Genomic DNA, 72,089 nt, shown 5'->3' with positions numbered 1-72,089 from the left:
ATTGAATAAGGAATAGATAGAAATAATAGCAGCAGTTTCTTCTGACCATTGCAATGCCTCTTCCTTAGCAAGTTTTCAATTTAAAAAAAAAATGTTTTAAAGGTTAGAAAGAGTAGACTACCATGCCCTGCAGGTATCAAACAGTGGGTGCAATGCTACCTATGTGGTAGCGACTGGGAGTTTTGTTATTGTCTTTGACAACCTCCGTACGCTTTTAACGTGTTCCACACATCACAATGGATATTAACAAGTACACAAGATTGATTTATCCTGCATTTTTATCCCATAAAAAATTTTTTTTCCCCTTATTTTATTACAGATATTGTGGTCATGTGGTAGAATTAAACTTATTGGTCAGTTAGATAGGAAATTTTGGCGTCTATTTCTGGATTCTTGGAAAATATGTTAAAAATATATATTAGAAGTTATATCAGCATAACTAGAACATAACTAGAAATGAACACCTATGTTCCACACAAGGCAGAAGAGGATTGCAGTTTTAAGTGAGAAATTTAATTGTCTCCAACCCCCCATATCCTCCCTCCACGTATTTCATTTTATAGTATTCTTGCAGCAAATATCAAGATCACAGCATTGCTGTTTTCCAAACTGTAGAAACTGAGCCACAAAGCCTGTAATGAAGAAGCTGCAGTTCAAGAATAAAAATTAACTGAGACTGAAGTACTTATCACATTCCTGTGGAAACAGATAACTGAAAATATGGGTGATGGGGAGGACCAGGCGATGGGAAAGTGTAAGTGGAATCGGCAAACAAAAAATGAAGGTACTTGTGCAAGGATGGCTGCTGGGTGGATTAGAGTCAACCCCAAACTACAAGATGGCTAAAGAAGGACTGGACCATGATGCCATAATGGATTTCAAAGACACAATTGTGAGCAAGCGAGAGGGAGCACACAAAACCACAAGGCATAGGATCCCAAAGGGAACTGTCCGAATGAGGCCAAGGACCCAGTCAGACTTGCTAAAGGAATTGAAATTCCCATAGCTGAGATGGCCGATGCAGAAACGGAGATAAGAAACCCAGCAAACAGACAAGTGTGAAAGAACTGGGCTGTTATGGAAGAAGCAGTAAGAGGACCAGCAGATGTATGGGTTGGAAGAAACATTTAGTTATTTATGTTAGAAAAGGGGAGTAAAAGTCTAAGCCTTAAATATATTACTTTTTCTGTATTGTTTCTTCAGACATTGCCTTTCTATTCCCCTATGCATATCTATAGCACACTGGCACTATAGACTATAGCTGTAGTCTAAAGCTTATAGGCTTGTTTCTGCTGTCACACAGTTGCTGTTTCCTCCTGTTTCTTAACTAAAGACCTCCCTTCAGCACCCTTTCTGATTGAAGGCTGTGGGCTTCTTGTAACAAGAAAAAGCCTACTACTATTAATCATGACTTCTCCACACAGGCAAATAATGCTTTGCAAATGTCAAACACTGTATTAAACAGCCATGTTAAAACCTCTAGGCGAAGAAATATTCACACAGGACAGATTGTGCAGATGCAGACTGCAGCATTTATAAACTTCACAACAACCTACAGGAGCCCAAAAGCATTTCTGCCAATTATTTGAGTAATAATTTCCAAGGATATTGACCAATATCCTTGCTTCATTTTCTTTTGGGAGCACCTCATAAAATTCTCTGTTTCTGAGATGTGGCAGGAACTGGGTTTTTTTATTACCATTGTCTCCAGTAATTTCTCCTTTCTCCAATCTTCCATAACTCCCGCGAAGACCATGATGACAATGCTACTTTTTCTCATGACATGGTGAGGATTGACACCCAGATCCTCAATTAGTCCATATGCACTCTTCTTAAAACTATCAAAACCCAAAAATATGACCTCGATGACCTTCAGTCTCTCATTGCTTGACCCTGCAGGCACTTGTGGCCAAACATTATATCTTAGTCTCACTGTTGTGTTCCTGTGCTTGTCCCTGACCATTCTGGTCCCTGACCGTGCTTGGTCCCAGCACCCTGGAGACAGCACTCCGGGGTGTCGCACCCTGGTGTCTGGCCAGGACACAGGGCTGTGACACTCCTCCCCCGAAAGGCTTCCCTGGGTAGTTAAGACACCAGCATGATCCTTTCCACAGAAAAGTTGGTTGTAGCTGCCATTTGCTTTTCTTTCTGGCCACAGCTGAAGTGCAGTGGTACCCTGTTTTATTCCCAGGTTGCTCACTTAGGTAATAGTGCAGTGATAGCACCAGTGCCCAGGCAAAGGGAGACCAATGCATTATCTCCTCCTTCACCTAATGCTGTATGTCTGTGTGAAAACCTTTTAGGCAGCAACTGAAGTGGTTTCTGATGGTGCACAATAAGGCTATTTTGCAAAGTATTGCATGCTTAATGAACAGCAAAGGATCAGGTGACAATTTATTAAAAACTTCCATCAGGCAATGAATATACTTTCAGATTGCACAAAAAAACCCACCCTCCAAACAGAAAAATAAACTAGAGCTGCCAAAGGACTTTCTTAAGGGGTGTGAGTTACAGTGCTGACACTATTTTTTTTGTAGTTTAAGCAGTAGAAATTGTAATTCAGAAGCAAAAAATAATGTCTAATCCTTGCTCACCTGGAGATCAAACATAGTTAAACAACAGCTTCCTGTTTTGTCTTTGAAAAGATTCCTCTGAATCCACTGAAGAGCAACAATGCTGAAGGATATTTTTGCTTCTCATATTTAGACTGTAATCTGTGCTCAGTATCAGCTCAGTGGAAATGATTGCCTCTATGCCTGACCTTAGAGAATGATTCAGCTCCTAAATGGCAGACTCCTGATGGGTCACTGCAGGAATCAAAGCTGGCTAATTCATGATTAATCTCAATTCCTCTGTTTCTTATTTCCCACTCCCTGTTTCGTTTTGTTTAAAATAATGAAAAGGTCAGTAGAATCCTGTTTCTTGTCTTTCCCTATTCTGTCCTTCTCAGATATGACCCCAGTGCATTTCTTTGTGGTAGTATCTCCCAGCTCATCTTGCCAAATGTGACTTAGCAATATTATCATAGACATACAAAGAGGGAAACTCATCTTGGAAATCACCAGGCATTTTTCTCTTTTCAGCTACTTTCTCTTTTTAAAGTACTGGGAACTGACACCAGTTGTGAGATTCATCTCAGCAGAGGTAGGCTTTTACATTATAGATATCTGCATTGAAGTTGTCACCCTGGGCTCCCTCTATGGTCAATGAAGCGAAAGAGGTATCTCTACAGCGTGATTCATCTCCATCCAAAGAAGAATGAATCCAGCCTGGAAATGCCCGTTTCTTCCCACTAGCAAGTGAGGGAGCCTGGAATTACTCACTCATACATCATTCCAGTTTTTGTCTGGTGTAACTCCAGCAGAAAGATGAATCTAAGCCTGGACCCTGCCCTTTCTCCAAGGAAAGGAGTGAAGTGCCTGGGCACATCTGATGCTTTTAGCTGGGCCCAGACTCTCACCTTTGCTGACCTCCTAGGTCAACATTGGCAGACCTGAGTGTGCCACAGCACAGTCCTACGCAATCTATCCAGAAATCAGTTTCTGAGCCTTTGTCAATGCCTCACCAGGTTCCAGCTGAGTTATTGGGCAGCGAAAGGCGGCCCAAACATGCAGGCATAGACCCAGGAGCTTGAGAGACTGGCCTTAGAGCAGCCCCTTTTATAGCATGCCATTAATAAGCCTGTGCAATTGCATTGTCCACGGCACTTTTGCCAGGCTGCGTCAGTTGAAACAGCTCTTTTATTCAATGTGCACTATATTAACATGTGGAGAACAACACTTGAAACAAAATCTTGAGAGCATATATTCATTTTGGCCTCATGCTAGTTTAATTCCTCCAAACTGACAAAATAGATTAAATTAACATTGGAATGAAACACAGGTGAATTGGGACGAAAAAAGGAAGAATTGTTATACATGTGATGTTGGCTTCTCAAGTACTCCATGCCTGATGAGCTGAGAGCTCTTCTAAACAACAGCCTGAATAACAGCTGAGCTCCTTTGGGAAGCTCTGACTCCAGTTTTAAGTGGTGCATATGCCAGAAAACTCACCCCTATGTAACATCGAAGGGTGCGGCTTGGAGCATCTGTCGTTTTCTCTTCCTACCCCCATAAAAATCTGTCAGGCAGCTTCATCTGCAGTGCAAAGGGCATGTAAATCAACACGCTTAGCTGGTGTTGACTGGTGGAGAAGGTACTCACCATTACAATAGGAAGTTATGCCAACTGGCACTCATCCATCATGCTAAAATCTCATGCATAATGAGAGACTGTTTACCAGAAGGGTGGGATGTAAAACAGGACAGTCTTTTTGTGGTTGAAGGGGTGCCAGAAAAGAATAATAATTTTTAAAAAGTGAACCCTGTTACAGCTATGTTTTTATAATCCAAGTGCAGAGCTAACAGAGCAGCTGGCATGATGTCTGGCATGAACTGGTAGCAAACACAGGAGAGGCTGCTTGCATTTGCACATGTTCTGTGAAGATGCTAAAAAAAAAGTCAGCACTGATAATGTGTATTTCTCTAGCAAAGTAATTTTGCACCATTGCTGAAAGGCTCCTCAATAGGACAGTTAGTTGGAAAAATTCATCCTAACCATATGCACAACCGGTTCCAATGCTTGTATGTGGTCGTCTTAGTCATGTGACAGAATGACCGTGAAAACCGCTAAGTCCTTTTTGTTTGAAAAGAGAGAGTGAAGAATGAAATAACATATCAAGGCTTGCACTGTACTAGAAAAGCTGTGGGGTGAGGTTTGCTGATTGTTTTGCCTACCCCCAGACAGATCCATTAATCCTCTACTTCAATAACTATTGAACACACTCTAAATATACAGCAAAACAAATTACTTTTGGGAGGAATATTGACTTTCAGGGAGAGAGAAGTAGGGTGAAAGAAAAGGAAATGCATCCTGTGTAATACTAGGGCTTTTGTAGTCTGCAAGTGTTAATAAGTAAACAGAAGCTCTGGGATTCTTTAAAGAAACTGTTCGATGAGGTTTAGGGAAAATAAATTTCCTGCAAAGAGAACTTCCTCCATTACACATGGCAATGAGAAGTTGTCAATGCAGTGCCTGTCAAATTAAAAATGTATATGTATTTCACACCTAGAATAACAAGACACCCTAAAACTCACAGAAGCTGTAGCTTTTCCACACGTGCTCTTCTGAGCAACTTCTTACCAATTTCAACCTGTGTGAACTGTGTCTCTTTTCCTGCATCTAAGTAATGGCTAGTGTGCTTGCCTGCCTGCTGGCTGCTCATGACTAAGGTTAGCCTGTGGGCTGTGAAAGATAGTAGAGCTCTCTTTCATACCTGTTTTAAACATGGAGTCCTTTCCTCCTTTTCCTTCCTCAGCTCATGGTTCATTTTTTTTCCCCAGTGACAAACTGCTTCAGTGGCATCCCTTGCTAGGGAGCAGGAGGGATGCTGAGGGGATTCTCATGCCTGGCTGTGCTCACCAGGCAAGGAGGGCAGCGCAGTTCGGTTGCCATCCTCCAGCCCATCATGTCCTCGCTCAGGGATTTTCTCTTAACAGCGGGCAGGAAAGCTGACTTGTCACAGATGTTATGCACAACCCTGGGTAAAGGGTTTCAAGGTCGATGCATTTTTCTTGTAGTACCAGGGGAAGGGAGGAGGAACCTTGCCTGCAGAAGCAGTCAATGCCCAGAAGTGCTGGCTGCTAGCAAGCAGATGAGAAGCTTAGGTCTGCTCATACTGTGGCTGGTTTTGGGTGGCTTTCTGGGAAAGAGCCGAAAGTTCAGGCACCGCTGGAGGTATCAGAGGTTTTGTAAAGAAGCCTTCTCCTCCAATTTCACATCTGTAAATGAGAATAGTTTTGCCATCTCATCAGAAGCTTAGAAATGCTGTGGCAGTGTCACATTAAACAGCACACACCAGGCTAGAGTGCAGCAGAGTATTTAAATTTGTGTTTGGATCTGACCTCTGACTTTAATATAATTCAAAAATGAAGGAATTTCTTTTCGTTTGTTTCTCAATTAATTTAATGAGAGGTATTAGCCCAACAGTGTAGTGGCACCTCAGGCAGGGAAAAGAATTCCCTGGGGATGAGGTATTAGAAAGCAGCCCTGAGGAAAGGGACTTGGGGATGCTGATGGATGAAAAGCTGGACATGAGCAGGCAGTGTGCACTTGCAGCCCAGAAGGCCAATCACATCCTGGGCTGCATCAAGAGATGTGTTGCCAGCAGATCCAGAGAAGTGATTCTGCCTCTTTACACTGCTCTGGTGAGACCTCACCTGGAGTACTGTGTGCAGGTCTGGAGCCCTCAATATAAGAAGGACATGGACCTGATAGAGAGGGTCCAGAGGAGGGCCACGAAAATGATCAGGGGGTTGGAGTACCTCTGCTACGAGGACAGGCTGAGGGAGCTGGGGTTGTTCAGCCTGGAGAAGAGGAGGCTCCGGTGAGATCTAATAGCGGCCTTCCAGTACCTGAGGGGGGCCTACAGGAAGGCTGGAGACAGTCTGTTTACAAAGGCCTGCAGTGACAGAACAAGGGGTAATGGCTTTAAACTGGAAAAAAGCAGATTTAGATTAGACATTAGGAATAAGTTCTTTACCATGAGGGTGGTGGAGCACTGGAATAAGTTGCCAAGGGAGGTAGTTGAGGCCCCTTCCCTGGAGACATTCAAGGTGAAGCTCAACGAGGCCCTGGGCAACCTGGTCTAGTTGGGGGTGTCCCCACTGACTGCAGGGGGGGTCGGACTAGATGACCTTTGAAGGTCCTTTCCAACCCAGATGGTTCTATGATTCTATGATTCAGCAGTGTGTGTAAAATCATCCCCTACCCCCTTCCCCACCACCCCCAACACATCATGCAGGAGGCTGTATTTGACCAGCAAAAAGCTGAATACTCCTTCTGTTACCAATAGCAGGAAACCTATTACTTCTATATTTTAGAAGATTTTTTTTTAAGACTTCCTTGAATTTCTGTCATTAAAATTGTCTGATTCTATAACCACGCGTTCATTTGGCACAGGGCCAATTTATAGCAATAGACAAGAGCTGATTTTGCTGTCATCATGGGAGAAAAGGGAGGGAGAAAGGAAAGCAATTAACTGAGCATTTGGGGATATGAAGTAAACAGAAATCCATTCTCTTCCCTTTCTTCTCTACTACACCCACACACAAGCACACAGTTCTCTAATTTGCTCTTTTGCATGAGAATAGATTTCAGAGAAGCTGTAAAACCAGATACTTTCTATTTAGAATAAGTAACAACTAGCTGAGAAATTGGATTTTTGGCTAACAATAAGAGCAAGCCTGGTCATTTGTTTCAGAACTAACTTTGAAATGTTATGGGTGATATAATGTGTAACCTGAAGAATAAAAGAGCATATTACAATTTAGACTACATTTTGACCTTATAACCCTTATGGAACTAGAAGTTCTTTCTCATTTCTATTAACAGGCTGCCTCAGTTGTTCATCCTCTTTGCTGAGATGTCTTGATACCTTTGCCAATAATAAATAATCCCTGCCCCAAAAAGCTTACAATCTTGCATGGTCAAAATGGGGAAGGTGCTGAGGCAAAGTTGGGGAAAAAGACATCAGTTTTCAAGCTCAACGAAGCTAGCAAGACAAACTGATTTACTCTCTGTAGAAAGTTTTTCGAGTCCCTCCAGCTTTCCACCTAGCCCTACTTTCCTCCAGTGCAGAAGCAGAGAGCTAAGGTGTAGAGATCCAGACACGGAACACAAGCGTGCTCGGCTGGTCTGCACGTGTTGGTCAGGGGTAGAAGGAGGAAAGGCCTCCCTCTGTTTGCAGAAATAAACCCTACCGTAGGTGCAGTCTGGCAGCACCACTGTGCTCCCACTGCCTCCTTGCTCTGCTCATGTCAGTACAGGTCAGTCTGGTCACAGATGTAGGACACTTGACTGTCACAAGGGCAAACTAATGCACTGAAAAAGGGATTGAGTCTAAAGTAATAAGAAATCTGCAAGCTATAGTAATGAACTGCATCCAGCTCTTTAAGACATAGCACTATATCAGCCCCTGGCCAAGGGCTTTTGACAGGGGCTGAATTTTTCCTAGCAATACAGATTCTTAAATTGGCCAAACGAACGATGTGAAAGTCCCCTCCTACAAAATCTAATAAGTAAATATCGTCTTGTCAGAGCAGAGGATTACTTGCGCAGACTAAACCACACCTCTTACCAAGGCTTTTCATTAAAATTTCATTCTTACATTTTCATTAACAAACTGCGTTTTGGTGATATTTTTCAGGTAAGCAGAATGTCTTAAAAATGGGAAAACCAATGTCCCATGCTTGGTAAATAAACAACAAACAAAGGGAATGTTTTTAAAATGGGAGAATCAAGATCCCACACTTGGTAAATAAACAATTTAGAATGTATTTATTGCAAGTCAAATCAAATCAAAGATCATTTAAATAAGGTTATCACTTTGTTGTTTCTATAATGTACAGTGTAAGAGCTTTTGCTTGGTGAAAATGGCACCATGTTAAATCAGAGTTTCTGGAAGATCTGTATAGAGCTAACAGATTTGGTTTCGACAAATATTGAATATGACAAAAAGTATAGGTAAGGTTATTTCAAAACTTCCCACCATTTTTGGCCAAGTTAGATGTGTCACTAGATCCACAAAGCAGCCACAAGATGACATGCCCATTTCGGCAGTCCCTCAGCAGTTAAGAGTGCAGCTCTGATTTTACGACAGGTTCAATTGTTTCTGCTGGCCATGGGAACCTGCCCTGCATGCGGCCTCTCTGCCTTCTTCCAGATTCCTTCCTCCAGCGAAGCATCCTGATGTCCAGCAGCACTGGAGTTGTTCACAGTATCTTCTGCAGGCATTGTTTTCCTTTGTGCACATGAACTTTTATGAACTCTTTGAACTCTAAATTATTTAAGTGCTTCGTCTCAGACACCTCCTTCTGGGTAGCTATCTCAGTCTGGCTACCCTGACATTTTGAAAATTTCTCCTCAGTTCCAGCCATAAAGTACTAATATCTCATTTGGGGCACTTTTGCCTTCTTATTTGCCCTAAAGACTACTTTTCTTGCCCTGATATTTGCTTTTAGGGGCAGCAATCTTAGCTCAGCCTTTGTAGTGCTAGGCTGAACAAAAGCAAAGCTTTTATTTTCCTTCTGTAATGCTGTATCCATGATCCTTCAGACAGCCCCTATGTACATATTTCTCAGTTTGTGTCTATTATTTTTTAACATCAGAGACTGGAGCCCCACATAAGGTCTCATCTTGTAGCTCATATTCCTATATACAATTTTCCAGTATCCTATTTAATATAACATGGAGATTTAGTTATTCTGTTATCTAACATACCCATATCTTCCTCCTCCTTTGTTTGCTCCCAGCCAAGCAATCCTTATGTGAAACATTTATCACTTAGTCAGAACCCATCCTTTTGTAACAAAAATTGATTTTAACTGGATTTTTAGAGCTAAACAAAACCATTCAGCCATGGCATTCAATCTCCATCAAGTTGTCTTATTAGCATGAGGATAAATTTTGAAAAATCAGAGTGCCAAAAGTTTTCCTCCTTTCATTCTTCCCCTACCCCTGGCACGATGAAATGGTTCTCGTTTTTTGTCTCTGAGTCAATGCAGTGAAGACAATTTCAATCTGGAACTAAAATCAAGACTAGAGGAAGGCAACTGATGAAGGAAAACAAAATATATGCATCTAATAGGTAGCATCAGTTAACTACTGTATTAATAGTTCAATGGAGTTCTAGCACTGAAAAAGAAATGGCAGATAGAAAACTAAGACTTCAAAATTATGTTAGGTTCCATCTTTTAAGGTATTATCATATCAAAGGATAATTGATTGTATTCAAGAAGAATAAAAAGAAGTAATAACCCAAAGGCTAATTAGAAGGCATTCTGCAGTTCTGGGGTGGAGGATCAATCATGTGAATCCACAACAGTGGATAGATTGGGCAGTCAGATGAGTCCCTTAGCTGGGCTGGGCTGCCTTCACCACAAATTCTTCTGCAGGTGCTGCCATCTGGATACAAAGCTTTCTCTGTTCTCCAGTGAAAGGTTTTCACAGTTTTTTTCCGCTCCACCAAAAGAAGGGGCTTCAGCAAATTAACCAGATTTCTCCTTACAGCCAGGACAAACGTGCTGAGCTGAAGAAGCTGGGAATACTTGAAGCTCATCAGGCTTTGCACCTTGAAGTCAGTTCCATCCTGAAGACCAGCCTCCAGACATAGGAGCTGCCAAATTTAAGCCAGAACTGTTTTACCTGATGCCTCAGGTGCTTGATCATTAGTTATTTCATGATAGCCAAGTGTCCTGGTTTCAGCTGGGAAAGAGTTAATTTTCTTTCTAGTGATTGCTGTGAAAGGAATGTCAATAACACCTACTGGTTTTAGTTGTTGCTAAGTGATGTTTACACTATTCAAGGACTTTTTTTCAGCTTCCCATGGAAGCATAGACAGAAAGATGGAATGGCCAATGAAATATTCCATACCGTAGCCATCATGCTCAGTATGTAAAGAGGGGTTAGCCAGGAGGTGGGAATCCATGATCACTGCTCAGGACGGTGCCAATTCACCAGGTGGTGAGAGTGACCTCTGTCTTTATTATAATTATTGTTATTATTATTGCTATTTTTCCTTTTCAGTTTTTTTTTTTTCTATTAAATTGTCTTTAACATGAGAGGGTTTTTTTCTTCCTTCCCCCCTTTTTTTCCCCCATTCTTCTTCTCACCCTTCCTTGGGGGGGCGCTGCATGGTTCTAGTTGCTGGCTGGGGTTAAACCAGGACACCCAGTCACAATAGCCAGCAGAAATTTTTCATGTATGCATTGTTAGCCTATCCCAAATATGAAGTGCACCTTGAACCTTCTCTTAACTTCAAGACCTTCTGGATTTTACAAACTCGACAGATCAAAGATACTTAAAGTATTTGCTGTTGTGAGGTCTTTTTACTGAGTCGGAACTTCAATAAGTGATAAAGTCTCAGAGAAGTCTGCTTCATGCCGGGCTTCTGGGAAGGCTCTGGCTGCACAGCCCATGATCTTGCTCCTGTCACCATGTGAGATACCACTCTTCATTCTGCTAGCTTGCCTATGCAAACGTTATAACATTCAACAAGGCCAAGTACAAGGTCCTGCATGTGGGTCATGGCAATCACCAGTATCAGTACAGACTGAGGACAAATGGATGGAGAGCAGCACTGCTGAGAAGGACTTGGGGCTGTTGGTGGATGAAAAGCTGGACATGAGCCAGCAATGTGTGCTGGCAGTCCAGAAAGCCAACTGCATTCTGGGCTGCATCACAAGAAGCGTGGCCAGCAGGTCGAGGGAGGTGATTCTGCCCCTCGGCTCTGCTCAGGTGTGACCCCACCTGGAGTACTGTGTCCAGCTCTGGGGTCCCCAGTACAAGACAGACATGCACCTGTTAGAGCGGGTCCACAGGAGTGCCACCAGAGGGCTATAACATCTCTCCTATGAGGAGAGGCTTGAGAGAGTTGGGTGTTTTCGGCCTGGAGAAGAGAAGGCTCCAGGGAGACCTTATTGCAGTCTTTCAATGCTTTCAGGTCCCTTCCAATACAAACCATTCTATGATTTGATGATTTTATAGATCCACACAGGAGGCAAAAGCTGAGGGAAGAAAGAGCAAATTGCAGATTTAAATTTTCAAAGTTATATAAAGTATAAGAATTACAGGAAACATAACTTTTTTTTGTGGATAATGCAAAAAAAAAAAAAAAAGCATGTAAAAAGCTGCACAAAGAAATGCTTTCTTGTAGCACCTGATTTCACACGAGGCTTACCAAAATATTTTAGATTGAAAATCAGTTAAGATGTACCTGCTGCATATGGACTGTGTTGAGAAGAAAAAGCACTGCATTTAGGCTGCTGACCTTGGAGGACTGTATATAATATTGTAATAACATTGGAGAGGAAAAAGTATTGACAACATGATTTTGTTCTGCAGAAGAGATAAAAATGTGCCTACTAAATGGATTACTAGAAGTTGGGAAGGTTTAGAACCTGGTTTATCTAGGAGTTTTTATATGCAAGCAGTAAGTTGCCTGCATGACAATAAAGACAACTATAGCTTAATTTTTCTTTATCAACTACTACTATTTATTCATGTGGAAAAAATAGGAGGCTGAGCCTAGAGCATCTCTTCTGGCTCCTAAAACAAAGCAAAGCAGAGGTAAATCTGCCCTAATAAATAGCAGAGGAAGTTGCAATGAGCTTATGCCTTCTGTGCTCCACTCCCGCCCTGGTAAGGATGCCTGAACATATGAGCACGTGCAACAGCCTGCCTGGCCAAGGGCAAGGCAGGACGAAAGGTAGTTTACAGCATAGTTTTGCCATCCCTCATCTCAACTACACCGAACATAAATCTTGCAGATGAATTATTGACAATAGTCGTGCTATCCTCTGCCTTCTGCACCCACTGAGACAAGAACCGCATGCCGAGTTCGGTTCTTCTTTTGACAGTTTTTCTCCAAGGGCAAAAGAACTGCTGCTGCTGTTTCGTGATATGTGCAACGCAGATACCAGCCATGCAAGGAATACATAACTTGGCGTGCAAACCAGAGGGGCTGTTCTGATCTGGTACTTTGTTGTTTATCTTCTTTGTTTTCAGATTAACAACATTTTTAATGATGTCTCACTTCTCTGTGCAGAGATCTGAGCTCTGATTATTGGCGAGTAAATGCTGTGTTGAAAATCAGATGTGTGTCTGGATTATGATTAGACCATAATGAAGCAGGGAAAATATCAAAAAAATGCAATGACTTGTGGAGATTGTTTACACAAGGAAAGAATTTTCAAAGCATTCACAGAAGAATTAACCTCCCTTCAACTACTAAATTCTATTTAAAACTATAAAGGATATTGTTTACATTTCTAATTAGCATCCACTTACTGGAGGAAAGCAATCCACCCCTGAGGGAGCCGTTTTTGTTTTGGCGGCTCTGTCTTTGCTGTGCACAGGTATCAAGAGTGGAAAGTTCAGAAATACGGACAGCACGAAACAAAAGCAGTAAGCTCAGGCATAATTTAAGACTGTCAAGATCTAGTAAAAGGAAGCTGTTACTTGTTGTTCCAATTTGAGGTCCTCACCTAGAGGATGGCTATCCCACAATGGGGAGTGCCAAATTTTCTTTTAACTCCACCTTTTTTCCCCTCCTGTCTATTAGACATAAAATGTTAACAAATATGAAATTCATGCTAGCAGGTCTAACATTATGCCTTTATTTTTTTCTGTACAAAAGATAGAGAGATAGAAAGAAAAAAAAAAAAAGTAAGGAATAAAAGCATACTGAACCAGGAAATGACAAAAGCAATGAAGATTTAACAGTATGAATCAGTAACAATATGAAGCGACTGATATTAAAAGAATAGACAATCAGGATCCCCTGTAGGTCTGGTACAGATTCCCTAGATACCTACCTGATATCCAGCTGAGCTTCTGATGATCTTTACTTCTTTCTTACTAGTGAAGCCTACTGCTGAGCATATATTAAATATTGCTTTGCCTAATACAGTTTTATGTAACCCCAAGTGAACCATCAGTGCAAGAATGTGAATTGTATTACTGAGCACAACGTTTATGTACTTTCTTCAGAAAACATAGTTTAACTCTCAGCACTCACGCAAGTTGTACTGCCCGGTATGTTAGAAGGAAAGACACCACTCGTACAGGGTGTCCCAGCATGTCAAACAATGCTCAGGTCTCTTTCCCTGCATTTGCCACTGTATCTACCTAAATGTAGCAGCATTAAAGCAAGTCAATAAAAAAAAAAAGTGAGGGATCTTACTGTCTGAAGGAACAGATCTCTGAATTCTTAACTACAAATCCGGGACTTAGATTCTCACTGGCCAATTTTAGATACGTAAAATGAAATGGGGGAAAAATCTGTGCTGTTTTAGGATCCTTAACATACAAGTTAAATTACCATGGAGCAAAACCATCTCCTTGTGTTGTCCCAACCCTGAGCTGACTATCTCTCAGCAAGGTAAAGTGACAGTTTTTTCACTAATCTGAAAGGAAAAGGGTTTCAGACAGGGTGGTAACAGTCTCTTTTTTTACCACCTAACGAGGCGCTTGTGGTCCTGACCGTGACACCTCAACATCCACAGTGATTTCCTTGAGCTATCAAGAACATACTAGAATGCTAATAACTTAGCAGCCAAGCAAGCATTGGCATTTCTAGGACCTGATCAGCAGGCATCATACATGGTTATTCTCAGCCCTCATGCATTCGGTTCCCAGGCACAACTTGCAGTAGCAAGGCTGCAAAAGAGCATCCACTGAGAGGACGCTTAGAGCATAGCTGCTGTGTTCGAATGTGGACCTGTGCCATAAGACAATCAAGGCACGTTATTTTTTTGTTTTAAGCCATAGTTAAAAAATGGCACAAGACTTAACAATCTCAGTTCTGGGATTGTTCTGGGTGTGTAACACCACCTTAACAACTACAATTTACCTCAGGATTTAGTCTAGGAGCAACAGGTATATAACTTGTGTTATATAAGCACATTCACAAGTTAGAGTTGCACCGGAATTTTATCCTCTATTTTAACAGGGGAATGTGTGTTGCACATTTGTTATCCAGAGCTTTTCAGTCCTACCAATAGGAATCATAAGTCATCTAGGATTGCTTAATTTACTCTCACACATTCACTACAGAGGTTTTGGTGTCATTTATTTCCACAACAATAATACACTGTGATCTCACCAGAGGCTTCTCTGCAAGTCTTTCTCTTTGAGTCTTTTTTTATTCATGAGGGTCTGTCCTTGGCTTCTTCTCCCTTCTTACACTCTCTCTGGATAATCTCACCCTTCACTTCACATCAACATCTGCAAGTGGATTTGCAGATCTGCTTCACGCTTGCCTACCACTCTCAGTGCAAAGCTCCTGTGGCTGTCCTGCCATCAGGCAGAGGCAATGTTATTTTAGCTGATTTTAATTACTAGTGTCTGTAGAAAATACTTGGAGATTCTGGGAACCAAGATCATTCAAGTTAAATTAAATTGAAGGATAAACAAAACTAAATGTTGTAATTAAGGATTCTGACTTCCAAAGGAGGGTTTTTTTTTTGTTTTTTCTTTTTTTTTAGAAATTAAGAACTCCAAATGAACACATAGCTAATGGGAATGGGGTTATGAAAATTACCACAACAGATCTGGAACAAAAACTCATGAATGCAAATATGGGAGGCCTGAATATTTCCTGCCCAAAATACTGAAACAGAAGAGGAAAACAAAGATAGAAGATTAACTATTTTCTCCCAAATCTCTGAAATAAGAAGTGGTATGATAAAGAACAGCAAAAAATAAACCAATTCAAGAGACAGAGATGGAGGGAAACAAAGGAAAACAGATTAATCACTTGGGCAACAATGCCAAATATTACAGTCTCAGTATATGCACAGCTTCAGGGCAAATCTGGAATTTTTGAATCAAAGCTGAAGAAGCATAAGGAAAACAGGATAAAATGTAATATGAGCTGTCAAAGGTGGCTCATGCCACATGATATCTCTCTTCAGTAAGAATCTGACTTTTTTAAAAAAAAGCAAAATTCTAAACTCTATGATGGCTAGTATTTCTGAATTTCCACAGAGTAGTGATAAACTGCCCCATATCATAATTTATTTTTGAATCTGGAGGAAAAAAATATAAACACAAGCACTTTAAAGTGAACAATCTGATGGCTTTATTTTTTGTTTCTTTTTTTCTGTCTTTGTGTAGTTTTTTGTTGTTGTTGTCATCATTATTTCAGAGAGAAAATTATGTCTAGTATTGAAAAAGGAAATATTGTCACGTTGGGAGTCTACCAGGAAAGGCTTCAAAGATAGGGATGAAATCTTGACATTTCTCTTACTTTGTATTGTGACAACAGACCTGACACATCCATAGGGTATTTTCCAATGAAATTTACCAATTACAGTTGTTTGGGGCCATCATTAATTCAGAAAAGGTTTGGCAGATCATACAGGAAAAACTGGAGGACTCTGAGAACTGGAGTTACAGGCATGGGTTGAATTTCAGCTATGCCAAATACAAGTTTCCACAATTCAGACATTCTCACTAGAACTTCTGCTAGGAGGTATTCACTGGAAAAAGACTCAAGAAATACCTGAATGCATCTTATCAATCATGGCGTGGGTATAAGCCATCAATGCAATGAAAGCTGAGGGGAAAAAAAATCAAAGGTAATCCTAAAAAAAGACAAGCAAGAGATTTCTGAAAGAGATACTCTGAGGTAAAGAAACCTCTGCAGTGTAAAAGGAAGCTTGGCTCCTAATAAGATGCTATAACATGGTTATGACTGGTAGCCAAGGACTCATCTTAACTGAAGAGACTCAAAAACCCAAGAGATTCCCAAGATAAAATGTTGAAAAATGAAACCCTTCTCTTTTCCATTCTCAGTACTCTCCTATTTCTGACAGTAAAATTTTGGAGTTCTCATCAGATGGAAGCATTGCTTGAAGTATTACGCACAATTGCACACATGGTGCAGCCATTTTAAATTACTCCCAAGGAGTTCTCAGTGATCATGTCACTCACTGCTTCATCTGCAGCTTGTGTAGGGTATTGTGGGCCAGCTTTAGACAAGCTAGTTACTGGAAAGATGGAAACCCTGTGTGGGCTGCCAAACGCAGGAAAAATACTATTTGACTGTTCTGGTAGCTGCCTCACATCAGGCTGCCCACTCCCTCAGCGGTGGCCTCCAGTCCCTGAATCTGGTAGATGGCAGAAAGTGTGGGGGTGTCTTTATACCTCTGAGGTTCTGTTTTTCTTTATGGCATAAAATAAGCCTGTGCAAAATAGGTACTAAGAGCATATTGGTTTTTTGTCATTGCACAAAGGAATATTTTTGCCCAAGAAACAAATAGCCAGAATGTATTGTTTAGTCAATACTTGGTAAACACCTAGATTTGCTTCTAAGTGACTAATGAGATACCCAATTTGTTTCATGTTTCCATAAAAAGCGTAAAACACGTAAAACTTCAAATGGGTATTGAAAAGCTGCCTGTGTGTCTGTGAATGGCCATTGTGCCAGCATAGCTCTGCAACTGCCAAAAGCATTTTTCCACTGGGGAGAGTGTCAGGATTGAAAAAAAAAAAAAAAAAAAAAACAAAAACAAAAACCCAAAACGAAAAGGAAATAAGCCTTGAATAGAAGTAAAATTCAAACTGCATTTGTATCTGTGAGGAGAAAGCTAACAAAACTCCTCTTTGAAAGAGGAAGCACTTGAGGTAACAGACTGGTAAGTGCAGGTAATGTGGTATCGGGGCATTTGTTTGTAAATCATATTTGTATAAGGCCACAAGAAAAAGTTACAGGTAGAGCTGAAATGAAAGATAACTGCTGTAAAAGGACAAAAAAAAAAAAAAAAAAGGCAAAAGGACAGTAAAAACCTTTGAGACAAATTGTGTTATAATCAAGTTCTCAGAAATCTATAGCAATGGCCAAGCTAACTCCTTGAAATGCCACGAGTAACTTTCCATGGGCATGGTGGAAAAGTGTAAGGGGATTGGTACAGAGAAAACAACAACCACAGTCTGAATGGGAGTTCTCCCTGTGCTAAGGAGAGAGAGTCTCATCTTCTCTGCCAGTGCCCAGGCAGGAAGGCAGATGCCTGGTGAGATAAAGGCACCCTGAGGCAGGAGGAGCTCTCTCCCTGCTGTGCAGCCCAGAGCACAGATGCAGCATGTGGAGGAACATCTGCTCTTCTGATAGCACAGAAGCTTTCCAAAAGATTCAGTGTTTAAAATGTTAGCCTCAACAGACCTTTAGATGCCTGTGCAGTGGCGTGGGTGGTTGTCTCCTGTTCATTTTCACACCCGGGGGCACAGACTGTGCCGCTCTGCCAGCAGGAGATGCAGGCATGAAGACCTGGGGCGGAACGTAGGCAGGGCTGGACTTTTTATCTCTTTTTATCTCTGGGACAGGGGCTGAGTCAGGGAGAGGATCTGTTGAAAACACTGATGTCAGGTGGTAAGAGCAGAGGATTTGAGGAAGAGATCTGACCTCCTGCCACCTCCCAGTGTCAGAGAAGGGAGAGGAATGGGGATGACACAGGAGGCCCATAGGAAGGGGCCAAGGCAAGTTGGCAAAAGGACAACAGTAGAGCGCGATAGAGAGATGACTGATGCTAAGAGGGAAGATACAGAGTAAAAATGTATGAGAGAAAGGAGTCAAGCAAAAACCAACCAATGCTAAGCTGTCCTGGCACAGTGTTACCATGAGCTTTCTCTTGTTCTCCCAGCACCCGAGCCAATGTTACACCACCCAGGTGTGCAAGAGGCCTTCAACCAGTGAGTAGCAGTGTGAGCCAGCTGGTATGAAACTGGGAACAGCACGGGCACCCAAGGGTGTACATCAGTGGTTGTGGTAGGCACCATGCTGCCAGCCAGGGACACCCAAAAGGAAAGAGCAGGGACTCCTCCTGCACGTTAGTGCTGATTTCCTGCACAGAAAGGAGCCATTTTTGTGTTATCAATGGAAGAAATTGGTTACAGAGATATTTATACCTATGCCACGTGGAGCAGTCTTTAACTTTGTCATATTTAAAGTCCATGATGACCTCTGCAAATATAAGGCAAAGGTAAAATAACAGCAGGAGCTACAAGGTGGTTTGAAACATCCAGCAGGGCATTTTGAGCCATGTATGTAGCCTAAGCAGCAAAGATCACATCCAAGTTGTTTACAGGGAATCACCAGTGAGTTCTCCTGTCTGAAACGAGCAGAGCGACTGAGCACACATGAATCCCACCTGGCACCCTTGGCATGTTGGCAAGTTTCTTCTGCAGGCTGGCTCTGCAGCAGCAAAAGGCTTTCCCATGCAGGGGCAGTTGCCTTGTGCTCCCATCAGGCTGTCTCTCACAGCGCTTGGGGCAGCCCCATCCTCAGGGGAGAAACTGTAGGGGAAGAAAATGCTGTAAAATGGGAGCCACTTTTTCTGGTCTCGTTTGGCAGAGAGGTCAGCAAGGCTGAGATTTACAGCAGAGGAGCAGCAAGCAGCAGACTTGTCTACCTCAGTCACTGTCTGGCAGTCTGGACTTGGCTTGAACTTATTGCATCATCTTTCTCCAGATACCTGCATGAATTTTAACTAAAGCGAGCTCACATCTATACCATGCATAGTGAAGGTCTCTTGTTTTTATATAGCTGCTCTCAGAAGAAACATTGGCCTGCATTTTTGCCTGAAATGCCACCTGACAATATCAGAAAGTCCAAGTGTTGCCCAAGGACTAAACTGAAATGTCAGAAGGTGGCTCACAGCAGCACTTTTAATATTATTCCAGCACAGGCCAGCTGATTGACTTATTGACTACCTGGAAATATCCTCTAGCGGGATCTACTGTGGAGGTGCTAATAAGAAAGAACTTATCCCTGTTCTGCAGGCTTTAGTACAGAAAACAAATAATCATGTGAGCAACAGAGCTAATGCAGTAGCCCAGTGCCCTTTGCCATTTGTTCCACGTAGTTAATTTGTTGGGGTCAACAATAGCCTATCGTCTGTAAAGGCACCCCTGCACCCTCTCTGTCTTTTACCTGGCTGCTTATTTTCATGAAACTCAGTTTCCTAATGTGGGTTGAAAGTTGCCTGTAGGTCAAAAGTTGACAGAGTGGAATAGACACATAGACACATACAAACACACAGAGGCCAAAGAAGCTTTATTTCCTTTGGGGACGAGGCTGAAGAACAAGCTGTAACAATCACTGCCCGGAGAGACAGAAAGAAAAATCCATCAATAAAGAGAGAATTACAGCTTAAATGTATCCCCAAGTAATACTGATCTCAGTACTTGGTTATGTGTTTGGTTGCTAAAACAGCATATAACACTTATCATTTTTAGGTGCTTATTTCACTTGCAAAAAGACTGATGAAGAAATAAGACATCATGTCAACAGTCAGAGTAAATGTTCTGAATTAATTTTGTTCAAAGACCAGATCTCTCTCATATGGCCAGCCAGTGCAATACAGCCCACTTGAGTGCTGAGATTGAGTGTGCATTAAAAGGTCTATAGGCTCCCACCAGCACCAGAAACCCATACTGAAATGGTGTTGCAGGAGCCAAGGATGCATCATACATCAAACACAGTTGGAGCCAAGCTCTTTCAAGAGAAGGCAGTAAATCCCATGACAACCTTCCCTCTTAAAGATACCCAAGGACTGTCAAATCCAAATTTCTCAAATACTTTCATCTTTCAACAAAACACCAATTCTTCCTCTAGGTGCACATGATGAGGTTCCTACCTGTGATGAATGGCTCTGTCTTTTCCAACCCTGCTTGGGGTGGCGTGCTGCCTGCCCTGCTCCTGCCTCCTCTTCCCAGGGAACATCCCAAGGAGCAGTGGAAATCCTGAGAAAGGGATGCCAGGCTGGGCGGGACCATGCCCCAGGAGTGATTTTTTGCTCCATCAGGGCCTCTGATTTACCCCATGTTCCCACCTTGGCTGATTCCCAACATGAGAGCCAGAGGATGGTTAAGGGATGACGATCCCAAAAGGGAGAGCTTTTCCCTTCGGCATGAGAGCCCCAGCATTGACAGGGTGCTCCAGGAGGTGCAGACTCTGCTCCTCAATGCTGTGGTGGGGACATGGGGTGTGGTCTGGGTGCCTTTCTCCTTGATGAGAGTAGGAGGCCTTTTGCAGGGGGGAGGTTTGGCAGGGGACAGAGAAAGGACAATTGATGACCCTGAGGGAAGGGACTGGGTCTAGGAATAAAGTTGCTCAAAGCATGTCTCTCTCCAGTCTGGGAACTTTCCAAAAGTGAAGAATGGCCTCCCTGAAGTGGTGGGAGGATGATCACCAAAGTGAACTGGGGTAGCTTGGTTCTGAAGGTAAGAGAGGGATCTAGCTTTGCTTCCCTGCATCGTATCATATCATATCATATCATATCATATCATATCATATCATATCATATCATATCATATCATATCATATCTATGACCCTGGGCAAAGATGTTGTGTCCCAGAACTAGCTTTTTGGGTGGCTCCTGGTGAGGGCTGTGCTTGATAGGGTACAGCTGGAAGAGATGCCCTGTGCAGACAGTCAACCTCAGCTCCTTTGCTGCTATTTAAAAGAAGCACTTTGCATGACTACCTGCATTGGAAGACATAAACCGGACCCTTCATTAATATTCTGCTAACAACACAACTCCCTTTTCCTTCCTCAGCAGAGAGAACATGAAAACGACAAAATGCTCTTGATCTGGCTACCCTCTATTACTCATTCTCCTTGTGGCAAGGAACATCTGGTCCTGGAAGATCAGTCATGACAGAAGTGGTGGTGCCTTGCAAGAATTAATCCAGCTTCTCTCCCCACCCCGGTGACCGCATGAAGCTCTCAGGATACTCCACAGTCAAACCCCAGAGTACCTTCTTTTTAAATATTTGTTTTAGAAACTTTTTAGCTCTCACTGCTTCCCTCTCTGAAGCTGAGAGCCCAGATCTCCTCCTTTCCTGTGACTGAGCACCTTTGGACATTTTCCTGAACACCTCTGGCTCTTTCTAACATCTGTTTCTGCACCATGTCTCATCTGATACCACTCCTCAAGACAGGAAATGTCCCCAGGCTGCTTTCTGAGTCTCTCTATTGTTTTAAAATTTCATGCCATAGAGGGTGTTTGGGTCTAACTGCATGCTGCAAAGCCATGGTCTGCCAGGCAGTGCTGACAGTCTCACCCTCACCTCGACATGGAGACACTACGTGATGCGGTTTGATGTACGTTGTTACTAGGTGGCCTGTCGGGTGGGTGCTGCAGTGGGAGATGTGGGCTGCCATGATGATGATGGTGGTGGGATTAAGGGTGTGGTGGGACTGAGTGGAAGTTGGACTTTTGCTCAGACCATGGGAATCTGTCCCTGTAATAAGCTGTTTCTTGGCTGAGGGTCTAAAGGCCACATAAAGCCATGTCTTTCCCCAGGATGTGAGGAGCAAGGCATGCCTGTGATATTTGCAAATGTTACTGGGAAAGCCTCAGATCCCAATGCCTTCACCCAACTTACTCTTATAAAAGTCACAGGAGATGAGTTTAGTGGAGCTCATACCTGCAGTCCCTCTTTGAGCCCATCCTGGGCCCAACCATGGAAGAGCACAGAGCAAACCAGTACGACGTGGAGACAACAGTGGCGCAGGGGGCTGTCGCTAGAGTCTGTGCACGATGATCAGCCTGCCCTCTCACAGGCTAGCTTAGGAACAAGGGAGTTAGAAATCCAGTGGGGAAAGCAGAGAACTGAGAACAGTTCACCAAAAGCCTTACAGACACACTTTCCTGTCCCATCCCAGTTTGTTGCCCCTTTCATTCGTCCTCTGCACTCAAACAGGAGTTTCAGTTGCAGGGAAGCAGAAGCCAGGTCAGCAGTAAGTGGTTAAGGAGTGCACAGCTTAAGACTAGATTTCACACGGTCTGTCCTAACAGCTTCATTACATGTGAGGGGGTACTGCACTTACAGGCACAAACCAAAGCTCCCATCATCTTGCTGGTTTTTTCCTACTTACATTTTGTAAATAAGGCCTGCCTCATTTCTGTCTGTCTGTCTGTCTGTCTGTAAGTGTTCTCTGACACAAGGTAGGCAGAGTAACTCTTCTGATACGTGGCTCCAAGTGCCTTGTTTCATGCTGGTACAGAGTGTCCCAGCTGTTCCTGATTCAGCACCTGAAAATGTTATTTCCAGGGTGGAAATGAACACAGTCAGCCCCAACCATTTCTGAATCACTCTAATTTAATTTATTTCCATTGAAACCTCTAACACTGTAACTATCTTTGCATACACTGGAAACATCTTTTTCTGCACTGACTCCCATTTTTTCAGTTCTGATTTTGTCTTTGTTTGAAGGCTTGGTTGCTTTTATTGCTGGGGTTTTCTTCAGAGTTCCTGTGAAAAAGCAACCAACAACAACCAAACAACCAACCACACAGCAAGACCTGTTGCAAACTTTTTCAGCATCAGATAGGCTGGAAAATCCAAAGTGAATATAATGTTCAAATAAGCTTCAGTAAGAAATGTTCTTAAATACTCTACTGAGGATTGTATTGAGCATTTTAGATTGATTTTTAATGTGCTTTTTTCCAGCTGGTTGAGGAATGATACCGCTGAGACAGATAGCAGCCTTAAATGCACATGCCTGATTAACTTGACAGTTTGCAAACACTGGAGTGACAAAGTTCATGAGCTGCACAAGGAGCTGTCTCAAGCCCTCAACAACACTGGGAACTTATAACTTACTAACAGCACCACAGCTGTAGGGCTCCCACCTTGCTACTCAGCATCTCTGAGGCACAAATATACCCACATGGACCGTACAGCTCCCTCATCATGCAGCTGATGATTTGGCATGCATCAGACCTGATGTGCCTTAAAGAGTAGGGTTCCTCAAAATATCAGACTTAATGAGACCATGGGGTGGCTGGGCCAGCTGTGTAAAAGGGTCCACCTGTCCCAGAGGCATCCAGCCTCCTGAGCATGGCCATGCAACCCATTCTTTTCCCCATAGCCCCAGATTAGCTGCCCTGTGCTGAGTTATCAGCTCTTGTACCATGGCAGTGAAGTTCTGGGGAGGGCATCAGTCTTTCATTCAGGGAAAACAAGGGAGAAGAACTCAATGCAGGGCTATGTGGCAACATGAGCTGCTGCAGCTGGACCTGAGGCTGCCTGCATGAACATCTGAGGAATCAGCAACATGGCTCAAATGGGAGGTTTTTGAGGTCCCTAATGCTGGGGAAGGGGAGTAGCCTGATGGGACAGCGTCCAAGTGGAGGGAGTGTGGTTGAAGGAAAATGAGAGCAAGAAAGCTTTGTTTTCTCGGAGGTGCTGGCAGGAAGGGTGCTTGAGCTGCAGCACAAAGGGACTGTTTCCATTGCCTACTTGTTGATTTTCTGGGAAAATAGGCTTTACTCACTCTGTCTAAGCAAACAGGACCACAACAAATAAAGATCTGAGCAGACCAAGTCTATCAGTTTTATCCTCTTTACAATAAAATAAAATACCTCCAACAAAAGCTAGCAGCTCAGGATAAAATTGGGCCACATGGTGATTTGTGATTTATCCTTTTGCTTGTTTTTCTCTCAGCAATGTACGGTCAAGGTTTTTCATCTCCATCCATATTGAAGGCTGATCTTTTATTTCTCTCCTATTGCTTTCATTCAGTGTTTGGGATAGCAAATTTATTTGGACAGAACTAGGTAAGCTTTGGTGTTCCTCAATGTAATTTTCAAGTGCACAGTATTGCTATTATACGTTTTCTTTTCATCAGAAAGGTAGATTGGTCTTTCTTCTGAAATGAAAGCCTAAAAATTGACCAAGTGCTAATTCTGGGTTTCTGTTACTGGGTTCCAGCCGCAGATGTGAATTTGCTGGCATGGAGTCTAAGTCCAGCCTGAGACACTGCAGGCCACAGAAGCAGGTTTGGTGCAGAGTTGTATAATGCATTTCATATTTGCAAAAGGAGCAATCTGCCCATGAAGGCCACTCTGAGAAGATTTCCAGCCTTGATAGTGAGGAACTGGTGAGGAGGGATAGAGGGATTCCACTTAAACACATGAGAATAAACAGAAGAAGGACAAGGAAAAAGTATGAAAGGGACTCTGATGATACCAAACTGGGAGGGCTGGCCGACACTCCGGAGAGCTGTGCTGCCATCCAGCGTGACCTGAACAGGCTGGAGAGCTGGGCAGAGAAGAACTTAATGAGGTTCAACAAGGGCAAATGTAGGGTTCTGCACTTGGGCAGGAAGAACCCCAGGCACCAATATAGGTTAGGGGTGGATCTTCTGGAAAGCACTACTGAGGAGAAGGATCTGGGAGTCCTGGTGGACAGCAAACTTTCCATGAGCCAGCAATGTGCCCTTGTTGCCAAGAGGGCCAATGGGATCCTGGGCTGCGTAGGGAAGAATGTGGCCAGTAGGTCGAGGGAGGTCATTCTTCCCCTTTACTCTGCACTGGTGAGGCCACAACTGGAATACTGTGTCCAGTTCTGGGCTCCCCGGTTCAAGAGAGACAGGGAACTACTGGAGAGAGTTCAACGTAGGGCAACAAAGATGATTAAGGGATTAGAGCACCTCCCTTTCAAGGAAAGGCTCAAAATGCTGGGGCTCTTTAGCCTGGAGAAGAGAAGGCTGAGGGGAGACCTTATCTATGTTTACAATTACCTAAAGGTTGGGTTGAAGGATGAAGGAGCTGGACTCTTTTCAGTGGTTTCCAGCGATAGGATGAGGGGCAACGGGCACAAGCTGGAACATAGGAAGTTCCATGAAAACATGAGGAAAAACTTCTTTATGGTGAGGGTGACAGAGCACTGGAACAGGCTGCCCAGGGAGGTCATGGACTCTCCTTCTCTGGAGATCTTCAAGACCCGCCTTGATGCAGTCCTGAGTAATGTGCTCTAGGAAATCCTGCTTTAGCAGGGGAGTTGGACTAGATGATCTCTAGAGGTCCCTTCCAACTCTCACAATTCCGTGATTCCATGATTCTGTGATTCCATGACTCTACAGAGGAAGAGCAACTTGAAAAAAAAAGGAATAAAATAAGAGGGAAAGCAGGATAGAATTGAAGATGAGATGAGGAGTCAGCTGTGAACAACAAATATTTCGGAGTCTAAAATGCATGGAGTGTGTAACATGATGGGGACAGGACAAGGCATATGCAAAGCATTGAGTGACAAGGCAGGAAAGAGAGTCACTGTGCTTGTGTTTACTTCTGCCAATGAAATCCTAAAAAGTTTATTTTGACTCTCAGTAGTGAAAAAGATCTCCAGTGCTGTTTATCACTAGTTAGAAATGCAATCAAAACAGTGGTCAAAACTCAAGAGTGCTGTATGTTAATGAGAAATAAGATATGAGCACAGATTGTCACTTTAAGGGGCTACTATCAGTTGCAAACCCCAGCATGCAAAATAGTAAAGCATATCATTGTCTCAGCTCAGGTACTGAGAACAAGTGACAAAGGTTTCCTAAAGGGGAATCCAAACTGTGCTGGTTTTGTCACCAAACTCATCCCTTGCCTTTCATCTTATTAAATGGCGTGTTCAAGGTTACGATTTGGATTGCTTAACATCCTTACAACTCTGTACACCTAGTCAGTGAGTAAAAGAAAACAGATCTCACTGCAAATTGCCACTCTACGCGTGGTGTACTCATCCTGCATATACCGGCTTAGTCCAGCCTCGCTTCTCTGCTCCTTGACTGCACACAGCTGGGGAGAACATCTTAACACTGCAGCTCCTGCTTTTTTTCAGGCTAACTTGCACATTGGATGTAAGATAGGTATTCACATGCAGGCAGCGTTTCCAAAAGGTTCATTTAAAAGCACAAATCCTCTCTTGCCTGGCAGATCAGGCTCTAGTTAAGCCTGAGAACATGGGAAAGGCCTCTGCAATATGCTTGGCTTCTAAGATGCTGTTGCAACATTATAGTACTGACTTCTTTCCCATAAGAGAGCTAAAAATAAGATGAAAAAGTCTAAGGGCATGGAACTCCAGCAAGACTGACAACCACTAAGAAGGATGTTTAACCACCTCCTGCTGTTCTGTCTCAAAGTAAAACCTTTCATTTCTAGTTTGCCTTCTCATGTTTTTTCCTCTATTTGCATGTTTATAACCATTTCTTCATCTGCCTGAGAGCAAGTTGTTAAGAAGTTCTCAATTTTGACCTTTAGAAATCCTCTCCACTCAGTACAAAGTGTGTTGCACAGATAATTGTCCTGGCTTGTTGCTTTCATCACAGCATCTATGCCTTGCACCTCTTCTGTGGTACATCAGCATAACTTCATTGTTCATGACAAGGCACTTTATGACCCAGGCTTGGTCTGTGTAGTATTTCTTGCACAGTTTATTTCCAATCCCATCCTTGCCCCACAAACGATGTCCATCTTGTTCACTTACTGAAGATTTGTTTTCCATGTCAGTGATTTTTCTATAGAGCCTCCACCTTAAAATTTTTCTCCATGCCTTCAAAATTATTTCCTTCTCTTCCTTCATGATCCTTCTCTTCCTTTCTCTTCCTTCCCCTCCTCCTCCTTCCTTATGATACTCCCCTTTCCTTTTCCTTTTTTTTTTTTTTTTTTTTTTTGGTTTCTCAAAGCTTTTACCACATAAATCACTACTGTGTTATAGTCACCATTTCATTCATTTGTTCTCTGACTCACAGTATCTGGGTGAGGTTCTTACACCCCACCTATTTCACAGTATCCATCCAACAGCCTTGAAGTTGTCTCTTACCTAATCAGCTCTCAAATCAAGCTTTGGTAGCCTCTGGAGAATGGGTTCTATGTTTTCCATATAATTTTAACAGTGATGATATGAAATGTGCAAACTTTGCAGTCAGTTGGAAAGAATGAATGTATTAACTGTCAGGCTCTAAAGCAACTTTCCTAAAACCACTCTTCTTCACCACATGTAAAGCAATAACTGGTAATAATTAATATGTATAAAGATGCATGAAACAATACACATTTGTATGAGAAACATTTAATATCTTCTTTCTTGTTACTTCCCGTCAAGATAGAAATTACTTCATCAGCATGGGAACAATCTGACACCTACAGTTACTGAGGACAGCAACAGTATTTGTCTACCTACAAGAAGTCTAACTCTAATTTTCCTCTTGGTGAACAAGACTATGTATTTTTCTGTTACTTCTACTTAGAGCATTACTTCTAAATAAGAGTGTTACTTCTTTTTGAAAAGACCATAGTAATCCTAATTACAACCCTTAGAAAACAGTAATTAACATCTTCATGGGTAAGTGAACAGTATTTGTCACTCTTTGGATGGTGAAGTCTTGAGCTCAGGTAGTGTGAAACAAAATCATTTCCACTTTTGAGACAGAAGGCTAAGCTTAGGTTAACTGAGCTGTAGGACTTGCGGTGTTTTGTCTCCTGGCTCATTATCAGAATAATGTTGAATTCAGTTCCATTTGGCTGAAGAAGAAACCAATACACTCTCTCTAGTAACCTTTTTCTTATTCAACTTGTTCATTTACTCCCTGGCTTTCTGTGCCAAGCTTAGAGGTTTTAAGCTTTCCTAACTGAAATTTAAATATGAATGCATATTCTTTTTCTTCCTTTCCTTTGTCTTCATTAGGAAGACATCTGAATACTAATACAATGCCCTTTTCTACTAACAAAGCTGAAATGCCAGCATTGTGCACTTTGTGAATATATAGCAAGACTGTGAGGGCAGGAGCTTCAAAAGTCGTCACAAAGGGACAGTGTGGAGCTTGGAGAGATCAGGAGAAATAGAAATGCCAAGTCTGTACTACACCTGAAAGTGTGTGTCTGAAAACTCAAGAGACAGCTAAACACTGTGCTATGAAATACATCCATACAGTAACAGTTGGAGGCATGATTTACAAAGTACAGGAAGCACTTCAAAAATGTAATTTGCAGGAAAGCAAGCCTGGATGATGTCACTATCATTTAGAAAATAATAGAAACATACCTAAAGAGAAACTTGTATAGATGGAAAAGAAATCAAATCATCAAATCTCATGGAGCAGGAGAAGGGAAACTTGTCCCCACACCACTCAGTCAGAGAGCTCTGCATCGCTCCCCTTGCGCCCCCATTGACTGGGAGAACACAGGAGAGCCAGGACAGTGGCATGAGAGTGACTGGAGAGCAAAAAAAGGGGATAACAGCAAAAGGGGCTGCTCTGATTCACCTTGCATAGAAGACTAAGAGTGAAGGGGGAACATGAAAGAGAAGTAAATCCACAAATCCACAAATCAGTTATGATATTAGGGTGGTTAAAGAGAATACTTTAAGTTTTGTATGGAATTTTCAAAGTCTAGTGTTAGCAGACTTCTCAGGAAAAACAGACTAGGAAGAAAGCACATATTTTTCACCTGAAATGACAGAAGTAAATAGAACTGTATTTTTGAGAAACCAAGCAAGACATTTCAGAATCAAAATAAGTTTGTTGATCTCAGAGTCTTCTGCAAAGCTGCAAGTGTCCATTTGGAGGCACGTATCACCAGGTGCAGGATAAAAGGGGAGGAGTTCCCCTGCTGTGTATTATCTTATGCCCTTCTGGAAAGGAGCTGCCAGACAAGTGGCAGCAGTCTCAAGATAACCTGTATCCTCACAAAGAAAATATTACAAGCCTTCGGTTTGTTGGAACCCAAAAGAGAACTGCTTGACCCTTATTGTTCAGGAGATCTGACAACATCTGAATAAAACATGGGGTAAACTGTTAGAATAAAACCATTTAGACAGAGTCTGTGATCCATGCAGATCTACCAATGAGCTCAACCACATAGAGTTTTTTTCTAATTATCAGCACACAGCAGGTTCCCCACTTTGATACTAAACTAGTCCTAAACATGTCAGTATGTTAATAGACCTACATTTACAGATCTTTCCATTTGGCACAACAGACCCTCTTGTCCACCACCTTTGTATTTGGTTGGTGATTTTTGTTGACCATTTAGGGTTGTTGACTAGCACTTCAGTTGTGCCTTCCACGGGGAAGTCAGTGCTAAAAACAAAACAATCACCAAGACACAAACCAAAAATAAAATGACTGCAGTAATAGCTCATAATTGGCTCCCAGACATCATTGGAGAGTTTGTATATTATGTTCCTCAATATTGCTATACTTAAATTGACAATTTTAATGTTATCTTTTTATGCAACAGTTTATGATCACTATGCTGGGCCTCAATGCTCTTCAGTTCAATAAACAGTGGAAAGCACAGACTGGTAAACGAGTCCAAGGGGATACAGAAGAGCACTCAGTGTTTCAGGACAAAGAGCACAAGACAGAATAATGGGCAGAAAACCCAATTTAGCCTATTCTCTTCCCTTTCCCAGGTGCCTGACAGAAGAAGACTCCTGCTACTAAACTTTATCTTTAAAAGCTACCTAATGTGCCTGGTGATATTTTTTCTGTATAACCCTTATGTTTTAATTGTCCTTCTACTTCTAGAAAAAAATATTAAGAATATCTATCTACCTGCAGAATGAAAGCTACTTAAAAAAAAGAAACAACTGGCAAGACTTTTCAGGACAAACATGAATCAGTAATCACCAGTCCTTTTACTGGGACTTGAGCTGGGACCAGTTTTAATAAGCATCTTTGTCAATGACCTGAAGAAGGGAGCCCATACTAAAATCCTCAAGTTCGCAAGTGGTACTATGCTCTTTCCAGCAGTCCAGTGCTGTACCAAAGGCAAGTAACTCTAGAAAGAACTCATGTGGGCAAAAGGGTGACATACATTCAAGGTAGAGAAATATGAAGTGATGCAAAAAAAATCTGAAACGTACTTCCATGATGCAGAACTTTAATCTAGCAGAGAAGATATCTTGGAGTCGTCATTGACAGGTCACAAAATAATTGAATGAACAGTGGCAGTCAAGAAGGCCAATAAAAATATTGAACATCATCAGGAGGAGAACTAAGAATAAAACAAAGGGCACCATTTTGCTGCTGTATAAAACGAAGTCCTGTGTTCCATGCATAATTCTGGTCTTCACATCTCCAGAGGAATGAAGAGGAGTCAGAGAAAGCGCAGAGAAGGGCAATACAAAAATCAAGAGTGTGAAGCAGCTGCTTTACTCAGAGAGATTTAAAAGGCTGGGGCTCTTTGAGGAGGAGACTGACAAGAGGATGTGACTAAGATTTAAAAGATCTTAAAGTTAGAAGGTAAATGGAAGGCAGAACTCACAAGACATCTCACCTAATCTCACCTTTAACAACCTTAATAAAACAGTTTTGGATGCTGGGGCAGTGTCAGGGTAATGTACCACTGAAAATGCTGCAGCTTGCTTACCCTCCTTAAATAGCACTGACTTTTTTTCTAGCATTGCAAGCAGAATATCACACCAGACAAGGTTTCATCTGACCGGCCAGGGCAGTGCTTATGTTCAAGATCTCTGCCCCCAGGGCTGCATAATACAGCCTCCCCCAGTTTCCCCAAGAAAGCACAAAACTGTTGAAGAAAAAGGAAGAAAATTCTGCTTGCAGCTCCCCTATAAATCTTCACCCAATTGCCACATGTTCATGTAATTCCTAATCTGCATAATATGCTGATTAATTGATTGTAATTGTCTCCTCTCCTCTCCTCTCCTCTCCTCTCCTCTCCTCTCCTCTCCTCTCCTCTCCTCTTTTCTTTTTTGGTAGAGGATACTATAATGCACAATATGACAGACCGTATCTGCTATGAAGATGTGGATTTTCTCACTCTTTCTGTGTCCAGAATTAAAGTGCAGAGTGAAGATTTCGCATTTGGTGCTTGCCTTTCTTTTTAGTGTGGTCCCAGATACAGACCTTAGCCACAAACATTCATATGAGATTAATAGCCACATGGATAAAATCTTTCCTCTAGTGAACAAATGATGCTGTTAGAATCATAGAGAGAAGCCTACTGTTATCTTTATTTTCACATTTGAAGAACCATTAACTTCTGATGCGACTACCAGAGCTTGTATTTAATGAGGAACTGTTTACACTGACAACTGCATTCAGGCTATTGAGCTGAAATATTTTCACTGACTGAGTTAAATGAACAACCAATCCTTCTTACTCATTAAACAGTAATGGTACTGACCTGAGGTAACATACTGTTGCAAACTGATCTTATGTTCATTAATATGTGATCCCTGTGTCACAGCTTCCCCTATGTAAAATGGGGACAATAACAGTAAGAACTTGGCTATAAAAGTAATATTTTCTTCCATGACAGTGAAGTCAAGATAAGAAATGATTGAGCACTTAAAGCACTCAGATATTTTGCTCAAGTTGTTCAGTAGCTTCCCTGTGTGTGAATATACATGGAAATAGATATATAGATAATAGTTTGGCTCATCAACTTCAAAAAGTTCTGCAAGAACCCTAAACTGATTTCATCAGAAAGCTATTAATGGGAATAGATATGGTACCCAAAAGCTTGTCTGTATAAAGAGTGTATTAGACCATGTTCTTATTTTCTTGATAAATGGAACCCATAAGAAATAAAGGAAATCTTCCTAACTCCAATTCACTTTATCAATGAAGACTTAATTGCCCTCTCTCACTTGAACTGATGCACATACAAAGAAACCCATTAACAGAGTTTGCTAAGATAAAACTAGTGTGAAAGAGGAATTAACCTCCATCACCTAAGTCTAAGAAAGATGCAGGCCTCAGTGAGCTATCTTATGATTTATCCTTTTTAGAGAATGCATTCGGTCTTTCTATGGATACGATTTTTTACTATTGCTATTGTTATTATTAAGATTTATTATTATGATGAAAACCAAACAGGGAACACAGTGGAGAAAAGAAATGATAGCAAGTTTTTTGGAGAGCTGAAAGGGATGGCTATGAGGTGACACTGTCAGCCTGTCTAGTAGCACAGAACAATTAAGAGAGAGAGATTTGGCTAAAACAAGGGGCTATTGACTCTAGGCAAAACAGAACAAATGTCAGAGGAAGACAATACTTGGAACAGCGGGCTCCAAACATGTTAAAGTTTACAAACAAAGGTTAAACATATCTTCTTATTATTAATTTAAAGAGAAAAAAATTTGTGATCTAAACAAATGGGAGCTTGTGGCATCTTCTCTATCCAACTCCACCTTGTATTTTTTAAATATATAAATTTTCGTTTCCAACTAAATTGCATACATTAATCTTTCAGTACAGTGAAAGCAAACATCACATATGTTTATAGACAGGAGACACCATGTATAAATAAGGGTATAGTTTTTTGAGTCTGAGCCGTCAGAGAGGTTTACCTAATCTTTTATTGTTACCATGTATAAGAGAACATTAGAACATTCATTTGAGCTGTTCTTTGTTTGCTGCAATAGATATGAGCTTGTGCCTAGATCATCCCAGACAGAGGCCCACATGACCTGTCCCTAAAAATCTCACCCAGGTTTCTAAAAACAGCCTATTTCAGTGCTTTGCCAGCCCTACCAGAGAGCCATGAGGAGATGGAAACTAGACACCGATGCAAGGAGCAAACTGCATCAAAGAAAAGATGTGAGTCTCTCATCTCCAAAGTGCCTGTGAATGCTTGTTCCAGGACGTTGTAACTTCCTACCTGGACAACTGCATGCAATGGAAAATGTGCCTGATGCAGTATTTCTTCCTTTCATACTATAGATATGGAGAGAAGATACTGTGTGGCTGCCACATATGGGAGATGCCAAGCCTTTAAAATCTGGCCAATAAATACGGTATCTGCGTACACATCCAGGTGTATGCCACCTGGCATATGATGGACAGGAATAATGATAACAGACAGGACTTGGGTGAAAGCAGCTAAGATCTGGACTTCTGAATGTAATCCAAAATTAAGGTGGACTGAAGCTCCTCTGACACCATCCTTCTCAGGTAAGCCAAGCTTGCTTTTTTCATCACTTGGTTTCTCTGTGCTTGCAACAGAAAGGCATGACTACAGTTTAGATACTCCAGTGGCTTGTTTTATGTTCACAAGGCAAGAGCAGCTCTGGTTTTCACTCCAGCTCCTCTGCAGCCATGAGTTCAGCACCAGAGCATATAGAAATGGACCTAAAATTTCTCACAGTTTCTTTCAGACAAAAGGTCAATAACACATTTCCCTCCCTTGCAATGGCTTCATTACTAAACAAACAAAAAGAAAAAAAAAAAAGAAAGGAAGCAGGGTAACTAATATCCATTGTTTATCCTCATGAAGGCAAGGAGTTTCCAAGGCAAGCTAGGTGAATTAACCCCTGGAAAACGGCAGGCATTGCGTTGCCTGCTATCTTCTTGCCTTACTGTCTCCTGACTCATAAAACAAGTGCTTTGTCTCCTTTTAGGATCCAACAGCCAGGTAAGAAATACGGGTCATTGCCTCACTGCAAAGCAGAAGAAAACAAGAGAGGACATTGTCTGTGGAAATGCTCCGTGTAGGCCAAGGATGTTGTGGTGGCCGGGAAGATGGGTGGTCAGAGGAGACCAGCACACTGTTAACACCAGCAAAGCTGCGCCCATGAGTGGTGAGAGCAGTGAGCTGACTTCTCCTCCTCTGGGTAAAACTCAGGCAGAGAATTGCCATTTTATGGGGGAATTTAGAAATATTTGCAATTTGGGCAAACCAGCTTGATCATACTTCTACTGCTGCTGCAAAATGCCAAAGGAAAATGTTTCCAGTCAGCACCAACATAAGCTTTTCTCTTCATCAGGCTGCTTGTCTGTCTATGCCAGGTTCTCAGCACACAAGCTTTAGTGGGACAGCAAGCCCTCAGGAGGCTGCCTCTTGTTCCCGCTTGCAGAGCTAACTAAAAATATATGTATCTGAAATTGAGGTAAAACTGACCTGTTTGGGACTTGAGCTCAGAACCTGTCACATGCTGCAGGGTAGCAGGTTTGAAAGCAATGTTTTTGGCAAAGTCTCACAAACAAAAATGCAAAAGTCTCACAGGAAATTGGAATTTCAGGAGGCAGATAAAATTCTTGTAATAATCAAAATCTTTCAAACAGCTGAGTTTCAAAGAGGAACATTGAGGTTGATGTTAATGCAATGTAATAATTCGGTTTGTGAAACAGTCAGTTTAAAATGGACATAGTCCTGGTAGGGAAATTTTCAGTATATCTCAGCTTAGACCTTCAGATATTAAGGATTGTCCAGCATGTACACCTCTAATTCTAGTTTCTCCTCATTTAACCCCTGTTTCTGTCACATTAATTCTTTTCTACCACTGACTCATAAAAATGCTTCTTTGGATTAGATGCGAGTGAGCAACTCGCAGTAAACTATGCATTCAGCAAGAGTAGAGAATTTTTTGTTTTGTATCCACAAATAATTTGATCTTTACTCACTTGGTTGCTATGCCAAACAATTTAGTGAATGTTTTCGGAAACAAAATGTCATCCCATGGCATGACTGCAAACTGTTCAATAGATGTATTCTTACCTGTGTTCATTATTCTTGCAAATCTGCATTCAAACACGTTGAGGCTGACCTCAATTACTGATGTAAGCACTCAACGTCATGAATTACCTGTGCTTCCAATTAAGCCTTTTCTGTAGCTAACTGCCCCAGGTAAACTGGCACATATACATTCCGCATATATATTTAAATGAATGTAACAAAAATGTTTGCCAAAAAAAAAGAAGAAAAAAAAAAAAAAGCAGGCTAGAGATGTTGTGAGCCCAGTGAAAACCACTGACAGGCAGGGGAAACTACTTTCTCTCCAGCTGCGGCAGGCACACAGAAGAAATTCACATTTGTGAATCTCAGTCTTTTAGACTTTTAGGGGACATAGCATTTACGAGAGTCAAAACACTGCCCCTTGTGTGGAAACAAGGGGCCACATTTTGCAGCAACCAGCTCCCCTGTCCAAGTTTCCTAAAGTGGGTTTGAATGACAGAGACCAGATGAGGGTTTTTTTCCTTCAGTGTATCTATCACTTTTAAGCTGAGACAGAGATTCATCAGTTGCAACAAGTGGTTAGAAGAGTAATTCATACATTTTTCTCTTTTTAATTTTCAGAAATACTTTCAATGTTGTTTTTTTTTCCTTCTAGATCTGTTCCTTAAGCCCCATAGTGATCTGTGGCAGAAATGACACTTCTCCACTCCTACACATCTTCATATGACATCAGTCTCATGGGTTTTTTTCTCCCAGAGGACTTCTTCCCATGCTTCATCACAGCATCATGGTCACTATGGACAGCATGTCTAGGCTAAGCCAGTTGTCCAAATTTCCTAGGTTTCCTTAGGAAAACAGGTATTTCCAGAGGGCAATTCAACCATCACTTTTGGCTGAATAAGAGGAATCCCATCAAAAGAGACCGTCCTGTGACTCACAGCACAACCAAGTTAGCCAGGCAAAGACAGGATGAACTGAGCACAGTAGTAGCAAAAATAGCAGCACACAATCCATAGTCATTTATGGTTACAGCCGTTGTAAAATATTTGGCTGGGAATGAATTATTTGTGGAAACAAGGTGAGCTTCAAAAAACATAGCAACCCATGGTTTTAGTGTATAAGGATGCTGGCACCATGTTTTGCTTTTCTTGGTGCTACCTTTGCAGTGTTTTTTGTCTCTTCAGAATTTAGTGCTATTTCCCAAGAAGGTACCTTGCCTGGAAAGCCTGAAGTCTCAGCGACGTTAGGATACAGGGCAGGGGGGAAGAAAACACACTGTAAAATTTATGTCAAATGTTGAGTTCCAAGAATGGAATGGTAGTAGAAGGTTCAAATACAGATTTTCAGTGAAAATGAAATTTTGTTAAAATTTGACAGGGTTTAGGGTTGCTGATGAAAAGGAGTGAAAAGGGCAAAAGACAGTGCAATACCACAAGCTCTATTCCCTTAGGAAATTTAGCGAGTAGTATACTTCAAATTCTCCACTAAGCAATTTGTATGGGAAAAAAAACATTGAAAACTCTTGTCTCAAGCATTCTTTGTAAAACATGCCAAATAAGATTATACTGATGTATCAAAAGTGACAAAGAAAATGTTCAGAAAGACGGAAATTTGAATGTGGTACCACTGCAGGCAAAAGAATGGCAAAATGGAATTTTTTTTCAAAACTACAGCATGAATTTTCAGCTTTGTATGATAAAATTACCTGTCTGCAATTAAGTGGCACTGTACAACAGTTATTGCATATTGCATTTAAATAGCATTTTTTCTAAGACCAGATGGTTAAGTGGCATGCTTCACAAGTGCTACGTTTTAGTGACCTGGAAAGGCAGTTACTTTCGATCTTCATTTTCATTTGCTTAAAAAATAATGATGCAAGAACATGATGCTTGCAGCAGACTCAGGTTAATAGCTATAAATTGTGCCCTGGAGTATTGATTCTTTCAAGCCAGTTATTGATTCCTGTAAAACAGCCTACACCTAATTATTTTTTATCTTACTGTAGAAAGTGTATATGAAATAATCACATGCATATAAGGTCAAATCCTGAAATTTGTGTTCAGCCTTCAGTTCTATATTTAATGAAGTAACGCTTGCACTGAAGTATAGCCAGCAAGCAATGGAAATCTCTCTTTTGTCCCTTGAAGCTTTTATACACACACACCCCACACACACACACCAGTTTATCCAGTAGTCTGGTAACCAAGGCACTCTGCATGTTGTGGAAGGCCCAGCAGAGCAGAGGCCTGAATTTCTTTTAAACCACCCAACCCCCAGACAAGTGTGCTGATCCCTAGGTTACAGGTCAGTTCGTGATGTGTTTATGTTAATCCTGCTGATTTTAACCTGGAATGTCATCTTGGACACGAGAAACTTTCCCAAGGAACTTTTTCACAACTGGCACATTCCTTTCGAAAGTTTCATGTCTGAGAAATTCATGTTTTGTAACACGGGATAAAAATATAACCTGATTCCCGAGCTACTCCGTGATTTGTGTTACAGAGATTGAGAACTGCTAACATAGGGCTGTAGCTACACAAAAAGTGAGAGTGGGATTCATTTGTTCAGACTGACATATCCACAAAGCAAACATTGAATTAGCCACCCTCCGGTCCCTTTATCATCACCAGAGAGAAACAAGCACTTGTAAGGTAAGACTCATCCCATCCTATCACGCACAGCTGAAACAGATCAGACAACTCAAATCCCAAACATGCCATTCTCACTCTATTACTTCAAGGGACCTTAGTGGTGACCAGCTGAGGTGTATACTTCTGCAGCAAGGTGGGTTGAATCCCCATCAATGGGCCCTTTCCCTGAAGGGATAAGGTCATGGAGAAGGGAAGTCATGCCTGTTGTCAAGCTCCAGATCCATTGCTAAGGTGGTGGCAGAAGCCAGGCTGCACTCGTCTTTCCTGAGCCAGTGGGCTGTATGGCCCCCCAGTCAGACTGCAATTCCACCCAGGACTTTGTGGCAATGTTGATGGGTATTTGGGGTTCATGGAAAAAACATTCACTTCATATGGAACAAAATTACTTCAGTGTCTACTGCCTCATGTATTAGGCAGTCTGGTTACTTGAAATGTCTTATAGCTGATAGAGAACTCAGTCTGGCTTTTGGACCCAGAAACCCTCATCTGGGAGTACTTAGCAACCGATGTACCATAAGATGCAACAGTTTCTTTTAAGATACTGATTTAATTAGAATTAAGTGACATTCAGCACAATGAACATTTACATCTTGATCATCAAAAATAACACCCACATAATAATACAGCTGTTGTTTTCATTCAAACGTGTTTCTCAAATATGTCCATTTGTTATAATGAAGTACTGTCTTGGCAGCTGTGTTTCTTCTGTGATTAGTTTGGTCTGCTTCAAGCTCCATGAATTCACTTTACGTTACCAGGACTAGCCTCTGTATCTTTTAGCCTGTGTTCAAGGAACCCTAGCACACAACATATGTTAGTCTCAAACTTCTGATGCCTTTCCCAGCTCACTATGTCGGTCTTTCCAAGATGTTTCAAGGGTCAGAGGGTTTTGAAATCCTCATTGAAACTTGACCCTGGCCTTACCCAGTGCATTTGAGCTGAATCAAAAGGAGAGTCAAATCAAAACCATAATGCTTGACTATTACCTGTGAACAGAGACCCCAGGAAAACCTCCACTCAGGAGGGCAGGTTGGTGCCTGGCTGCTCATCTGCTGTCACATCCTTGCAGGGAGCTCAGCTCACACCTCCTGATCAGCACACATGATGCCCGTACCTCTCTTGGCCCTACTGCTGAAATGGTACAGTTGTTTTCCTGCCCTACATGTCTCTAAGACTGTATGCAAAGGAGTGGAGGTTTCTTAAAATCTTCTTACAGAGGGAGCTAGGAAGAAAGAGGTTGGAGGGAGCACTTTGGGATTCAGCCTTCTGTGAGTAGTGTCACGGCATCCCTTTGAGCATGTATGCTGACTGAGGGACCACCTGAATCACAGGTGGCTGCTCCTGAGCTTCAGTCTTCCCAGCAGCAGAGCAACTCTCACTGTACCGAAACTAGCAATTCACAGATGCAAAGTGAATGTCAGTTTGGATTTAGAGCTCCCTCTGAACTTCATTGGACTTGATTATTTACTTAAAGGGTTCCCATTTTTATTCTTTTCTGCAACATTAGCTTTGTCTTTCAGCCCCAGTGGAAATCATTTGGCCTCTTTTTGAATGAATTGACTCTGAGTGGCCAATTCATTACTGCACTATAGGGAAAAATTATCAGAGAAACTCTTTGCCAAGCATCCTGATAGCCAGCTGATGCAGAATAGTCAGCACCAGTGGAGCGATCATTCCTTGATATCCGTCAGATTGCATATATCAGTAAGATTATTTATTTGAATAAGTGCTAGCAGCATCTGTAACCTCTTCAGAGCACAATACCACAAATTAGTTTACAAAGTTGTGCAAATCAACACACCACATACTCTTTGTCTTGCTCTTTCCTTCTTTATTTATTTGCTTTTTATTTATTGCCAATATATTTTAAGATTTATATTATAAGCATAAGAGCATTTGTACAGGTCCATCTACTCCATTGTCCTGTCTGTACTGCAGACTAATATCAAAAGCTCTAGGAAACCGCATAAGAAACAGAGAAGACATACTGTGCTTTTTCTTCTCATATATCCTCCCAGCAACCTGTAGCTTAGGGATGTCCTGAGCTGATGCCTACGTGTGTGTTTAATCAGAACTGGCAGATTTTCACACCTTGCATAATCTTCTTTTAACTTGTTTATAGCTTTTGCCTCCATGTATGTGATAACCATTCATTTCACTACTTCATTGTGCATTTGGTGAAAAAATACTCCTTTGCCTACAGCTGCCTGACAATGTCATCGGGTACCTTTTAGAGTCTGTGTTATGAGAAACAATAAATGAATGCTCTTCAACCACTTCTGTATCCTAACATTTATTTTATGGTCTGCTGTCTTATACCCCCTCAGCCATTTATTTTCTACCCCAGTGTTAGGTCCTGGTCTTCACATGGAGACTGACTTGGGCTGGTTTTGGCTGTTGGAGTCTTCATTTCCCTTCTCTGCAACTTTTTTTCTTTCTACTAAATACTGATAATTAAGACAAAAACTGTATTCAATATTCAAAATGTAGACACACCATGGATTTATACACAGCATAATAAGGTTTTCTGGTTTGTTCTCTACTCCTTTCATAATCATTCCGAACATCCCATTTAGTTTTTTGACCACTGCCAAGAATGAACTATTCTTTACGAAGAATGAACAGGGGCAATCTCTGTTCTGAATGATAATGGCTAATTTTGAGCTCGTAGCTGTGTAAATATAGTTAAAGTTGGTTTTCCTTATTTGTCCTACTTTGCATCCTATCAACACTGAATTTCATTTGCTACCCACTTTCTCAATAATGTGAAATCCTCTAAGAAGTCTTTGTCAGACTTCCTTTTTTCCTGTCTAATTTCTGATCTGCAGCAAACATCATCCTATTACTATTCATTCTTCTCTCCATATCATTAATAAATACAAATCTCTTTTGTATTCTATCAGTAACCTTTCCATTTTAAAGAATGACATTTTATTGTTAACCTTTGGTTCCTGTCCTTGAATGCTACCTAGTCCTGTTTGCTTATTACTGTTCTTTCTAGAGTTTTTTTCTAAGACTTCTTCCACCACTCCACTTTGAGATAGCTCTTCTGATCCAAGAGAGAAATTTATTTTCGACTCATTTCGCAAGAAATTTAAAAGCTTAATGTCTGTTCTTTTGATGTCAGTTGCGATAATACATTATATATTGTATTGTTTGTCAATTAGATATTTTAATTGCTTAAATCACAACAGAGTCTTTCCCTAGGAATATAAAAAAATTTAGGAAAGCAATCAAAGAGCAATACTTGCCTCAGTTTTATCAAATTCAAACTTCAGCCCAGAAGTTTATGTTACTCGAGGAGGATGCCAACTCCCTAGATTTAACTAGATTGAAGCAGTTTGAGATCTGCTTAATTGATAGAGTCTAAAGTATACAAAGCCACTGCTCATTTTTCTCAGTGAAGGTTTTGTAACTGGGGTCCATATTGCTTTTGAGCATCAGATTGATGTGAAAACAAAAGTCGTGTGGGAGAATGATATGGGTTATTGACTGCGCTGCAGGGAATATGAAAGCAGAAAGGAGTGCATTAGTGTTTACATACAGCTGAGCTAAACAAGGATGCCAAATGCTCCCTGCTAAGAAGTATTTGAGCCATGACCTCTAACTAGCAATTTTCATTTTAGCCAATGTACTCTTTTTCAGTTCAACACAGATCACCGCTAAGGCCAAGACTTATTTCTTTCCTGCTCATTTTACAAGTTGTTTAAATACCTGAAAACAGTCAAGCTACTGTGCAAAGAGCGAAGAAGAGCATTGAGCGGAAAAAAATATCCCACAAAAAGGTGTGTAAAATAGCTGTTTTCAGTACTTTGAGACTGAAAAGCAGAGTTACCTCTATGTGGGATTTTCCTCCTCCTGTAAAAGCCCTATAAAGTACTGCAAGGTTGCTCAGTTGAACACAACTGCCCAAGGACAGGCATAAGTACCAGTCTTTCATGAAGAGGTCTCAGGGACATTGGCTCAGGGAGAAAGTTTGGAGCTTAGAAGCACATTTTGGGAGAAGATGAGTTTACTTGCTTCACCTCCTTTCATGTTTTCTTATTGATGGAAAGAACAGATGTGCTTATTTTACCTAAACTTAGAAAAGGGGGAAAGCTTGAACTCTCTAACGGTGACCTCATGGGAGGGTCACAGTTCACACTAGGTGTAAACAGAAGGAATAGCACCAGAGAAACCTGTTTGGGGTAGGCTTTTGCCTTCCCAAACTGATTTGAAAGAAGACAACTGTATTTCTGGAAGTATGCCTGGCTTTGAGAGCAATCTGCCACCTCAAACAGAAAGTAGGAAGGGAAGCAGGAAAGAGACATCACACCTGCTAGAGGAACTTAGTGTGGTTCTTTAAACAGAACGTGAAGACCACGATCTTGACAGATCATCATTTCTTCCCCAGAGTGTTTACAGGATTACCTGGAAAGTGTTCACCAGGAATTCTGCTGACAGAGATGGAGAGACAGAGGGAGGGAAGGGAGGGAAGAGGGTGCTTCTTGCTTTTTTCTTTTTTCATGAGCAGGGGGCCCTTGTTGCATATTAGATAGGCAGAGGATGATCTTAATAGCTTTGGGGAACTGCTGTTTTGGTTTTCTCCCAACAGCTGTAAAATCTAACTCTGTCTTTCCATGGGTTTACTGATGACGGACTGCCTTGTTAGCAGCTTTAGATAATTGTCATATTATACATATGAAATAAGTAAAACCAAACCTGTTTCTGTCTTTGGCAGGTTTCTGTCACTACATCCTAGTTCATGTTCCCAGTGTGATTCAGGGAATTACCACAAACAAGTGGAAAAAGACTATAGATCTTCACAATTATTTCAACATCCTTTTTTTTTGAATATTATTTTAGTGACATTTGTCTTCATTTTCCCCTCAACTTTGATGTTAGTGTCTCCCAGTGGAGACATGTTTTTATGTACATGAATTATGTCCAGGAGCACCAAATGAGATTGCTTGTGCTTGACAGCTGTGTTACATGTCAGAGGGACAGGAGTCACCTCACTGAACTTGTCCTGAGGAACACCAGCTTTATTTCCTTCCTCTATTTCCTCATATGGTTAATTTGAATACCAGACCTGCTGTTAACGTATTTTCTGTCAGTAGAGAATGAGGGAAGAAAAAGGGGAAAATTATCTCTGCATCACTAGCAGATCTGAAGATGCTCAACCATAAACTTCAAAATCAGGTTGAATCTTTGCCACTGGACAGCATGTATTTTGTAATTCATTATAACTAAATATTTATGTAACTAAATATGTATATTTATAACTATGTATAATATAATTTATTATAATATAGTACTTTTTTATATATCACATATTATATGACTATGATAATTACCGACACTGCCTCTCAGGGCTGATGGCAGGAAGCAAGAAATGTTGTGTAGGCTGGTCTGATGATGAGGAGAGATTTTTCTCTCAGCCCCAGAACAGTGACTGTTCTGATGGTCTCACCAAATTTGGTTGTACTCTAATCTTGAGATTTTCTTCACCCGACAGCAATCAACAGCACCTGCTTCCTAGGTAGGGGGTAAGTAATGATATCAGGAGGTCTCCTTGCCTGTGTCGAGCACAAGGGGTTTTGCTACAGGTCTTGTCCAGGCTCACCCTCATCCCCAGCTCCTCTCTTGCACAGGAAGGTTGAGCGTCCACGAGGTGTGGGAGAAATGCAGCAGGGAAGGGGACTTAAGGTGGTCTTCTCCTAACCTCCTCTTCTCACACAAACCCTTAAGACATGAAGGGGACACATTACTCTTGTTTTTCTAAATGTTTCTTTATTTTGGAAAACATGGTTTGGTATGTAAGAACCCTGATAACAGAAAGTTGGTACAATAAGCATAATTATAAAAAACTACTGAGTGAAAACTTGAACAACGGAGAAGAGCTTTTGTAATAGGTGTCATAAAACTTGTGTAGTTCGTGTATTGGTGACAATATCAGAGACTTGACTGTCATTTGACCAAACAGAGATAGGGCAATGAAAGCATTGCGTGTGCAAGTAAATGTCTCACAGGTTTCTGAGGAGCCACTGGCAAAAGGAGAGAAGCCAATCCTGATATTCCTGATACCTGCAAGGTACCAGGTAATGGGCCCAGGGAAACCCTCTACAGCTCTGTGCTTCTCTTGGTTTATGACCTATAAAGAAGTAAGCAGGGACACAACCATTATGCTTCTAAAATATACTGTGCTCATGACAAGGATGTTCCAGTCTAGTCTATGGACTGAATTACTGATACAAAGGAATTAACATGTCAAACAAAACCATTCTCCTTTGGCCTCAGATTTATTTTGTTATAAAGATCAAGACCTAATAAGTCATCACTGGCAAATTTCACTCTTCTAATGTTGTCATCTGTTTTATGTGAATGAGGTTTTGGTTGGGAAAGTACATGAAAACCAGAAAGTAATTTTGCAGAGTTCTATAGAAGTGTAGGTTTGTTGAGTGGACATTAGATGATATCAGAAAATAAAGTTTATGACACTTTTTGTGGAGTCTGATATTTGTTATTTAGCAGATTTATGAAGCAAAAACTGTTTCCACAAAGCTCAGACCACAGCTGTAGCTACAGTAATAACCTTAATGACATTTTTTTTTTTACTTTGGGTTGTAGTGTAGAGTGTCCTTCTGGCAGAAAAGTAATCAACTATATTTATAGATGTGACACTTGGACATAGTGAAATGCTTTGAAAAATAGAACTATAAATATGCCCCAAGACTGAACGTGATAATTTGTTTTACAGTCAATATAAACAGTTCGTTCCTCTTATCTATCCTAACTGTACATAAGAAAATACCATAGCACAAAAGTTTTTGAATTTGTGAATAGTGTATTTCTATAGAAAAATGTTGCCATGAAAACAAGATTTTCAGCAAGAAGGTGGAATTTCCCATTTGGATAACACTACAGAATTATGAAAGTGGCCAAATATCTGATTTCATCATTCTCTGAACTAAGGGTTTTAATTTCATTTGAAATGTTCGGATTAAAAATGTGAATTTACTATTCTAAATCAAAAGCATAATCTCTGACATCAAATGATTCCAATGATAAATCATTTGACCCTTTTGGTGAAAAGAAAAGGATAGATTGCCTGTTCTTCAGAAGCACCATAATTATTATTTTTTTTTCTCTATTTTGGGCAGAAATAATAAATTCTTACATTGTTTGGGGCTTTAGTCTCAAATTTTACAAGCCTGGAATAAAAACATATCCTGTTCAACTTCAGGAAAAGACAACTGAGGCACTCTGAATTGTGCAGGGTACCTGACAGTTACCAGGACAATGTGCTTTTTTGAAGGTGTATCTCTCGGATCCTAATACGTTCAAGTTACCCAGAGTTTTTAATTATTCCCAAGGAGATTGCTCGGATATATATGTAAAACCAATCTCCACTGAAATCGGTGGCTTTTGGAGAGGTCTAGAAACAATTTTTTAAATTCAGACTGGTATCCTGGATTCATTCCTTGAGTCCAAAATAAGTGCATGTAACACAACCGTGTGAGTGGCACGGCAGCAGGGTTTGAGCACCTATGAATTAGAAGCTCATCCTAGTACATTTAACGGAGAGAGTTCACTGGGAGATCAGATCATGGCATAGGTTTGCGATCAGCCAACAGGTCAGTGAGCCCAGGCTTAACCTTAAGTTCAGAAGTGAGCTGAAGGCAAATATTTTCTGAAATATAAGAAGCTATGGTTAAAGTGGTGGTTCTTTTCTTCCTGTTCTCTGTTATGGCTTAACACCAAATCAGAAGCTTTGCAGCAGCACTAGAGCTACGCCGAGCTAGCCAACGGGTTGGCTTCTGTGGGGGAAAAGACTGTATTCTTACAGCAAGGGGTGGTCATCAGTGTGGCCTCTGGGCGGGTGATAGAAATTATTGCGCATCAACCAGGCTTCTGTAAGGATGCTGTGAAGGCCGTTCTCCCTTGAGGAGACCAAGTGCAACATGAATGTAATCATCCTAGGGAGCTGTTGAGGAAAAAGTCTTCATTGGCATTTATGACTAGGATTAATCTATAATACGGACACAGACTAGCCAAAAAAAATTGAAGGAAAAATTTGCAAAGAGAAAGGGATATGTAGGAAGATCTCTGTGCCCTTCTGTGTCTCCTTCTCTGCAGATATTCAAAACCCACCTGGGTGTATTCCTGTCCAGCCTGCTCCAGGTGAACATGCTTTGGCAGGGGGGTTGGACTAGATGACCTCCCTGCTATTCTGTGATTCTGTGACCAGCTCAGGGCAGAAGTGCTGGGGCTGAAGGGTTCCTGGCTGCTGTGCTTCAGCCCAAGCCCCCCACCAAACAGCCATCTCCACAGACACCTGGCTCGCTGCTGGCCTCATTGCTATGGGGCTCACACCCTGCCATAGACAGTGTCAGTCTGCAGAGCCCTGCAGGGAGCCGTTTGTTTGCTTTTTAAATACCCATCGTCTCAAACAGAAGTATTGTTTTCTTTGGCTTCCAGACTCCCAAATTGCACTCATGCAACAAAGCTCCTCCATAAATTCACCTCCTGATGTACAGTGCACCATAAGAATACTTTTGATAGCTAACTTCTGGCATTAGGTCAACATCCAAACTCTTTCACAGGAATAAGATATTGAACAGGGGAGCTCTGTGTGGCTCCAAACTGCAAATTAGAGCCTGTGAGCTGAGACTGAAGAAAGGGGAGCAGCCTGTGATAGCAGGTCCCTGCAGCTGTGGGACTGGAGGTGGCCCCACTGCAGCGTTTCCAGGCTTGTACCTGATACAGCTCCATACCCTCGCTGCTGCTTGGCTCAGCCTGAGGCATGGTGATGAGCTAAAGCCCATGTGAAATGTAGCTGAATGAGCTGATGCTAAACAGTACGAAATGTCAGTTCTCAGCAAGGGTAATAACGCTGCTGGGACATAAATCATCTGTTGGGACACAGCCAGACAGCAGCAAATTGCAAGCCTAATAACAGAAAATATACATGATATATGGTAGGTGTGATTAAGTTGCAGGGCAAATATCTGCCAAATACGACTATAAGGATTACAACACGGAGGACAGGGTAGAGCAGAGCCAGCGTGAGTAGCGTAGGAGAGCGCGACTGGCATAGCTGAGGCGCATTTTAATCAGCGAGCCAGCACTAATCTTCACTTCAGTAAAGAAAAGAAGCAGCTGAGGCTGCTGAGGGTGGCTCTGGAGAGGCATAACTTCAGGAAAGTAAAACCACTTGGCTTCCCGCAGCATACGCTGCCATTCAGAGTGCTAGAAATACTGGCAGAGGCTCTGGTTGTAAGCTGAGCAACAGCAGCAGCAGCAGCAGGAGGGAATGTCGTGAGCACGATGTTTTCCACACAGCGTTTCATCTTGTGGCTTGACTCACCCCCTGGGAAGCCCAAGATCATTCTAATCTGCATCCATTGTTGTATGAATAAATATTTGGCTGAAATTACCCTTTCACCATGAGGATAGGTTAACTACAGGCAAGGGTGAGCCTCACGCCTGCTCATCTATAGGAAAGAACTTTTTCTGGCCTGGTCCCATGCCCCATGGCCAGTTAGCCACTCTCCTCCTGGCCAGCCACTCCACACGCCCCATTCTCCTGCCCCGAAAGCTCCTGAGCAGCCCCCCCTTGACCCTCTCCCTGTCTTTGCAGTTTATGGGCAGCCATGATGACAAGGGTTGTGCGACCAAGGGACCCCAAGGCCTGGGAACCCCTTTGGGGATAGGGCAGTGTGATCTAGGGCACTGGGAGGGAAGAGGAAGGACTCTCCTTCACCCAGAGCAGAAAGACCTAAACCCCCTGGAGGCAGCAGCAGAGGAGAGAGAACAAGGGGCCCCATTCAAAGCAGAAGGAACCATGTGAAATGGCATTTTGGCAGCAGTAGGTTGAGCATAGCTCCAAGTGCTGCTGCAAAATACCCCAGCTAATGCTCTGTGCTCAGACATGTCCCTGTGAGGAGCACCTGGTGTGTCAACCTACCAGCTAACCCCTCAGGAGAAGTCTTGACAGACCTAAGAACAATGTTTTGTCATTATGAAAAATGACCTGTACCTACTGTGGGTCTGAAGGCAGACCCAAAGCTGGGCAGGTTTCTGGAGGCTAGAAAAGCCATCTTGGTCACACGTTGAATCTTGACATATGGGCATAAATTCTGAAAATGAGAGTTACACTGACTCACAAGAAACTTTTAGCCTCACAAGAACAAGTAAAAAGTGATGAGTAACTTAGAAAAGCAGCTGATACCAATCTGCTATTTTTCAGCCTTACTTATTTGAAAACAGCATTGGTGGTATAGCAACATTTTTCTTGATAAGCAGCAAATAAGCAGATTAATAGCTAACAGGCTCGTGCCTCAGAAAATAGCAGACTAGAATGTTTTTATTTAGGCATAATGGGAGATTAAAAAAATAATCTTTAATTGCAATATGATGCAGAGAGTGATTTTGGTGAAGTGCTGATGTAACATGTTACCTTTGCTGGTACATAAACACCAAGAATAGTCTCTTCTAGGGGGTAACACGGCTAGCCTCAGTAAATAGTTGCACTCTAATTTCCTTCTGACCATTACAGATGCCGACCACAGAGCAGGAATACTCTGTAATGTAAATTCCATTCCAGCAGGGGTTTCACCTGAGATAATCAAATCTGCATGTGGTGATAGATGAATGTCTGACGTACTCAGCTGTATAAATCTGATTAAGCCTATTTTTAATAAATATTTTCAGAATTATGCAGTAGAACAACCTACAGCCACTATTTCCTGGGGTTTTTTTTTTAAGATATGAGGCAGTTACATCACTGTCAAATTTGGAAATTGCATATTCAGTTAGGAATTCAACAAACACAGTCACTTTAGGGCTGTAACCTCCAGAAACAAACTACTGTCTTCCTGTCTTACACATCAGGGAGACTATTGAAGCAAGATGGGAAGGGAAGGGAAGGGAAGGGAAGGGAAGGGAAGGGAAGGGAAGGGAAGGGAAGGGAAGGGAAGGGAAGGGAAGGGAAGGGAAGGGAAGGGAAGGGAAGGGAAGGGAAGGGAAGGGAAGGGAAGGGAAGGGAAGGGAAGGGAAGGGAAGGGAAGGGAAGGGAAGGGAAGGGAAGGGAAGGGAAGGGAAGGGAAGGGAAGGGAAGAACAAAAGCTGGGTGCACAAAAAACCAGTTTAAATTGTGAAGGATTACTTGGTTTAGTTTTTCTGACCATTTCTGTAACCTAGCTACATAATATTTTATTTCTAATGCATGTTTTCCCTCTCTGCTGAAAATACTTGTCAACATCCGTGGCACATGAAAAGAATCTCAGGACAAAAGCTAGTGGGAATTTTCCAAATAAGAGTCCTTTGAAACATGCATATAGCTTATTTTAATGATATAACTTGCACCTTGTGCTAGCTTCTCTCCCAGTGTTACACCCATTTTCCATAGAGGTAATGGTATGTAGGTAACAGTATGCCGGTAACAACCATTTGCTTGCGATTTGCTTGGAACCGCTATTTAAATTGTCACAGGATTTTGATTCAGTGATTTAAGAATTTGTAGATTCTCTGAAATTACTAGCAGCAAGAAGAGTGAATTTACCAGAAGAATCATGGCACTAATAAGTATTTTTAAAATACAACCTGGAAAAAAAAAAAAAAAAAGAAAGAAAAAGTAACAAAATAAAGGCAAGAAAATTGGTATGTGGAGAAATAAATCCCATATTAATGGAGAAAGCATTTATCTGTTTTTGGCTGTTATTCAGTCCATTTGTCTTGATGGCTAGACTATAAACCATGTTATGTCAGCATGCTGATTATGAGCTAAATGTGATGATTTAGACCATGGCATGTGCAAAGACATTTTAAGGATATATACTGACCTTGAGTACACACAGAAGCATGTTGAAAAAAACCACAGAGACTTAACCTTAGAGCAAGTTTAAGACTTCTATTTGCAGAAGCAGAGCTCAGAGACACCCAAGCATGAAACTGCTGAAGCAACTTTGAGTCAATGAACGTGGGAGTCACAGATTACATTTTTTCCATATTTTTGTTATTCACCCATTTTGTGATAAAAAGTGAACATTAAGCTGTTCAAAAAAATCCATAGCTGGTTTCCTTCCACCTTTCTGTGACAGCCTAAAGTGGGCCCTTCTGTTGTCAGTGCCAGCTAACCATGTAAAAATGTAGAAAAAATAAGTAAAGTAAATTAAAGTTCTTAATCTTAAATCACTGGAATTGTTTCCTTTTTTTTCTTGTTGTTGTATTGAACTTTCCATCACATGTCATGATCCATGAAAATTAAAGACAAGATAAATACTCCAGTATTTGAAAATGGCTTTCTATCCAAGAAAGTACAAGAAACCAAAGAAAAAGCCAAACAGAACACAAGAAAGAAATAATAATGACTTCAATCTCTGCCCTTTTTATATGCCTCATCTTGAAGGACTTCTAAGAGGGATTAGGTTTTTGAGAGAAAATTGACCCTCAAAAGGGACTGAAGTACTTTGTCTCCCAAACTAGTATTGAGCTCTATTTCAGACCGTCATAGATGCAACAGCTTATGTATGGGCAAAATTAGTTTTAAAGGTCCAAGTTCTCATTGGTGTATCTGCTTGGTTCTGAAATAATCTAAACATGTCCTTATGAAATTTAAAAAATTTTTAAAAAGCAAAACAGTTATCACAGCCATTCAAAGAGCTGTGAGGCCACAGGGCAATTACTGATAGTTCCTAAATCGCGTTATTTATCCTCATGCACCTGTGCCTCCTCTCTCTCCAGGACCACACACTCCAAACACCCTCTCTTCTGCAGAAGCGCTGATCCCCTCCACCTCACCCCTGCGGGACAACCCAGGTTTCATCGCAGGCGATGTGGCTGCTTTTGTTCTCCCCTCCGCAGAGTGCTTCTTTCACTCGCTTGCAGAGGTGAAACAAGGAGACTGGGTGAGCGCTGTGAGGCAGGAGATAAAGAAAGCAGGTTTTGCTCAGTTTGGAGGAACCTTTCAGCTCTGCTTTTTCCATGGAAAGGGTTTTCCTGGGACCTCCTTCTGACATGGCTGAAGCCATCGTCTTCTCATCCAATCGGCATATATCCGGGCTGATGTTAATCATACCTCTGGCTCCCGGTTATACAACCTGCAGTGTGTAAAGCTGGAAATTGCCCAAGAGCTCTCAGGAAATTATCTGACATATTTAGAGCTATAACTTTCTTTTATTCAACTATTTTCTGAAAAGTGATTTTAAGCTCCAGAGTTTGAATAGAATCTCAGTATCAGATTAGTTCTTGTACAGAATCTGCAGCATTTAATAGCAATAGCCCATTCTCTCTCCTAGTCAATAGAATTTCTTCTTTAAAACCTCAGGGAAGCAGTTCTTGTGGCTGACTTCAGTGAGGTATTTGCTAATGTATTGCCAAGTAACAATTATATTGACTGGAAAATTTAGCTGACTTCTTTGTATGTTCCTCTTCTTGCTATCACATTAAAAAAGATATCAGGAGGTAATTAAATAAAACATTGTTTAAAGAGACCTAGAATAAATTTATGAAAAGAAATACATTTCAAGCATTTAAAGAAGCACCAAAGTTTATCTCATTGACATAAAATGGGAGTTAGAAAAAGAGGCTTAACATTTCCTTTAGAACATTTTCCAATGTTCAGGATTTGAATGTTTTAGAGAAAATATATACTGAAAAGCTATTTGAAGTAAAGGCTACATGTCTTTAAGCAGAAGAAAAGCAGAAGAGAGGTGATGAAGGTCAATCTTTAAAATATAGTTTGTATTGGTTTTAAAACATCCCTGACATTTCTTTCTGTGAAAAAGTAAAACACCCTAACGTATTTTTTTTTTAGCCAATTTTTTTTCTAGCCAAGTGATTATTTTTTTTCTTGGGATAAAACTTCAGCCATTCCTGTGCCTGCTCCTTATCTGATTAAGAAAGGGTGTCCATTTGTGAAAGGTGGTTGCTGCCTGTTTGCCCTTTGAGAAAGCAGTTTGCAGCTGATCCTCTGCCACAGGAGCTGGAGGTGTTCCTTCCAGCCAGCCTGCCTTGTACAGCACCCCTGGCAACCCATTAACACCCAGGAAGAGATGGGAGAGAAGTGGTAACTCTTACAGACAAAGCTCAGTTGGCATGTACTGAGCACATTGGTAGAAATCTTGTACTGTATCTAAATCACAAGTTTGCATATTTAAGCAGCATTTTATATAATAGCCGATTTGAAAATACAAATAGTCTTGGATGAAAGGGCTGGTGCAGAGACAGTAAGGAACCAGTAAACAGGCACACTGGCTGGGAAGGAAGGGACAATAGCCATCAGGTACCCCAGGTGCCCAGGTCTAGCAAGAGCAACTAACACCACTTACGCAGTCAGTTCCTTAGAAGCTATAGGAGAATTACTGCAGAAGATGACTCTGGATAGGATTCAGGTACTTGTATCCTCAAACATTATTTGTAAAGAAGGGAATTCAAAGATGAGTGCTAGCCAGAAGCAAAGGCAACATTGAGAAGATGGGGATGAGGCTGAGCTGCAGGGCTGAGCACAGAGCAAAACTCTGGGCACATCCTGGGGATTCCCAAGGATGATAGAGCAAGTTACTGCACAGACCTTCTGCTATTAAGCCTGATTTCTTCTGGAGTTTTTAATTACCTCTTTTCTATTATTTTTACTGGAAAATGGACCTGAATTCTCATCTATAAGGACATAGATTTTTGTTTGGTTGGCATTTTGATCATTAAGCCGGTATGTGAGGTGGAGTAAGTGGATTCAGGTGAAACCAAGAACACTCCATCTTTCTGTCAGCAGTGACACCAGATAAAACAGTGTCGCTGGGAACCCCTGAGTAACCTGTGTCCTTCCATATGCATGGTGGACCCAAGAGAAGCATGTTCTCCGTGATGCAAAAGCATTGGTTTTGTGGTACTAGATTTTTGAAGAAGGATTCCCTGCAATGGGTATAAACGAGGAAAAGCCCAGAATCCCTTAAAGATTTCTGTTAAAATATTACTTGCAAAGACTTGCATTTCCCAAACCAAGCTCATAAAAGCACAGGTAGTAAAGCAAACTAGAAGGTAGGAAGTCTAAATAAGCATGGCAGGTGGTTACAAAATGTGAGTAAAGAGTTTGTAATCTCCAGGCATGTATGAAAGCCATTGTTATTGGTTTTTATAGAGCAAGCAAATTTATAATGATTCAGCAACTAAATATGATTTCTCAAGAACAAACTGTATCAAACCAATCTAATTATCTTCTATGACAGGGTAGAAGACTTCACAAAGAGGAGGGGAGGAAGCACTAGATGATGCGTATGACTTCACTTTTGAAAAGACTTTTGTGGTAGACAGGGACTATGTGGATGAAAAACTGGTTGGAAAACAATATTCAGAAATATGCCATCACGAATTCATTGACAAAGAACAGCCAGGGCTCAGTGGTAGTCTCTTTTGAATACAATTTTGCCCAGTACTTTCCATAATAACTGAGCTGATAAGACAGTTTGCACTTAAGAAGTTTGCAAGGCACTACTTTAGGAAAGACTGAAGGCATGTTTGAGGGCAGAATTTGACTTCTGAATTGCCATGACCAGTCGGGGAACAGCCTGGAAAAATTGAGATGAAATTTAGTGGAACAGGCTAACTTGTTACACTGGCAGAAATAATCAAAAAGGCAGGACAAAGAGCACCTGGCTGGATGGTTTTTCTTTGAAATGAGATCTAGTGACAGTCGTGAGACAAACACTGAGCCACTGGCAGTGTCAGTCTGTGGCCAAAAAAAAAAAAAAAATAAGATATATAATGCAGGGTTGTTTAAATAGAAAGATCCTGCAAAACACCCAGAATAACCCCTCTGCTCTACCCAACTTTGATACAGCCTCCATCAACATTCTTTAATCCATCACTGGAGGTTTTCCTTGACATCAGTTTAGGAAAACATTGATTAGAAAGGGTATAAATGTAGTTGATGCTGTCTTGGACAGAGGAATGAACTAGATGATATCTTGAAGTCTCTTCAAAAAGCCCTATATTTCCATTATTTCAATGTAAGAATAAAATATAACATTTACTACTCTTTCTCAGCACTACAGTTCCCTCTGTTGAATTTTCATATACTCCTCTCCTATCATCCTGGGAAGCCCAAGGTAAGGGAGGTGCTTCTTATCCCTGCTCCCCTCTTTTGGTGGCATGCTGTCTTGATCTTCCCCTGCTTTTCACCCCTGCTCTGTCCTTCATAGACCACTGCCTTTTTGCTTTGTTCAGAGTAAACCTGCCTGCTTCAGGGGGGCCTGGTGTGAACCAAAAAGTAACCTCACAGTGAACGTCAGCATGCATCTTCTGCTCCAGGAACCAGGTTAAACCTACCAGATGCTGTGTGCTTGGCTTTTTTTTTTTTTTTCTCTTCATCTCTGTGGCATTTTATAACCTCTAATCAAGCTGTTGAATTGCTGGCTTTTATGTAGTGCACTTTGACACCTGAGCAGCCTTAGAGCAGAAACTGTCAGTGTATTTACCTTTTTCTTTGAAGCTATGATATGCCTAAGAGTTAGCACTTGCAAACCTTGCTGCGCTTCTCAAGAGCTTAGGTGGCTGCAGGGTGGCTCCCCTCCTTTTCCGCCTTGGTGCTCATGCCACCTTTTGTGGCTCATGGCTCCCTGCAGGGCTGGCCACACTAATCCTTACCAATCAAGTTTTCAAAGTTGTTATCTGGAGCTGGCTACCCGCATTCATAGTTAGATGATTAGAAACACACTGTTTGAGTGCCGAAGGGGTTCAGCTGGCCTTTGGGCAGCCCAGGCTGAAAGCTGGCACTCTGTGTGAAGCTGGTTGACAGCGCTAGAACTGAAATGCTTTGTTTTCTTCCTATTCATAAGGTCAAATCCCCTGATTTTGCAAGAATTGTATTGACACTGGCAAAAAGATCTGCAAAACCTTCCGGACCACCTCCCCTTTGGATGACTTCCCTGCTTGAAAAGCTCTGAAGTGTTACTTGTCCCAGAATGGGAAAAGTTGGGGAACAGTGAAATGTGGTTGGTAAAAAACATATAAGAAGAGATCTCTGTTTTCCAGAGAGATCATTCTAACCTAGTCACTTTAGTTAATATGTATACAACACTCACTTTTGCTTCTGCTAACTAATTTTGGAGATTCAACATGCTGCTGAATAAGGGTCAAACTGAGGCTGCCAAAAGTAAGTACTTCAGTTCAACAGTTAGAGGCTGTTTGCACAAACAGAGTCTGTAAATACTCTAAGGTTTAAAAATTCAAATGATTTCTGTATATTTACAACCTGTTTGCATGTTTTTATCATAACCTGAACATATAAGAAAAAATGATTTTTGCCTAACAAATTATTTTACATACCTTCAGAGGGAGACTTGGAACATTACAATGCTTTTTTGTTATTCCTCTCAAGGTATATTTTTTCACTGTGTGTAATGCTGTTCCCGTGCATTTTCCATTTATCTACTAATATAAAAAAGTAACATTTCAAGCTTGGCAAGCAGATCAATGGGGACATTACCGTCATCTTGTTAAACAGATATTTCTGCAAGAGTTGAAATATGGATGTTTTGTCTAGCAGAAAAGTTGGCATTCAGTCTAAGGAGTCTTTCTTGCTTGACATACGCTTTAGCTTCTAGCTCTCGGAGAGACTGATACCATCACAGGAAAGTTTTTTGGATACAGCTGAGAGCAAAGTTCGTCCCATTTACAAAAGATGATAACTCCCAGCAGGTTTTCATTCCTTACTAGAAGATGAATTGGCTCAAAAGGCTGCAGAGACATTTCCAGGTTAAATCACAGCTGCTAAGAGGACTGCCGTAGACAGGAGTTTCTGCACTTCAAACCTGTATCAATAAAACAAATAGAAAGTGGAGGAGGTGATCCAGAAAGTTACAACAATTGTTCAGTGTTTGAAGCTGTTCAAAGGAAAAAAGCAACATTTTTCTACTGGATATTTGGTTCCCTGGTGTCAGAAAGGAATGAGATTAATCAAAGTTTATTTTTTTTTCAACGTAACAATGTGCATGAGGATAAATGAAAGAAATTGCTGAAAAGGCTAATTTTCTTAAGCAACTTCCAGGGCAAAACAAATATTTAAGAAAACAACGATAAAAGTATATGAACATGATGTTATGGTTTGTGAAGGAAGGGACATTACCCTTTCTTATATTCTGTAAAATCTCACAAATTATTGTCATTTTCTTATTTTACAATGACTGAGAATTCCTCTCTCCTCTCTATCTCTATTTCTAGTCTGTAAAATTGGGACCAGAGATGTTCTTCAAAATCTCTAAAGAACTTGCAGGTCTGTAGATAAAGAGGGCTACATAAATTCCAAGTGCCATTTCTATAGACTGTGAAAACTTGATGGTCTCTAAGGGCCTCCCACTGGTCAAACAATAGAACTACATTGGTACCCTACCTTCACTTCGAGATGTGTGAGGGCTTTGACCATTCATACCAGATAGGAAGGTCTCAGACAGGGCCTGGGCCAGGGCATAGAGAGGTCCCTGAGCTGATTTGGAAGAGAGAGTCTCGTGGGATTAGGTGAAAGGAAGAACAAACTTTCAGCTAGAAAACCACTTTCAATGCCATTTAACCTCCTCGTTCTCAACAGAGTTCCCCTAGGATAGATAACCTGTTTGTGTTGTATGGTTTTCTTTCAAATGAGTAATAGTTTGGTGCATAGAAAAAAACTTTTAAAAAAAGTACCTAGAAAACTCCAAGGGGGTGAGGTGGGCAGAGATGCAGTGAAGACAGGAGAGAAACCAGAGGGAACATAAAGGTAGAATAGAATCTGGGACTCAAACTTGTCCTTAGCCTGTTCCTCAAGCTTTCCTCTCTAGGACTGGAAATTACCTCTAATTCAGCCTAGAGCTGCAAGGCACTGGGTCAGTTTCATAAGAATGGCCCTTCTTCACATGGACTAAGAAATCTGCATGCCAGCTCTCCTCAGCCGTCTGGCAGAGTCCAAATCTGGATCCCGTCACATCAGTCTGCCACATGTCCTAGGTACATTTTTATGCTGTTCATGCAGTTGCTATCTCCCTTTGTTTTGTTCCCATTTCCATGGTACTCTTCTTAACTTTGTTGTCTCATCTTTCTCTGGCTCATGAGGGAGAGCTTTCCTGTAGCAGTTAGCTTGAGTGAGTACCTTTGTAACAGTTTACATGGGGCAATACATCAATCCTATATGCCCACACTGTAAGGTCCAAGCATTTCCTAGCTGCCCTGCAGCAGCCCTGAACACTTTCTGATGATTGTCAGTCTTCAGGCACTGTACAAATCTATCCTTGCAAAAAGTGACATTTCAAGGCTTCTTAGAAGGACACTGGAGCATCTTGTCTGCCCAGTATCAATGCCGTGACGTTGCTGCAATGAATGGAGTTATGGATGGAGGTAGCTGGACCTGAGGAGTGGACTCCTGAATGCACTCTGAGGCACAGGCTGCAGCCAGTATGCTTCCCCAGGCTATGCAGAGCTGTCCCTGTTAAGTGGACAGATTGCTAATTTGGCCTCAAACCTTGGCTGTCCCGAAAAGCAGTGACACAGCTGACTGAAGGAGACTGACTCTTCTAGGAGTGGCTACCAAAGTAATTATTTAGCAGCTAAGAATATGCCTAAAGTTTTACCCACATAGTAAATTTATCCCACACCTGAGCCCAAGGCTGTCGAGCTTTATCTGCCTGTGTCCACTGCTCCCACTCAATCTGGAGCCACAGTGCTTCCTGGCTAGCCCTTCAGGTCAGCTTCCTGCACACAGCATGGATGGAGAGGGGACAGCTGGCTGCTCTCCATGAGTAATAGCTCCCAAAATCACTTACCTACAGTGCTAAGCCTTGGAGCAGTCACACCGTGTTTTGGGCAAGGCAAGGAGGCAAATCCTGGCCACCCTCAAGCTGTACTTCAGGTTGCTGTTCTTGGTGGGATCTCAGCTGTCTGTTGCCATCTTTTGAGCAATGCCCCAGGGCTGACAGCACTATTGTGGATACAACAGCAATGAAGCGGGTGCATCTGGCCAAAGCAATTATGTAGGATAGAGCTAGCCTAGCAGAGCCACAGCCCGAAAAGGGTCATTCTATTTCCTAGGTTTTGATACCTCAAAATTTGCTTCTCCTGATTAGAAATATAGATGCAATGTTTCTCTGCAAAGAGAGAGTCCTGACAGTCTATCTCCAAGGCACTCTGTCTGCTGAGTTGTATTTGTTTTGGAGCACCACAGGTACCAAAGATCATCAGATGACTTTTTTCCCTCCTAGGTTCCAGAAGCTTGTGAACAAAAGCAATAATTTAGTTAAGTACCAAAGAAAACCCTGTGTTGTCTTTTTTTCAGACCAGCCTTAATTACTGTGTGAAATACACATCCCCTGTGTTCACCTCCTCCTGCAACAGACATCTAGCATGGCTCAGATCCTGGCTGTGTCTTCTGCACTCCAGTGACCATAAGGGAAGCTTAGGGTGGCAAACTGAGATGTGCAAGTGCGAAGTGAGACTGAGAGACATGGGGAGAACAGACGCTCTTGTAGGTCAACATGGGTGGATAGGAGACTGCCAAAACTGCCTTGGTAACTGAAGAAGCTATGGGAAAAAAGTTAAATGCTGTAAGTCATCTGCAAATATGGTTGAAAGAGATGTCAATCAGCAGAAGCATATGTGCTGTATTTTATTAAATCACCTAACTTCAAGAAAGAAGCAGCTATTTGTGTAGGCACTGGTAGCAGTCCTTAACTTCGAATGACCCACTTCCCCAGAGCCAGATCTATGGTTGCCCTAAATCAGGAAAACTCTAGAGCCTTCAAGAAATCTCACCACTCTACAGCAGTTTAAAATCTAGCCCACAAATTCAACCTCAACTTCTGTCTGTCTGATTTTGCCACTGGTTTCCATTATGAGAGCTCCAGGCTTATGCTATCTATAGACAATCCAGTCACATGCTATAAAGTGACTACATGCCTTTCAAATCATTACAGATACTAATAAAACACCTAGGGTCCTTGACATTTAATCTACTGTCGTAATAATGTTGGAAATAATCAAAATGTGGAAATTCATTTCATAGTTCCAGCTCTTGATGACTGGCTGAGGATAACATTTTATGGCAACTGGTAAAGGGCAGGTGACATCATGCCTTTCATGTTGCTTGAGGAAAATGCTAAAGAATTCCATGTAGAAAACATAAAGAAGGCTCAAATTCTCCTTTCAGACCCATCTCCCTTGTCTACAGCTGTTATTCATGTTATGTGGCCCCCTGGCTCATCCCTCAGTATCACAGGAACATCAAAAGCTAAGGTCTTCATGGCAGCAGTGGTCCTCAGGTAAAAGTAGCAGAGACTGCCCTGGTCTTAGAAATACTTTTAAATAGGACTAAATGAGAGAAAAGGTTCTTCAAAGTAGATCAAAAATTTGAGAGACTCAGGAAATAGGCTCCTAGAGATAGGGAACAGTATCCTTCTACCCGGCAGAGGTTCCTTCCCATGAGCCACACCATCCCAGTTCACAGCAGCCTCCAGGCTGGGTATGGACAGCCTTCTCTGAGACAGTGTGAAGCCAGGTAAGGAACATGTCATGGAAATGATACAAGTGGAAAAGTAAGAAGGATTCCTGCCTGCCTGAGCCAACAATACCTGTCCTGATCATTTTCAGGTTAACCAGCTGGGAGAGAACATGTAGTGGAACAAAAAGGACAGAGATTAAGTTTTCTGCAACAAGGACTGCATTTTTAATTCCATCTCTTCTGTCTAATCAAATGGCTATCAAATGTAATACAAAGACTTGTGGGGCATGGAAGCTGGGAACACCTCCCAGTGGTATACTGACCCCTCTTCAGAGCAAAACCAACCTGACCTTATTGCCACACCAAGGAAACACCAGCTCAACCACCCAGGTGGGAGCCACTGTGGGTCTGGGTTTTGCAGGCCAGGTTCCCGTAGCCAGGCACCAGGAGACTGATGCTGAAAGAGCCATACTGCCTGCCAGGGACATTGGGCAGGCCCTGGGCAAAGGCAGTGGCCAGGAGCCTGCCCCGGGGATGGTGAGCATTTAACCTTGCCTACCTGTGCCCACCTGGCGTCACACATGAGGATGCAGCATCTCTTCCAAGGAACTGTTTTACTGTGTGTAGAAGCCACACATTCTGCTAGCATTAATCTTTCAGTGTTCCCAATGCCAGTCTAGCGTGAAGGGACTATTACACAGTCTATAAAGTTTAAAAGAATGAGAAAAGCTCAGTTCCCCATGAAATAGATTGAAACAAAAACCAGTCAGAGCATCTTTTTTTGCAGGAGTCACACAGGTGAGACACAACAGCAACCAAAGAGTCAGAAATGGAACTAGGACTGTAACTAAGAAACGAATTTGCAAGAGAAATAAAAAAAAGTCCAGTTTCAGTTTTTGCTTTATAAAAGAACAGTACCAGATTCTCCAGCCTGGTAAATAAGGCTGGCAGAAAAAAAAATAATATTTTTAAAGAAAGGTTACTTGTCAGAAATGCAACATAAATAGCTTTGGTTCATACAAGAGAGTCAGAGCAGAGGCATAACAAAACCTGCCCTTGAATTCAAGGGTGTCAGGGTAGTTCTCAAGGTTTCTGTTTCCGCTGGCAGACACAATTTTCAGTACAAGTGCACCCCTCTGTAGGAACACAAGTGAAGTCAGAGGTTTACCAGCAGGAACTATTCTTAAAGCCCAGCTCTGTGGTTGTGTGTATCCAACCTTGGCAGAGGTAAGCTCTGCTTCCATCTCCACTTTCATGTATCATCATGACTTCCCAGGCATGGTACATTAGCAAAATATCTGAATAACTAGGAAGATTGCTGGCACTTTCTGGCCAGAGAAGAAGTGGGGAGGGATGTGCATGAGAGAGTTTGAGTTGTGAATGAAGTTACTTAGCAGCTACTTGGCTTTTCTGTGAAGAGGGTTGTATATGTGGATGTAAACTGCTGATCAGGATGAATGCTGGAGAAAAGCCTTCATGAAATTTGCTATGCATTTTCCAAACTTAGACTTCAAATTAGAGAAGGAGTAATAATTCATTGCAGATAATGATTTTACTACTTCCCCTGCTCACAAATCATTTGCAAGTAGATTGTGAGTCGCCCTCCACTAATTTCTTTAAGTACCCTGGGGCAGCCAAATGCATATGTAAGGACCACAGGCAAAAACTGAGCTCCTGTAAAGGTAAGGGCACCAACAAATCCCTAGTACCATTAGGAGGCTTGCCTGCATGATATGGCAGGAAGAAGATTCTAAAGAAAAATCATAGAATTATAAAATAGTTTGGGTTGGAAGGGACCTTTAAAGGTCATCTAGAACAACCCCCCTGCAATGAGCAGAGGCATCTTCAACTAGCTCAGGTTGCTCAGAGCCCGTCCAACCTGACCTTGCATGTTTCCAGGGATGGGACGTCTACCACCTCTCTGGGCAACATGTGCCAGTGTTTCATCACCCTCAGCGTAAAAAAATTCTTCCTTATATGTAGTCTAAATCTCCTCTCTTTTAGTTTGAAGCCATTACCCCTTGCCCTACTGCAACAGGCCTCACTAAAAACTTTGTCCCCATCTTTTCTGCAGGCCCCCTTTAAGTACAGAAAGGCCGCAATAAGGTCTTCCTAGAGCCTTCTCTTCTCTAGGCTGAACAACCCCAACTGTCTCAGCCTGTCTTCATAGGAGAGGTGCTCCAGCTCTCTGGTCATTTCTGTGGCCCTCCTCTGGACCCGTTCCCACAGGTCCATGTCTTTCCTGTGTTGAGGACGCCAAAGCTGGACACAGTACTCCAGGTGGGGTCTCACAAGAGCAGAGCAGAGGGACAGAATCACCTCCCTGGACCTGCTGGCCACGCTTCTTTTGATGCAGCCCAGGATACAGTTGGCTTTCTAGGCTGTGAGCACGCATTGTCAAAATGTTGTTTAACAGGTTACTAAGCCGGAGTGTGTCCCGGTTTGAAGTAAAACCGAACCAATTTTCTGTTCTGTAACTTTACATCCTAGCTAGGCCTCCTCTAACTCTCTGAAATTAACGGCATATTGTGGAGAAAACTGCTCGTTCTCAGAATGATAAGACCAATGTTTGTGCTCCATGCCAAGGAATGATATGCAGGGAGGCCCTTGCTTATACTTATTGCTATAACAACCAAGGTCAGCCAATTTCGTTATTTGCCCCTTAGAGTGTCGGAAACGGAAAAAACGTAGAGGGGTCACATCAGTGGGGAGGAGTGGACAGGACAGGTGACCCAAACCTGACCAAGAAGGGTATTCCATCCCATCTGCCCCATGCTCAGTATAAAAGCTGAGGGATCAAAGGGTCAACCCTCTTCCTGCAATGGCCGACATCCAGAGAGGACTCTGTCTGTTCATCTGCCTTTGATCCCGATTCCTGTGTTCCTGACTCCAGAGCTGGAATCCAGTTCCCATCCGTCGCTGAGTCCAGTCTGGGACTTCCCCAGTGCCTGCCGGTGACGTGACTGTCATCCTGGGAGTTTGATACGGTTTTGTATATATTGTATCTATTTCATTATTTTCTTCTTTATTTTCATTTTAATATTAATTCTTCATTAAAGTAGTTTAGTTCATTCTAAACTTCCGAATCTGCTTATCTCTTTCTCTCCTCTCTCTCTCTTTTGGGAGGTGTGGGAGAGGGGAGGGGAAGGGCCATCTGTCGGTCTGCTTTCGGTAAATTCGGCCGAAACCACAACAGAGTGTCAGGGGGAAGCAAAACAGAGTCCCACTGAGGAGCTGTGTGAGGGAGAAACACAAGTGCCAAGGGACGTGTGCAGCTGGAGCTCGGGGGGAGCAGCCTTGTAATCAGAAAGCAATGGGGGGTGGAGAGGCTCACCGCCACACAGACTGATTCTGCTCTCAGGGACAAATCACTTGCTGATTTATAACCAAATGAACAGTTCAGTTCAGGATGGAAAATATGCCCCTTTTGTTCAGGCATGTGAGGCTCTTCAAGGGCTCTCGCATGGTCCAAGTGCATGGTCGTGCTTTGCTGGGAGTTCCCTCCCAGCCTTGCCTGCATACTGCTGCTCCCTAAATCCACAGAGAAGATACCAGGGTTGGGCTGTCATTTGTAAGCAGTGGCTTTCTGAGGAGGAACTTCATCCCAAGAGGAATCACAGTGAGCCTCAACAACCTGCATGAACCCTTACTTATGCCAGTGGCAGAAATTCTTAATGACCTTCTTATAAAGTAGTCAAGGGCACAAAACATTTTTCAAAAGTCAGTGGAAAACCAGCCAGGTAGTGATGACAGTGTCCTGAGTCTGCAGCTCTTGACATGAAGAGCTTGGTATCCCACTGGCCAAAACTGAGCAGGACCTTAGCTGGTGTCTAGGCTGCTGGTCACTTGGCATTTGTTAAAACATCCAGAAGAAAGAAAATATTGAATTAGATGTTTACCAGCAAAAGTATTTTCAGCTCAGATCTCTGTGTTGATAACAAATATGTACCTTTACACTGATGTCAAGCAGCATGAGGGAAAACATGAAACCTTATGAAATTCTCCAAACAAAGGCATCAGAAGAGGAAAACAGCACGAGAGGTGAGCTGGCAGATCAATCCTCTTGTAGTGCAAACCTGGCCGCAACTCTGAGGCACAGCAAGCAGGATACTGCTATCAACAATATCACCCCCTCTCAGAGATCACCACCGAAGAGCCAGGAGGAGAACCTGCTGCACAGCAGACTCCACTGCAATTGTCTATATGGTGGAAGTGCTTCTGGAGCAGCTGTCTGGATTTCTGGAAGATCGTCTTGCAGGAATGGGAGCCCAACACACTGCTTCGTCATTTTAAACCACAGTGCTGTGAACTGTGTTAAACAAACAAAGTGGAGATGATGATTGATTTATTTTTTATCATTTTAAATAAAACTTCTAGAAAACTTTGCACTTTTTGAATTTCCTCATTCTGTCATTTTTTGTTCAGCTTTTTTAGACTCTTGATCAAGTTTGAGGACTACATCACCAATTTCAGTCTCTTTCAAAACTAGATCCATGGTGTTACTCTAACAACACAAACTTGTATGTGGATGAGAAATGCAGACAGTGCTGAAGAAATACACATCCTATAAATAAAGAATGAATCTGAGTTTGTAGTAGGACACTGTTTGCTTCAGTTTTCCCAGTGAATCAATCCTTGCGTAAAACTCTCTTCTCTTCACTCAGAGTTGTACCAGACAGTAGTCTCTCATTTTAAAACAGGCAAAGGAAAACAATTTTTTCCTCTTAAATTCAACTTCTGATTTCAATTATTTTAACAGCTTTATGGATGGAGCCTCTGTAGTTTCTTTCTGCAGAGTGAAAAGGTGTTCTTGTCTGTGGTTCTTTAATCAGTGCTGAAATTTGTTCTTTCTAATAACACTGTCTATTTTTAAAAAGTTTATTTTTGCTGTGCTGAGTCTAGGATAAATTTCAAACTGTTAGTACCCATCTAGGGAGAACAGAAAAACTCATTTCATAACAAAGCTATTTTTGTTCCTAGTCCTGTTTGTAGTGGAATAGGAAACAAATGGTGCTCCTGTTTTCTACCGAGGGTACTTCAAGCCATCCCTTGTAATAGAGCAGGGGGTTGATTTGCCGCTACTGTTGTTCCAGCTGGAGAGTCAGCCTATGCTGCCTGTTAACAGAGAGGTATGTCTGCATGGATACATTTTTAACTCAAAATCATCACTATAAGTACAAAGCAAAATGGTTGCCAAATAAGCCTATTCCCTTGTTAATTGGACTATCACATTGCATCCGCGCACACAGAGCATTTGAAACAGAGATCACAAAAATGTCAGTTTTCTCCACCGACTCATTCCACCCCAGATTAGCTGTTAATGTGGCTAATTGGTAGGCCTGCAATCCACTGCAATCCAGATAGGACAGATGGAAAGGGCATATTGGTGGTGCTTATGGGGAAAAAAAAAGGACCACTCCTCACATTGCAGCTAATCTGCAGTCCTACATTTCAATTATCTATTCCAGTAATAGGATGAAACATCGTTGCTTGCATTCAATACGAACCAGAAAAGAGGAATTTAATGTTCTCATCTACGAGGCAGGTTTTCTGACTTTTAAGCCAATTGACAGTAGCTATAAAAACATTAGAAAATACAGCATGATTTAAAAGATGCAGCTTTCATCTTCCTCAACATTGTTCAAAATAATTCTAGTTAAATATAATTTTCCAAGTAGATGGATGTCAAACTTTAACGGCTAGAGTCCACTACTAAAGAAGCAATTTTAATGCCTAGAATTTAACATTTGTTCTTCAGCTTTCTAATAAATCAAGTCTTCTACAAATGACAGTGTTTTCAAAGTCTAATCAGAAATAGATTTAACTGAATGATACATGCGACATAATAAATGAACTTTCTAGCACTTCAGGTAGGAATTCAACAAAATTAAAGTAATATATTAAAATTATGGATTTATTTATAATGTACCTGAAATTATGTTGGGATTTCAGAAGATTAATAAATTGGATTTATTTTCTAAAAGGATAATATTGGGGGTAAAGACACAGTGATTCCTTAGATTTCATTTTTGCATGTTTAATGCATTTGAGGCCTACCAACTGTTTTGAGAATTCCTATGTCCATGTGTTCATCTTAGATACCTAAATATCTTTAGCAGTCAGGCTTTTAAAGCAGATGCTCCTCAGAATTTCAATGAGACTTTTAACTACAGCAATTTTGGAAATTAAAGGTTAAAAAAAAAACAACCTCTGAAGACACTTGAATCTTTTTCTGGGCTGGATGGGTTTTTTTTGGTTTTACATAACTCCAATAACCAAATAAAGAGCTGCAGAAGAATGCCATGAATTATCGTAAATCATTATCCAATTACTATCAACCCATCTCCTGCTACATTTTTCGCATGTGTCATTTGAATTCAAGCTACCTTTATAACCAGTATGACTTTATGACCTATGTCCTGTTTACACTCATTTTCCTCCTGCTTCACCCCACTTCCCACCACAAACAAACTACAGCCTCTCTTCAGGTTTGTGGAATGGGAGTCACTTCATAATGTGAAATGCACGTTATATGTTGCATGACATTGGAAACTGTGGACTATCTCTGTTTTCCAAACAAGGAAAGCCCCTGAAGAACAAAAAACACCTGCCTCCTGACTCCCTACATGCATGCCTGCCTTCTCCCACAGCAAGGCTGGGCTGAGAGAGGCTGGTGGAGTGCCAGGTACCCGGTCCCATGGGATGGTCTTGCTGGGAGAAGACTGTGGTGTCATTAGGAAACCTGCAGTACTTTGCTGTATCTACAGCCATGTAAAGCCACAGTCCAGACAAGAGTTGCATTTGCAGTCATATATTTTATTAGATTAACTGAAAAAATGGACAAGTTGTTGGGTGCCCAAAGCAATAAACAAAGTTGAGAAAACTATTCATCTACTTCCAACTCCCCTGCCATGGGCAGGAACACCTCCACTAGAGCAGGTTGCTCAAAGCCCCATCCAGCCTGGCCTTAAACACTTCCAGGGATGGGGCATCCACAGCTTCCCTGGGCAACCTGTTCCAGTGCCTCACCACCCTCACAGTAAAGAATTTCTTGCTGGTATCTAATCTAAATCTCCCTTCTTCTAATTTAAAACCATTACCCCTTGTCTCGTCACTACACTTCCTGACAAAGAATCCCTCTCCAGCTGTCCTGTAGACTCCCTTCAGATATTAGTAGGTTGACCAATATAAGCTGGACCAATTAAAAGCTGTTAGCTGGCACTCATATGGCAAAGGGAGAGATGACTAGCCAGCTATCGCTAGGTGTAACAGCTAGAAAAATAATTTATAACCTATACAGAGAGGCTACAAAACTGACCACAAAACCAACCCGTTTTATAACCTCCTTTTTCTTATTACTACTACTAATTTTCATTCCTAAACCTGTCTTTCAAAATTACTTATAGGTATCCCTTGAGGAGCAGGGCTGAGAGATCAGAGATGAAGTGGCTACTTTGCAAGCAATGTGTCGACAGGCCACAGGGTTTTCCCCCTGTATCAGTGACGGTGGCTGCAGGTTCCAGCCTGAGTCCCTGTGACAGATAAGCTTCCTCTGCATGGTGACCATAAAGATCTGTGGCGGAGTCTCACATGCTGGGATGTGCCTCTGGTGCGAGGTCTGGGGAGGTGGGACGTTTTCAGCCATGCCTGTGGAAGTGCTGGCAAGTCCCGTTGCAGGCACGGCCTGGCTACATCCAGTGCAGGGTAGACCACAGGGAGTTGCAGACTTTGCTGAAAGTGAAAGCAGCTGCTTTGCTGTTCTGTTTGACAGCTGAGATTTGTGAGTCAGGAAAAATCACCCTTAAACTGAGCACCGAGCACACGCAGTTCATTGCAGGCATTAACCTCCCTCTCTGTCGATTGCCCCTGTCTGGAGGGGGCCACAGCAGAAATAAAAATAAAAAAAAAAAAAAAAAAATAAAAAAAAACCCCAAGAGGCACAAAATCAGTAGCAATAAGAGGCAGATAAGTCTAATTTTCTTGGTTTTGGAGGCCTTGCTAGTGAGCAAGGTGCAAAAAGACCTCCATCACACGGTGTCAGGTGGAAATAAGGGTTCTCAGAGGATCTGCTCCTTTGGCCATTTCTGTTACAAGATTCCCATAGCTCATTTTTATGTCCAAGTGGAGTTTCTGGGAAGTGGAGCAGCCTAGGGATTTCAGAGGAAGCCAAATAAAACTAGGTGAATGAGCAGTGGCAGTAATGATTTTTCGGCAGGGACAAATTATTTCAAGCAGGGGTAAAAGCAAGAAAATTAGAAGAAATGCTTTGACACACAGTAAGAGCTTACAAATGGTGAGCATCGTTTTGGACAGCACACTGGAAAACTCTGTGTGACAGCGGGTAAAAACCTGTTGGAAGAAAAACTAGTCTGACTCTCAGCCTAAGACCTGACACTGGCTGGAAGATTGGTAAAATGTGAAGAAGAGGAGCACTGATTGATATATTGTTTAACAGCCTTAAATGTACTGCCATGGCTATGGCTACAAGCCTGTCCCACTACATGGCCTTTAAAACTATATGCCAATTATCCCACAGCCTCACCCACCCACCATGTCTACTCGTTATTATAGTTCTTTATTTGCTTTCAGTTCAGTTGTGAGATCTCAGGTTAAAAGCTCTGATCAGTTTTGAAGTCTGACTGGATTTCACTCTGGCTGAAACATCAGGCACATTTTTAGTAGTCACTTCAGAAGGGAATGTTTGTTTTCAGATGATTATATTTGAAGGCTACAGCCTATATTTCGTTTGAATTCAAGACGCTTCCTATCTTTTGGGCACCTTAAATCCTTCCAGTGAGACTAAATACCTACACAAAGCATGCAGGTTGGCATTACACTAAAAAAAAAGCCGTGCACACCACAAGTTAAGGCAAAGAGTAACCCAGCACAGCCAAACAGCAAGGTCAGTTCAAATGAAGAAAACAGAAAAGATCAGAAAGTCTGGAAAACTAAGTGAGAAAATACACTTGGGCAAGCTGAAAAAGAATGCGAGGAGCAACTAGCAGAAAGAAGCAAAATATAGACTAAATCCTTTCTCAAGCATGTTGAAAGAAAGAATTCATAGTGCAAACTGGTGCTCAGGATATTAGCGACCTCTCAGAGAGGATACGGCAGTGGCACAGAAGAGAAATTAATTCTTCACACTGGAAGAAACGGCAGCAATTCGCATGCCTCCACTCCTTTTCAGAGATTGAGAAAAAGATCTCTCTGAAACTGAAGTGAGAGAAGTACATGGTTGGTTCACATGCCAGAAAGACATTGTCAAAGGACTTCTGCGGGGCCTCTGTTGTGACCTGTGATGTTCCACATATCCATAAAGCATCTGGACGAGGAAGTAAGCAAAGAGGTGAGTCAACAACAAGAATTTCTTCAAGGTAGTAAAGATGGGGACAGAACTGCAGAGGGTGAAGGTCTGTCAAGGTGAATGGGATGTGCAGTGAAATCTGTGTGGATAGATGTCACAGAAGTGATTCTCCGAGTAGTAAGCAGTATACTCTGTGGAGCTCCTTGCCAAAGGATGTTTCAGTTGGAAGAAGGTTACATGGGCTCAGGAGACACATGGACAAGATTTTGGAAGAGGAACTCACCAAGAGTTACTGAGTAAATGAACCACATCTGTCTCCAGTTACTGTATTCTTTGCTGGGCAACCAAATGGAAAATTTAAATGGGAGCAAGACATAGTTAATGCCTTAATTCAGAATGGCAGGAGTTCATTTTCACAGATTGTGTGGATATTTCTAATTCAAAATTCAGGGAAAGTTCTCCAGGGCACTGCAATAATCAGATCTCATTTATTTTAAGTTAGGGGATATTTGGAGCTCAACTTCATCATGCACGTATAAGCATGTATACGGAAATTTTGCTATTTCTTTTCCAGAATTATTTTCCTTCTTAACTGCATTTCCAGTTACTCACAATTACATGAGCCATTTAAATTCACTATTTCTGACATTTCAGTTATGGTCTCTCCTTAACAGGAATCTTTACAGAGTTTCCCACGAAGTCAGAACTCCTCTACCCTGGAAGGACTGACATTAGCTTTATGGTTTCCATCCTGTCTGATGCATGGATGTAATTTGATGATGTAATGATGTAATTTGGACTTACACGAGTTTTGAAACAAAATATTGTAGTGGTGATAGCACACACCAACTGAAGACATGCTAAGAATATCTCACCATCAGGAAACATTAATCCAAGTACTGTAGTTATGATGGATTTAGGTTTGCCATTTTCTGGAATTGGGAACTGTTTGGGAACTGAAGCCAGCTTTGTGTCCATGTTCGCCCACTGTTGCTGACTTCCAAGAGAAAAAGGGGAGTGGAAAATTCATACACAGGAAGAAAAAGCTTAATAGAGAGACGAATGCCAGAAAAATGGGGAGCAAGTGAGAGTTAAAATACTAAAGACATGAAAAATATGATTCAAGTCCTAGAGAGAATGGGTTCACCAATTCTAAAAGAGGCGAAAGCCTTTGTAGTGGGAGTGTTGAAAATTAAGTGATCAGCTGAGGGGAGGCACAAAATTGACCACTGCGATGGAGGGTGGGATGTAAAGGATGAGACAGAATTAGAAAGAGGAATAAGTGCACTGAAGAGAGACATAGACAGTGATACCAGACTAGATGAGAAGAAATACAGGAGGGTTGAAACCTGATTATTTGTACAGATAAGAATCCAGAATCGTTGTGGACAGAAGGGCTATGATTTGTTTAACTGAGTAAACTTCACAACTTCGATGTGTGCATATGTGTGTGCCTACATGCACTCACATGTCTGCAGGCTCACAGAAAGGTAGACCTTTCTTGCTCCAATTCTGCCTTGCATTTGTTCTGTTAGTCTGTCTCGTTATCAATGCCCATGCTGTGGGCTTTGTGGATGATGGGAATTATTCCTTTCCTAGCAGTCCAAGTTGCAAGGAAGGTTCACATTCAGGGCATGCAGAAGACAAGTACTGCATTTTGGAATTCACTTCTTTCCTGAAGCAGAGGAGTGAATGTCATTTTATTTGTATTCTCCTACTCTTCCACACATAATACTGCCTGCTTGTATTGAATCAATGCCTTCTAATCTCAACCCCTACTAAATCTTTAAGGCAATAGCTTTAGTAAGAAGAACCAGCAACTGTTTTCAACTCTGACTTTAAATCAGTATTCTGCATATTGCTCTTTTATTCTTGGATTGCGATGACTATTTCTCAGTCATAGCACTTCACATTTAGAGGCAATATTACTGCATTCTTGTTTTCTAGTTTGGGAGGACATTTTAAGATCAACAACTGTTGTGAAGTGATATACCAAGAAGCTTAGGAAAGGTGAGAAGAGGCAGCTCCTCAAGCAGTGTTCATGGAAGCATCACAGAGGCTGGTGACAAGTCAAGACACCCTTCATCTGAGATCACCCATTTGGCAGGGCTTAGATAGCTTGAAGACCTCTGAGAAGAACGTCACCTGGATGTTGGGCAGATTTCTGACCAGACCTTTCCTGTAGAGAGGAGGCTGGAAGCCTGGAAGCCCTGGGATCATAAGCACAAGGTTCACAGTCCCCCCACCAGCAACAATGCTTCCATTGCCAAACACAGAGAATTGCAGCCAAGAGGCTTTGGCACAAACTGCGAAGAGCCGAGAAGAGCCGATGCCATGAAGAGATGTGTAATTCAGAGCAGAGCTCCTGGAAGGCAGGCACCGGCAGAGGCAGGGCCCATCCCTGAGCCATTGCTGAGAAAATGGCAGGAGCGGGCTGAGTGGGAAGACAGAGCAGCCCTTACAGCTGGGACTGGAAAACAGAGAGCAGCTGCAGGAAGTGAAGGCAAAGCAGGTTTTTTCGCTCTGCTTCCACAAGCAATGACTGCCAGCAAAAGAGGAAGACAGTCAAGTACATGACAACAGGGGACTCTGAAGCGCTGGATATGTTAATGGCCGTGGAAGGCCAACCATAACTGTAGTGCAGAGCTGAAGTACTGATTTCTGTGTAACAGGGAGAATATGTGGGAAATGCTTTTAATCAGATGACAAAGAGGAAAACAAGATTGCTTCATTCAGAAGCTGGATGGTGGCTGAATATCCTGCCCCTAAAGGGATGACCCAGAACTCACCTGTGACACACCAGTGGAAAATGACCATGCAAAGGACACCTGACCAGTGAATACCCTCCTGATGACACAGACATTTAAAAAGTCCTGAAATTACTTAAGAGACTCTTGGCAGAGGGGCTTATATAGAGTTTGGTGCTCTAGTCCGCAAGGTACTATGCACACACTGAAGTAAGCATCACATGGTGATGCAATTCCCAGCTTTTGAATGAGGATTAATGAGGGCCACCAGACAGCAGGCTGTGCCCAGGGTGCACAGGACGGACACAAATAGGCAGTGGGGCTGGCTCAGAGGAACTCCCCACAGGCAGAGCTACACTGACCCAGGGGGAAACCTTCAGTCTGAAGCAAAGGGAGCAATAAATTTTCAAAAGTCAGATAAAAATCAAAGTCCAGCGACCTTAGAGGTGAAACTAGAGCCACGGGCACAGCAAGATAGGGGGTAAATCTTCAGAGCTTGTAGTAGGAAGATGACACCAATAAGAACTGTTGTGGAAACAAACTCAAAATCAAGTTGAGGCTGGTACGCTAGTCCTTCCTAACAGCATGGCAACACTGTGTTTAGGCTGAAAAACAGCAAGAAGGTGAAGAGATCTGCACTGGGGAGGAGGAGCTCTCAGAGTAGCAGAGCTGACAGAGCCCCCACACCACATGCTTCTTATCCAGAGAGAAATGGATAAGGAAGGGAGTATGACTGGAGGGGTGGAGTGCTTCAGGAGGGAGAGTAGAAAAGTGTGTACATGGTATGATGTTTCATTGGAATGGCACAAACTGACCAGGCTGTAGGGATCTAGGTCCACACAAGTGTTACAGGACTGATTTTTAATTTGAAAAAACTCATGAGTCCATTAAAAAGCAAGCAAATAATGAAGCAATGCAGTGAGTCACACCTGCCCACCTCTAGCCTTGAAAAGATGTGCCAGCAGGCAGAGGAGTTACATCTGTTCTGCATCTCATCAGCCCCTAGAGGGATAACACTAAAGGCTTTCAGCTCTGACTGTAGCAGACTCAGACTCCTATCTCAGACAGTGCAAAGCTGTCCTTGAAATCCCCACATCCATTCATCCCACATTTTCCTTTAAAGTACATTAGCAGACACCTTCAGCAGCTTCC

This window comes from Numenius arquata, chromosome 1 (assembly GCF_964106895.1).
Source record: "Numenius arquata chromosome 1, bNumArq3.hap1.1, whole genome shotgun sequence".
NCBI classification, from domain to species: Eukaryota; Metazoa; Chordata; class Aves; order Charadriiformes; family Scolopacidae; genus Numenius; species Numenius arquata.
This window is presented reverse-complemented; position numbering follows the sequence as displayed.